Source organism: Myodes glareolus, chromosome 14 (genome assembly GCF_982192425.1).
Source record: "Myodes glareolus chromosome 14, mMyoGla1.1, whole genome shotgun sequence".
Taxonomy (NCBI): domain Eukaryota; kingdom Metazoa; phylum Chordata; class Mammalia; order Rodentia; family Cricetidae; genus Myodes; species Myodes glareolus.
Genome location: NC_142039.1, coordinates 58,983,556 through 59,051,017, shown reverse-complemented (window position 1 = coordinate 59,051,017; position 67,462 = coordinate 58,983,556). Strand labels below are relative to the sequence as shown.

The 67,462-nt window shown below is 41.4% G+C and overlaps 1 long non-coding RNA gene across 1 annotated transcript; it reads right to left on the bottom strand.

Moving 5' to 3' along the window:
- Window positions 1-59,367: 59,367 nt before the first annotated feature.
- On the bottom strand, window positions 59,368-63,989 carry LOC125397927 (uncharacterized). The gene is made up of 3 exons (XR_007231229.2): window positions 63,794-63,989; window positions 60,274-60,404; window positions 59,368-59,505 (listed from the first exon to the last, which is right to left on the bottom strand). It is a non-coding gene; the product is annotated as an uncharacterized LOC125397927 (long non-coding RNA).
- Between the last annotated feature and the right edge of the window lie 3,473 nt (window positions 63,990-67,462).

Genomic DNA, 67,462 nt, shown 5'->3' with positions numbered 1-67,462 from the left:
GCCTCTGCACGCCTGCCTCAAGGTTCCTGTCCTGTTTGAGTCCCTGCCTTGACTTTCTCTGGTCCTGTTTGAGTTCCTGCCTTGACTTTCTCTGGTGATGAGCCTCACTGTGGAGGTGTAAGCCTAAGAAACCCTTCCTCCACACGCTGACTTTGGTCATGGGGTTTTGTCGCAGCAGTAGAAACCCCGACAACACTTGATGGGCCCCCAGGAGTTTCCAGCTCCACCTGGTGCCGGCCTGGTGCTTCTGCTCCACGGTGACAGCAGAGGACCCCATGGAGCTGGTTCACTCCCCTTCTCCCTTATGCTCTGCTCATCACCGTTCACTGACCCCCCACATTCATTGATTCCCCCATATTCACAGACCCCAGTGCCTTCAGTTTCCCCATTTCTTTTAAGCTCTTGGATGAGTCACCTTCCCCCATCCTTCTGTGGCTTCTGCCTCTTTGGGTTCATGGCGATCATCTAGCAGCTTCTGAGTCTTGGCTATTTGTCATACTAATCATCTGGAGATTTCTCATGGGAAGAAAAACCATCAAATCATAACGAAAGCATTGCTCACAAATATTACTCAGTAAGTCAGTATAGAAATTCCACCCAGAAGCTTGGCATCACCAGTGAAAAACTACCCCCAAAAAGAGTAAATCTGTGAATGAGTTGTGAGAAGGATTAGACCTCAATGCTGAGTGGTATAAAGACAGGGAGGCTAGTGAAGGAAACCAACAAGGGCCTTGAGTGGCACAAAGTTATTATTGTTAATGGCCTTTGGTAGTTGTGACAAACAGGCAAGCAGAACTTACCTCCATCACATGCCATATGCGAAAAGACCACCAAGATGCATTTCCTAGCAGTTCCTGGTTTCCAGTGAGAGAAAGCATGGGACCCCCTGCCATCCTGTGTCATTCAGTTCACGTTGTGTATGGACAGCAGGATTGAAGAGAGAAGGTGCATTGTTTACCAAGCAATCAGGGTGGGAAATTGTCCTTTGAAAGTAACAGTTGGGTTACTGCAGCGTTTTATTTTCCTCACACTTGTATTCTAGAGCTGTTGAGAGGATTCTCATCTTGGCTGGGCAGGGCAATCCTACTCCCCTCCTAAGGCCCATGGCAAACCAAAGTTCTCTTTCCCAAAGTTCCCACTGGGGAACTAGTGGGTTGATTAAGCTGACTTATGGAGCATGGGCGGCCCCAACATAGAGGCACAGGCAGGTCTGCATATGGATGATGGCTTCCCTGTGGCTCTGCAGATGGAGATATCGTCTGCAAGCTTCTATACTCCTGCCCTTTCCTGAGCTCATGAGCACTTAGGGCATAATTGTACACAACTGGCTGGGAGGAGAGACCCGAGACTCGGGTGAGGGTTCTATGATGCTCCCCTACCTGCTTTGCCTAGCAAAGAATGTCCACCATCAATAAGCCCGGCTGTGATGATGATCTATCGTCAGCAGCCTCAGCTGAGCAACTGAGGACTCGGCATGTTCTGCGTGGAGGAAAGAGCTGGGCAACAGCTGTGATATCAAAAGGCACGCAGAACAGAGGAAGCAGGTGCACTCGCTCATCCAGCGGGAAGCTGTCTGTCAGTGCCACTTGTCGCCTTGAAAGGGCGTAGGTGCTGTTCCCTTTGCAGCAGACCTGCCAAGTAGGCAAGCTTGACAGCAAGACCATGGGAAATGCAAAAGGAAACACAAAAGAGACATTAAGGAGCTGTGATAATTTGAACAACTCAGAAATGCTCAGTGTGGGCTGGAGAGGTGGCTCATTGTTTAAGAGTACTTGTTCTCCAATAAGACTAGACTTCACTTCCCAACACCTGTGTGGGGTAGCTTACCTATGACTCTAGGTCCAAGGGATCTGATACCTTCTTCTGGACCCTACTGGTACTTCCAACCCCCAAATACATACAAATAAAAAATAAATGTTTTGAAGTGAAATATGTATTTGTTGCTAGGGTTATAAAGGAATTCACTAGCAACCCGTTATCCTAAACACAAAATTTGTTTCTTAAATAGCCAGAGGAAAAAAAAAGCCAACCATCTTAGTAAGATTGGATGTGCTGAAGTTAGGTCCATCAGAACGTTTTCGAGAAGCAGGCAGTGAGTTTCCCAAAGCCTCTCTGTCATCTTTGTGTGTGATATTTCAGCAGATTGGTTCTGCAGCAGACATGGGTGATTTGTATGTCTAGACATGGGCTTTCCACTAGGAATCAAGTTTATACTACATATAAAATAATTGGCGCTTCCCCACACTTTATTACAGTTTCTTAATATAAGGTAATACTTTATATATGATATTTTGTAACAAACTGGAAACTTTATGGATACAGAAAAGTTTAAAACTTATAGCACACACTGACTATATACCCAGAGTCTATCGGGGACACTTTCCCACACTTACAGTTTCATGTATTTCCGGCGATCCCTCCTGTCTTAGCTAAAGCTCTATTGCTGTGAAGAGTCACAATGATCATAATGGCAATTTAACTGGGGTTGGCTTATAACTTCAGGGGTTTATTCCATTATTGTCATAGCGGGAAGTCTGGTGGCACATAGGCAGACATGTTGGAGAGGGAGCTAAGAGTTCTACATCTGGATCCACAGGCAGCAGGAAGAGATGGAGTCACTAGCTCTGGCTTGGGCTTTTGAAACCTCAAATCCCACCCTCAGTTACACACTTTCTCCACCAAGGCCACGCCCATGCCTACAAGACCACAGGACCTAATAGTGGCACTTCCTGTTGACCAAGCGTTCAAACCTATGAGCCTATGGGGGCCATTCTTATTCAAATAACCACACCTCCCATCATCTAGAATTTTGCTAACCCCAAAGAAAATACTCTCATTCCTTTCTTGGCTGATTTCTACTCTCAGATTTTCATTTAACTGAAATTTAGCACTTAAATTTAAATACCACTTGAATCTCCGAATGCTCACATCATTTTTAAGCAGTTGGAGATTTGAATAACCTTTTCAATTATAATTTTTTAATTGTTTTTCTTGATTTTTTTTCGAGACAGGATATTGTGTAGCCCAAACTGGCCTCTAACTTACTAGCTTACAGCTGAGGATACTCCTGAATTCCTGATTTCCCTGTTCCTGCTTTCAAAGTATTGGGATTATAGGCATGTGCTACCACCTATACTTTTAATTTTAATTCACCCTAACATTTTTAATTTTTAAAATAAGCTATCTAAGGCATAGCCTGCTTTCCAGATAAGTATACTAGAGTTTATATTCCATAAGCAATCACTAGTCTAGAGAGAGAGAGAGAGAGAGAGAGAGAGAGAGAGAGAGAGAGAGAGAGACTTGATGTGTAGAATTCAGGCCTTTATTTGTAAAAATGGATGAAGGCACTAAACTTTCAACAGAGATGGAGAGCATTCTTTTTATCTGTTGAGGCACGGAAATTGAATTATTAATGGCATGTGGTAGGCACAACCTGGAAGAGTGCATATCTTACCAACTAAATGTCTATGAACCTTATTTTCTGGTAAATTTGGTAATTTGGTAGAATTACATAATTGTATCAGTGTTTTCTAGTTCTACCCTCCTCATTAGAGACAGCTGAGCCCTTGCATTAGCAAAACATTACTTTTTCTGTTTTGTTCTTTAATGATAATGTTTTTTCAGTTCACTTTAATAATTCACTTTTTAATTTTATTGCTATTATAACTAAAAGAACCATGAAACTTTCCTCTACATCCTAGTTAGAGGTTATTTAAGCCTTTACCTTTAAAATAACAACTACAACACACACAGACACACACAATTATCAGCTGACATCTTTTTTATCCAAGGTAATTCCACCTGGACTAGACTAGGTTCAAATATGTGAAGCTTGGAGAGCTAATCTTGGTGTCTTGGTGAAACAGTCTGAAATGCACAAGGCCCTGAGTTTAATCTCAATGCTGAAAAAAAAAAAAAGAAGAATGTAGAAGTGAGCATGCTGAAGAGGCAACTCAAGGACCTCTAAGTCCCATGCTTATAATGATGAAAATTTAGATATTGATTATCTTTAGTTGAGGTTTACGGCAGGATGTCTTGGGATATATGCCCATGTAATAGTTACTATTATCAACCAACTTTACAAGACCTAGAATCGTCTAGGAGACAAACCTCTGGCAAACCCATGAGGGCACCTCTAGATTAGGCTAATTGACTTGGGAACACACTTTAACTGTGGGAGGGATCATTCCTTGAACTGGGGTCCTGGACTGAATACAAAGGAGACCCCCACACTGAGCATCAGCACCCCTCCATCCTTCCTGACTGTGGAAGTTGTGGCCTATGGTGAGGAGGGAAGGCTAGTTCTTTCTGGAGGCTCCTTCTAAGCCTCACAGTGCTCCCAGGTGAACTGTAAAAGGGTCTTTTGCAATGGACAGTCTGTGACTCTCAAAGTTCCTTGCACTTACACATGGGGGAGGAACGAGATGTTCTCTAAGTAGCAATATTGATGCTTCAATCCACCCAAGGATCCCCTGGATTCTCAATAATGGCATGTATTTACAAGACAAGACCCAAGACTATATTTCTCATAAACTCTCTGAGAGAACTAGTGCTCCCCTGCAGCCCACGTGGAGCAGTAAGTTCTGGGTCTGGAGAAGGGGCGGGAACACGGTGTTCCTAAGGTAGGCCCTACCCAGAAGGGAAGTGGAGCCGCAGCTGGGCAAATCCACCCACTTGAGTGGCCCCAGGTCAGCGTATAATCAACTCCTTTCTTCTCATTCAGCTCACCCTTCAACACATTTTTTTTTTCCTTTCAGGCAAAATGAGTCCATATCAAAAGCGCTGCTTTCTTCAATCTCAAGAGATTTTCAAGAGGCAGCTTTTAGGCAATCATCAACAAAGGAAAAAGGTAGTGAAAAAACCCAAACACCCACACGATGCTTAACATTCACCCACAACACCCCCACAACATCAAGAGTTGTCAGGGGACCTCTCCACGGGACAAACACAAATATATCTTTGCCATCATCATTCTCCAAATGAATATGCAAGTTTTAAAAAATTTATTTATCTTATTTAATTAACATTTTCACTCATGTTATATACCAACTACAATTTTCCCTTCCTTTTCTCCTCACATTCCCTCCCTGCTCCCACTTCCCAGCTACCCCCTTCCTTCTTCTCCATCCAGAAAAAAATATACAAGTTTTAACCAAACCAATATTATGGTTATGGATGATAATATATCAACACTGAAAACACTCAGAAATAAAATAAAGCTACCTACTATATAACATTCACAGAGATTGCTAATATCTTGGTAAAATGAAGTTCTTTTCTTTCTGTCTGACTCTAACTCCCTACACAATATACACCACTTATATAGTTCAGTGCATTTTGTATTATATCATTAATTGGGTATTTTGTAGAAACAAATGTCCCTGCTCATGCATCTTTAAAAATATATTTTTAATTTACTTTTTTAATTTAAAAGCAATATTTTCATTTTACGTACCAATCCCAGTTCCCCCTACCTCTCTTCCTCCTGCTTCCCCCACCTTCCCCCAACCCCCACTCCCATCCACTCCTCAAAGAGGATAAGGCCTCCTTGGGGAGTCAGCAAAGTCTGGCAGGTCAAAGTTGGGGGAGGACCAAGGCCCTCCCCCCTGTATCTAGGCTGAGCAAGGTATCCCTCCATAGGGAATGGGCTCCAAAAGGCCAGTTCATTCACTAAAAATAAATCCTGGTCCCATTGTCCATGGCCCCACAAACGACCCAAGCCTCACAACTGTCATTTCATTCAGAGGCCCTTGTTCAGTTCTATGCAGGTTCCCCAGCTGTCATTCCAGTTAGTAAGCTCCCACTAACTTGGGTCAACTGTCTCTGTGGGTTTCCCCATCATGATCTTGACCCCTTTGCTCATATTTTTGCTCCTCCCTCCTTTTGACTGGACTCTTGGAGTTAGGCCCAGTGCTTAGCTGTGGATCTCTGCATCTGCTTCCATCGGTCACGGGATGAAGGTTCTATGATGACAATTAGGATAGTCATCAATCTGATTACAGGGGAAGGCAATTGCGGTCAGGTACCTTCTCCACTACTGATTGGAGTCTTAGCTGGGGTCATCCTTGTGGATTCCTGGGGATTTCCATAGTACCGGCTTTCTCCCTAACCCAATTATGGAGCCCATTATTAAAGTATCTGTTTCCTTGCTCTCCCTCTCTGTGTCTCCCCATCTCAACCATCCCTTTCTCTCATGTTCTCCTCCCCTCCCCCTTCCCTTCCCTTCTTCTCCCCCCACTTCCCTGCTCTTCTCCTTCCTCCTCTCCCTCCCCTCCATGCTCCCAATCTACTCAGGAAATCTTATCTATTTTCCCTTCCCAAGTGGACCCATGTATGTCTCTCCTTGCTACCTAGATTTTTTCCCATTTTGTAGGCTGCCATTTTGTCTAGAATTATTTTTTAAAAATTGTCTGTAGATGTGCGTTTGCATGTGGGTATGTGCACATCAGTGCACATCGCTAAGGAGGTGTAGCATCCCCGGAGCTGGAGTTACAGGTGGGTATGAGCTGCCTGACATAGGTGCTCAGAATCAAAGTTGGGTCCTCTGGAAAAGCAAGGAGAACTCTTAATCACTGAGCCACCTCCCCAGCCCCTATTTGTTCATCTTAATTAGCAAAAGATATTTAAATAGCTGTTCATTCATAAGTCTCCAAAAGGACTGATTCCTTTGAAAAATTTGAAGCCATACCTTCACTGACTACTTCATGTACAGACATTAAAAAAACATAGAAAAGTGTAATGTATAAAACAAGACACCAGTTCTCAATTTGAACAGTCAGAAGCTCCCTGGGCCTATAAACCATCAGAAGACCAGCTAGTTAAAAGAAATCATTTCCATAAAAAAAATGAGATTAGGCCACACACAAAGTTTTTTCCATATAAGAGGGGTTTGATTAGATTCTTTAGCAAAATATGAGTTAACAGATGGAGAGAAATGGAGTCTCATCATAAAGTTGGTTCTGTATATGAACAAAATAGTACTTCTGGGACCTGCCATTTAAACTCCCTTTAGGAATATGAACACACCACTTTGATTTTCTGTGCCCTGTCATTGTGACCTGTAAGGTAAAGATGTCCTGAGGATTAGTAAGTGATGCCGATGCCGTAACACACGTAGAGCTCTGCCTGAAATGTGATTCATAGATGTTGGAACTATCTTTAGTATTAGCTCAATTATATAGATTTGTTTTTTAAAGAAAACTGGTTATGAAGCATTGGAGGTGGGAGTAATGTTTTAGGATTAGGTCCATTTTTGAAAAGAACAAGAAGAAAGAAGAGGAAGAAGAAAAAACGATGTCACTTAGCTCTCTGATGTTAAAAGTTAGAGAAGCTCACTATATTTTTTTTCCCTGTCCCATCCCCTTCCTAAATGCATCATCTGTTTCATTACTTTAATTTAGTTAAAGCAATGACAGTGGCACCCTACTTTATACCCATCATCCCTTGTCTGTTCACAGGGTACCCATTGCCCCTCGTCTGGCCACAGGGTACCCATCATCCCTTGTCTGGCCATAAGGTACCCATTGCCCCTTGTCTGTTCACAGGGTACCCATCACCCCTTGTCTGTTCACAGGGCACCCATCACCCCTTGTCGTACCAGGCTTTATCTTTTGAGTCATCAATCAGCTCCCAAATTATGACACAGAGATTTGTTGTTAATTTTGACTGCTCGGCCTTAGGTTAGCTCTTATTTTAATCTTTTTCTCTTTATCCACATTTTGCCTCAGTGCTTTTTGCCTTTCTTTCTGTATATCTTACTTTTCTTCTGTCTCCATGTCTGTTCAGTCACCTGAGATCATGCCAGTGTCTGGGAGCCATGCTGCCATCAAGGTCATACTGATCTGGGTAGCCTATGCTATTGCTAGGCTATGCTGATGTCTGGGCCCAAGTTGCTGCCAAAGGCCCTGTCTGGATCCATTGTCCTGCTGCAGCTAGGGCCTGTGATGATGCCCGTGACCTGTGTTAGCACAAGGCCTCATTGGATCCATGCTGTGCTGAGCTGGCCCAAACCTTCACTGACTCTGGGATATCTGGTCCTCCCCCTTGCTTGTTACTGCAACAGAAGAGCTGGTCCTGCCCCTTACAACAGAAGCGCACCTCACCTGGGCAGCACACTAAAGCTGTCTCTGCTTTGGAGGTGCAGGTAAGTCATCCCTGAAGGCATAAAAGCAGGAGAACTGACCCTGGTCCCTGGTCTGCTATACAGTGGTTTTGGTGAGGGAAAGATTCCTTCCTTGCTCTGCCCTTTGATACCTGTGTCAGTTAAGAAGATTGTCTCTGGGGTCACAATAGTGAGAGAGAATTAGCCCTGCCCCCTCTCCAGCTGCAGCATACCGGATAACAGGACCTGCACCCTGCCTGGGTAGCACACTGGAGTTGACCTTGTTGTGGAGGGGTGTGCAGGTGAATGGACCCTGAGGGTGCAAAAGTAGGAGAGATGAACCTACCACCCCTCATAACCCCTAGAGCAACCAGTAGTGAGGGCACTGTACCCTGCCTGGGCAAAACAGTAGAGCTGACCCTAGTGATGTCAGTGTGGGTGACCTGGATCTGAGGGCCTGAGAGCAGGAGAAATGGCCCGGCTCCTTGCTGCAGGCTGCACTGGGTGACATAGCCAAGGTGGTGCTGGAGAGCTCACTCAGGTAGTGATGAGGAGGGAAAGCTGGGGAACTGACAAACCCAGCTACTACCCAGGTTCAGAACTAAGGCCTATGAGTCGGCCTAACCCAATGTCCACTAAATCTATGAACTGTTGCGATTTCTGAATGGGACGAACCTAAACAGCAGGATCTCCATGATGCATGACAAAGACAGGGTATCCAAGAAGAGTCACAGTGGGAGCCTATCATCAGCAGTGTAGCCAAAACCAGAGGCCTAGAGTCAGACCAATGGCTCATGGCAATGAACACTCGCAAGAAAAGATGAATGAACTATAGCGTATACTGCGTGACTCACAGGCCACACTACAGCTTCCCCAGCAAGACTTTTCTTCTTTTTGCTTTATTTCGTTTGGTTGGGGTTTTTTTGTTTTGTTTTGTTTTGTTTCTGTGCTTTGTGGGGAGGTAGCAAGGGCAGAAGGCAGATTCAAGGAGACGGGGACAGACAGATAAGCGGGATCGGAATGCATGATGTGAAATCTGCACAAAGTCAATAAAGGTTTTGTTTTTTTTTTTAAAAAAAGAAACAGTACATTACTCATGCTTTCTCTAGGTGTAGCACATTCTCTCAATACACGTGCCTGACTTTATTTGGGGTTAGTCATTTCTTACCTTCGTAAGCAGGTTTTACCTATGTGTAAACTTAGTCTCTCTTACTGTCCTGGTTAGCTCACCTTGACACAAGCTGGAGTTATCTAGGAGGAGGAACCTCTGCTGGAAAACACGTCCATCAGATTGGTCTGTATGCAAATCTGTGAGGTATTTTCTTGACTTATGAGTGGGTAGGAGGACCCCGGGCAGGTGATCCTGGGAGGTATGAAGGAGGAGGCTGACTGTGAGCCTGAGGAACAAGTCAGTCAGTAATGTTCCTCCTTGGCTTCTGCTTCAGATTCTGCCCCGAGGTTCCTGTCTTGAACTCCTGTCTTGACAGACTGTAACCTTGAGGCAAAATAAGCTCTTTTTCCCCCAAGTTACAGTTGGTTACTGTCTTTATTATAGACAACAGAAAGCAAACTGGAACACTTGCCTTCTCTCTTTTCCCTCCTCTCTACCTGCCCTTAACTGAAACTTCAAACCTAGTCATAGGCTGCACAGAATGAAGGAGAGCCAGCTGGTCATTCTTAGGTTGAACTGGGCCTTCAACTTCCTTTAGCAACTTCCTCTGAAGAAGGAAGTGCATTAAGGTTCTAACAGTTCCAGGGAGCACAACACACAGGATTGACCACTAGGTATGAAAGCACGTGGGATAGATGCTAGGAACCTGATAGAAATATTCTCAAAGCCAAGACTTCGCTGTGGTTCCTGCTTCTCAGCTGTGTAGCAGAGATCCAGAATGCTTGCCTTTTGTTGATGTGAACCGCCATACTTCCTGAAACTCTTGCAGTTAGGTGGGGTTGTAATGGCAGGCTTGCCAGTGTGGAGATATCGAAGAAATTTATGCTAGTCTGACGTGGAAGCTTCAAGAGCCAATGCTTATAAGGCTAGAGACTTAGCTAAGTTAATAAAACATTTAGCACCCAAATGTGAGGATTTAAATTTGATCCTCAGCACCCCTGTAAAAATCTGATGTGCTGGAGGATAAATGAGAGAACAAGACAGTAGTCATACTGAAGAGAAAATGGCTTTTAACAGATGAAAACATCAAGCCATGTGTTCACAAGTCAGCAGTGGAGGCACACAACCATAATTCCAGCACCAGGGAGGTGGAGGAAAGGGAAATTCAAGAGCAGTTTCAGCTAACCTGGGCTACATGGAACCCTATCTCAAAACAAAGTAATAAAAGTGTATGTTTAAAAGTACTAAAACTCTAAACAAGTTAATCAGAAAAAGCAGTGTTTCTAGGCTTTCCACACAAAAACTATAGGGAACAGAAATGAATTCTAAAATCAGCAAGAAAGGTAAAAAGACAGGTCAACATTGAAATGTAAACTGTTTTTAACCAATTATATTTCCTGATTTTATTTTTTCTTAATTCTTTAAGGAATCGTAGGTGATATTGAATATATAATTTAAACACTTGACAATTACTTTCTGAACAGTGTCTTTTAACATTGACATACAAGATGGTTCTTTTTGATTGTTAAAGAGTCTTTCACCATGGAGATGTCAATAATTCATGAAGATATTCATCATTTGGTATGGATAAAGTAAGCATGACTAAAACCTCTACAGTAAAACCCCAAGCAGTCTTCAATATCAGTTTAGAATTCATTATGCATGGCATCTTGCTAAGTGTCTAACATACATTACTAGTTGATGCTTAATTTATAAATTATTCCTAATTTTTATTCATAATTATGGTATGATTATGCATATAAATGATCTAAAGGCACATGAAATAGTTCTGTGATGATTTATAAAAGTCTGTATATTTTGCACTATTTCTGGAAGTATTTAATGACATAAATTTCTAAAATAAATACTATTCATTTACATCTTGATTGGTAACCACCAAAATATTGCATATAAATTTGTACTCACACAAATTTATGTCTCAGTCAAGTGCTGTTCTCTGTCCAGAAAATTTAGCCTTGTGCATTTCTTGAGATTCTTCAATGGTTTTTGCTCTGGAAGTGACTGTGGTTATCACTTCAAACAGAGGAGGACCAGCTAAGTCATCAGTTCTGACGTAAAGATTCAGCCTCAGAGCCCTAGACTTTTCTTCTTCTGACGTATTGAATGCAGCACCTGGAGCTGCTGGGGCCATTTCTCTGTAACATAGCAATAAGCATGACCATAACATGCCGCAGTCTGGGGTAGCAGAGCAGGAAGGTTGTCAAACAGCCGACCCAGAGCTGGCGGCATCTGTTCTCACAGACATTGTTTTTAAAACAAACACTCCTTTCCAGTCCAGCTAACTATATTTCCTATTCATGCAAACAAAGCTATGTTCTACAACCTTGAATTAATCCCACTTAACCTACTTAATAACCTTTTATGAAAGCACTCATTCTCTCGCACTCTGGGTGACACTTTTAGTTTTTCCCCAATTCAGGACAAGTATTATATCCATGGCTTTTCTATTTTGCTGTTGATGATGCTGATCCACTTTCCACAGCCTTATGTAATTTTTGCTTGAATTCAATGGCTCATATCTGTTGTTCCCTTGCTATGGAGTGGTGTTCAGGGTCTAACAAGCACTTGAATTTTTGAGAGTTGGCTGTGTTTTCTCTCTTTCTCTCTTTGTGTTTCTAGCAGCACTAAACATATGGTCATTCAATTGTTTATTGGCACCTCTACCAGGCAGTAGGCTGAAGAGGAAGGAGAATATGAACTCATGTCTACTCAACTGTGGTCTTGAGGCACGATTCCTACCTCCCTCACATGTACTACTAGGGCAATTTTTAGTTCTTGCTGTAAGGTAGAACTGCTTCTCGCTGGAAATAGTTCTTATGCAATCCAAGTATAAAACTCACATAAAGGGAATAAAAACTGCAAGGAAAATAAACCATCCCTCTACAGAGTAAACAAAAAGTGTGTATGACTATGTTTATTCTAGCAACAGGCATGTTTGAAAACAATTCAAGATTTTTTTATTGTGGTGCTTTCTAGGATGCCTGAATGTTTTATACAAGACGTTTACAGTCACAAGCTAAAGAAATTTCTTGTATAATTATAATGCTGGTAGTCATATATATTTATAGATCTTACTTGTTGCTTTGTCAGTTAATGATGCTCGTGGTGTAGTATATATAAAAATTAGCTACAACAGAGGACGGAGAGATGGCTCAGTGGTTAGGAGTACATGTTGCTTTTGTAGAGGACCCAAGTTCATTTCTAGCCCCCACAGAGAGACTCACAACAACTGTAACTCGGGCTCCAGGGGATTGATAACCTCTTCTGACCTCAAAGGGTGCCACACATACCTGGTACACATACATAATACTCATGAAAGTAAGAAAATACTAAACTTTTTTATAAAGTTTTAATAAAAGCCTGACTTTTCACTTCATTGCATTTATCCTGTGCGGTGTTTAAATTCTACTACTCTTTCTAGGATTAAATAAGAACAAATCTTGTCCACTCAATTCACTTTTAATTGATCCCAAGAGTTTTTCATAATCATTTTCAGTATTCTCTCAACACTATCAACCTGTTATCAAAACTGGTTCTTTAATAAGATCTTCACTCATACTAGTTACTTTTCTATTGCTGTGGTAAGACACCACAACCAAGGCATTATGAAAGGAAGAGTTTATTTGGACTCACAGTTTGTCTAAGTCAATGTTCTATTGCTGTGAAGAGGCACCAAACCCATGACAACTCTTATAAAGGAAAGCATTTAGTTGGGGATTGCTTGCTGTTTCAAAGGGTTAGTCCCTTATCTTCATGGTGGGGACCATAGTGGCAGACATGGTGCTGCAGAAGGAGCTGAGAGTTCTACAACTGGGTCACCAGGCAGCAGGAATAGAGAAAGCAACCGGGCCAGGCTTGGGCTTTTGAAACCTCAAATTCAACCCTTAATGACGTACTCACTCCAAAAGGCCACATGTATTCCAACAAAGCCACACTGCTGAATCCTTCTGAGTAGCACCACTTTCTGGAGCTAAGCATTCAAATGCGGGAGCCTATGGGAGACTTGACAGCAAGCAGCAGGCATGGTGGCAGGAGTAAGAAACTGAGGTCTCACTTCTTGAACTGCAGGCACAAACCAGAAAGAGCAAATTAGAAATGGCTCAAGTCTTTAAACTCTCCAGCCCACTCCCAGTCACATGTTTTCTCCAACAACACACCTAACTAAACAGCATCACCAACTGGGGACCAAGTATTCAAATGCTCAAATCTATGGAGTACATCTCGTTCAAATCACTACAGTATCTCAGTATTTGTCTGTCTGTCTGTCTGTCTGTCTGTCTATCTATTTATCTATCTATCTCTCTATCTATCTATCTATCGATCATCTTTCATCCATCATCTATCTATCTATCTATCTATCTATCTATCTATCTATCTATCTATCTATCTATCATCTGTCTATCTATATATCTATCATCTGTCTATCTATATATCTATCATCTATCTATCTATCTATCTCTCTCTCTATCTATCTATCTATCGATCATCTATCATCCATCATCTATCTATCTATCTATCTATCTATCTATCTATCTATCTATCTATCTATCTATCATCTATCTATCTATATATCTATCATCTATCTATCTATCTATCTATCTATCTATCTATCATCTATCTATCTATCTATATATCTATCATCTATCTATCTATCTATCTATCTATCTATCTATCTACCATCTATTTTGTATCTAGCTCTATCTCCCTATTATCATTGGTCACTAATCTTAATTACTAGCAAGCCATTTATTTGAATAGATTTTTTTTCCTGTTAAACATGTAAAGATATGACTAGTTTGGGTTGTAGAAAAGTCTATATGCTGGATGGGAACAGATGCAGAGATCCATAGTCAGATACTATGTGGAGAGAGGGAGTCTAAATTGGAAGGAACCCATCAAATTCTCCCTTCCGAGCTTAGGGAATCTTAAGAAGAGGAGAGAGAATGACTGTAATAGTCAGATCGGATGGAGGATCCCAGGAGAACGTGGCCCTCTGAATTCACTAAGGAAGGCATATATGAACTCACAGAGAATGAAGCAGCAAGCACAGGGCTTCCACGGCTCTATGCCAGGTCCTCTATGTATGTACTATAGCTATTGGCGTAGTATTTTTATGGAACTACTGTCTACAAGTGGGTCTCTGACTCTTGCATGCTCCATGGGCTCTTTTCTTCCTGCTGTGTTGACATAGAAAACTTCAATACAGAAGCTTTTGCTTCATCTTGTTTTATTTCATCATGTTTGCTTGTTATTTGTTGGAAGCCTGTTTATTCCTAATGAGGAAAGGTGGGGGAGGAACTGGAAGGAGTAGAGAGAAGGGAAACTATATAGTCAGGATATATTATATGAGAAAAGAATCTAGTTTGAATAAAAGAAAAAATTCTATATGCTGGTATACACATGTATATATCCATCCACATCTGTGACAATATTATCCAAAATTACTCTGAATATAAAAAGTATTCTCTATATTCTGGTCATTAAAAATTCTTTTATACAATGTTATTTCCTAGCATTTTAAGTAGCAAAGATTGGAAGAAAGTGAATTTTTTTCCAGACAGTTTCAATTATAGTTATTCTCAACATGAGAATTGAAATAGTGTGCTGATTAGAATGTCTTATATCAGTGCATTAACCAACTGCCTTATTTAATAACTCAGAATCATTTTAATTGATACTTAACTATTCGACATTGGGAATTGCAGTGCTTTCAATCCTGGGATCCTGGTATGTCTTCCTAATATCGATGTCTTTCTTCTTCAGTGCTTGGGCTTCCATTTCCAGAATCTGATACACAATGATGCCATTATTGTACACTTTAAAAATGGTTTCTGATGACAATGTTAGAAATCATGCATTCTGTGATTCACTGTGAGTCTTTTATTTATAATTATTGGTAAATATATTCCTATCCCTTTTTAACTGATAGTTTTCATGAATTATTGGTTTTTTTGACATCAAATTGTTTCAGGAGAGGTTTTTCTTTAAATTTTTGCTGTAGGGGAGAGGTCTATAACTTAGTTAGTAGAGCACTTTGCATGTGTACATGAAGCTCTGAGCTCAAATGCCAAGGACCCCCAACACACGGATCACATAATAATAATCTTATGCTTTGAGCTTAACTACTTCATAAACTTAAATTGTTGATATTTGAGATTTAAAAATAAAGAACTTAATTTTATGCCTTAAAAATGCTGATTTATTGATACCCCTCAAAAACTGTTTTCAGGAAATTTCAAAACAATGTGTATGTGCTATGCCAGAGACATGTGAGGACATGGTAAAGTTTTTCTAATCTCTCAGAATTTACTGAATTACATTAAACTTATCAGATGTCTTAGTTTCACGAATTATAATTCTTCAGGCAGTTCTAATTTCCCTTGATAGCTAGCCACTGGTGAGCACAGGTTCTTCTTTGTTAATCTTTGCGGGTAATGGTAAAGACCGTGGAGGTCATAGGGGCAAGGCTCAGGACACCGGAACCACAAGAGCAGGTGCAGGACTAGGTCTGGATAGACAAACGGACAGTAATGCGAGTCAGCTGCATCAGGGGTGGGGATCTAGCTGAGCAGAAGCCCTGAGGACAGTTGTGTGTTCTCTTCTTGTCAGTGTCTTGAGGCACACACTGGCTGGTCACAAAATTAGTCAGTGGGAGCTGTGATAGTGTTGGATGTCTTCTTCTGTATGGGGTCCAGGTGAGGGTGCCTCTCATCTGCTCTCAGAACGGTAGTTCAGGAAAGTTCTCAGGCCCCTTTAATTTTCATGCAGTTTTAATATATCCACGTACCCATTTTTCCAAGTCTACTTTGAAAAGTTTGTAGGGGAAAGGGTAATTTATGAATCTGTGCCTTCGACGTGGTACAGAGCATGGAGCAGTGTTCACCTTCCTCTACATTTGCACTCACAATGGAGCTAAGGCTGCTTGGAAAAGGGAGTCACCAATGAAAGGAACAACCTGAAAGCCCCTGTTCTCCCCAGTGTGGCTCAGAGCAGGGCACGCCTGATCTCAGTTGTGTGTGTGATGAGCCATGTATGTGCTATAAATGGACTCATGAACATCTTTGCTGAATGTGAATTTATTGCCTAAATGATTTTTGGTTAAGATTGAGTCCATATCCATGTATGTGCACATGAGTACACATGTGTATAGAGCCAGAGAACAACACTGAATGTTGTTCCTCAGTTGTCAGCTCAATTTTGAGAGAAGGCCACTCATTGACAGCTGACCGAGTCGTGTGACTCCATCTCCCTGGCGCTGGGTTATATATGTGCCCCACTACCACATCCAACTTGCTCTGTGGATTTTGGAAGATAGAACTCAGGGCCTTAGGTGGTGCATCAGGTATTTACTGACTGAGCCACCATCACTCAGTCCCAGAAATTGGATCTGAGACTCTTAAAACAAGTATGACTTTATCTGAAGCCATCCTTTATGCTTGTGGATTCAGATCTGACAAACTGTACCATTCATGTGTTGGAAGAAGTCCGTGCTGATTTTGCTTGTACTTACATGTTGAAGATTGTTGGCGGACAACGGCCATATCTAAAATGATGGGTGGCTCATCTCTGTTCAGTGTGTCTTTTCCAGTGGTATGGCAGGGACCATGAGATATCAAAAAACACTTTGCAAGGTGTCGATTCAGAAGTACCTGATTGTTATTTCGACTCAGAAGTCAAAGCAAGGCACAGGGAATGGAAAAGAATTCCTGATTAATAGAATAGTAGGAACTTGAAAACCAATTGGCAAAATGGGTACAGATAAAAACAGGTACAGTTTTGGGTCCACAGTCTAGCCAATGTATTGTATTACTCAACAAACCTCATCTTACATATCCGTTAAGCCCTGCATTTTAGGAAATTCTTTCAATGGAATTCGATCAATTCTCATTCCAATCAGAAGCACTAACCATTCATTTTTAGAGTCACTGATGATTGCAACATGGCATAAAATTGTTATTGAATATTTGGAGTTGGATTAATAAAATAACTCTAGTGATATTTCACTTGTGTTTTAATAAATAAAGCTTGCCTGAAGATCAGAGAGTAAAACAGCCCCACTGGTCAGCCTTACAGCCCAGGCAGTAGTGACACACACCTTTAATCTCACTAGCCACACTAGTTTGCCATAGAAACCAGATGGTGCATGTCTTTAATCTCAGTGGTGCACACTTTTAATCCCAGCCCTAGAGAGAAATTTAAGATGGGAGGAGACAGTTCGCAGAAACAGTCTCATTCTGAGATTCTTGGAGGCAGGATGGTCATTTCATACTGAGGTAGAAGTAAATGCCAGTGGCTGGCTGTTTTGCTTTTCTGACCTTCAGGTTGAACCCCAATTTCAGTCTCTAGCTTTTCATTAATCGTGCTATATTTGGGTCTGTAAGGCTGACCAGTGGAGCTGTTTTACTCTCTGACCTTCAGGCAAGCTTTATTTATTAAAATATAAATAAAATATCAATACAAAATACCACTGAAAAGTACAAAATTGGAAATAAAACATGATATAAGTGGACCTTCCCAGTGCCAAGTTTATTTGCAATTGATACATTGGATGATAACTAATATGCAGCAAGCTACTAAGTAGTATTTACATGATACTGTGATTCTTATAATTTAATGCTCCTATTAACATTCTGATTTCCTATAAGAATGGCCTGATTTTTCAATAGCCTTGGGAGTGAGGGAAGTAGCTAATTCAGTTTGGAAAGCAAGAAAATGCACATCTTTCTTTTAAGACACTTTAATCTTTTGATTTGCATTATTCTGGAGGAGGCAGGATGGTGGGAGACAGAACTCGTGGAACTAGAAGATTTTTCTAATAGAGGTGCCAAAAGCAGTAAAATTTGATTCTTCTTTTCTTTGGATACCTAAATTTGTGATGGATGCTTCTTAGGGTTGCAGAATCATAGGACATTTTTGTTTTAGAAACTGGGAGAGTGGCTTTGTGATGCAAGTTTACAAAAACTCTGGAGTTCCTGCAAGCTTTTCAAAGAATCGTGACCTTATTGAGCTGGAATAGATTTTATAGCCCCTCACCAAAAGTTCAGTAGCTAGTAGGGAATCTTTCATGAAACACCATTGTTAGAAGATGATTGGTCCTGTCTGGAACTTCTCCAGCGATGTGGAGCTGGTATCTATAAGATGACAGGCTGTTCCATAAACACAGTGATGGGTACAGATTACAGCAATCTGCTCTCTCCTCCACCAGTATCCCCTGCTCCATCCTAGTACTGCACGTCCCGTAATGAGCAACGAATATGCTCACTCTTCCCACAGAGCAAACAGTCATATTTCTGTGGCTCATTTAATTCTAGCTTTAATTTCGTATGCTCATTATGAAAAGTTCGTTCTTTCAATCCCCATGATCTTGGGTTTCTCTATCTATCTGACGACAACACTCAATATTCATTCCTCTTAGTCAGTATTATTCTCTATAGACAACTGTAACATGAAGGGCCGGCTTGTTGGGGTATCTGTCCCGCCCGGTACCCCACAGCCGGCAACTCCCAAGGAAAATCAACCACACAGAGATCTCTATAAGATTATAAAGCTGATTGGCCTATTAGGTCAGGCTTCTTATTAGCTCTTATAACTTATGTTACCCCATTATCCTTATCTGTGTTAGCACATGGCTCAGTACCTTTTCCAGCAGGGCAGCTTACACCTTTCCTCTCCGGTGGTCTGCGCAGGAGTGGCAGAGGAACCTTCCTCCTCTGTAGCCTTATTCTAGTCTCATTGCCCCGCCTCTACTTCCTGTCTGGTTGACCCGCCTCTACTTCCTGTCTGGTTGACCCACCTAATACTTCCTGCCTGGCCAATCAGCATTTTATTAAAACACATGATTGACAGAATACAGATAATTCTCCCGCACCAGACAACTATAGATATAAACACCATGGTCCATTGAAAACCTAAATAGCATGAAATATGCAAAACTGGTGCCTTTTCAGTGACCTTATAGCGGAGATGGGAGTAACCACAGAGTAACCAGTGAGGTCAGTTTTTAGAAGAAGTAATTGAGATCAAGAGGAATTATGTGACTCACCAAGGAGCTATCACATAACGGAGTGGCAAAGTCAACATGAAAGTAAGATTACTAAAAACGTAAACTTCAAGTTTAAAATCACAATAATGAACACTCTTAAACTATCCCTTTTTGACTACTGGAGCAGAGCCTAGAGGGACAAATGCCAACTGCATTTAACTTCTGTCTTCCTGTTTGTCAGGTGATTCCTGAAGAAGGTCACATGATCATCAAACCGGGTTATTAGAACATCCCTCAAGAGCAAGTACTAGTATACCTATTTTATACATGAAGAAGCTGATAAAGACGTTAGCATTCTCATATTTCTTGCTCGTTAGGGCGACAGCTGATATTCTAGAGAATTGTTTCCATCTTGAGAATCCGCAGGCCGTAGGTGGTTTTAGTTTGCAACATTACATCTGGATGCAGAGGCAGAAATTTTCCAGTTGATGACTTCTGACATAAGGGTGGACATATAGGTCAAAGGAAGCAAATAAAAAGTCAGGACTTAGAAGACTTTTACATTTAAAGTTGGTTGACTTTCCGAAAATATTTCCAGGTGAAACACTGAAAACTGAATTAGCCTTTTCAGTGAATGATGTCAGAACAATTAGGTACACTATAAAAAGTCTACAAATTACCTGACAACACATAAAAAATTAACTAGGAAGAGAACATTCATATATGCATGAAAGCGGAAGGTTTGGGAGCTTCAAAAGCAAGTCTAAGAGCATTTTCTCTCGTGGGAGGAAAATAGTTCCTCAATATGACGCACAAACTATAAATCTTAAAGGAAAACTAACGGTAGATGACATTCCACTCAAGTGACAGTGTGTTTTTCAAGACACGCTGAAGCAAATGAACAGTCAAGTAGCAAGCTGGGGAAAATACTCACAATACATATGTCTGACAAAAGACTCTTCCGTAGCACTTTAGCTAACTCTTAGGAAGTCAATAATAAGTTTGTGAACACCCCAGACAAAATGAGAAAATAGTTTAAACAGATTTTACAGAAAGGGAGACACAGATGGTCCAAAGAACATGCAATGATTCTCCAGTTCATGTTGGTGGAATACAAGAAAGTGATCTCATTCCTTGCCAGTAAGAGGGGGCTAAATCAAAGAGCCTGACAATACCGAATGTTGGCAAGAAAGGAGAACTGAAGTTGTTATTTATTGTTTCTGGGAGTAGTGTAACACCATCAGAAAAATGTTTATTATTTCTGATGTTATTCTCTATTCACATAGGAAGCCACTCAGACATTTCAACTTGGAAACGTTCACTCAAGAATAACTACAACATAGACTCACTGAAAAGTTTTTGTGTAAAAGTAACCAGAATCTATTTTATTTTATAGTATTCAAAAGATTAGAAAAAAACTAAAATTTCCGTCATCAGCTTATAAAATTAGTTTGTCTTCAAGGTAGTATTTCTCAACAATAAAAGAAACAAACTATTGATACATTCATCACCGGATTTCAACCTCAGAAAATTATGCCAAACAAAAGAAAACAAGATCAGATGACTTGATTCAATCTTCATGAAAGTTTAGAAAATTCTGGAATAATCTACAGTGGCAAGATGATGAGAAATGGTTGCTAGGGGCGAAGGAAAATGCTGACTATAAACACTATCACAGTATTTTTTCAAATCCATATTTTGAAAATTATTAATGTAACTCAATTTGCTTTTATAGCAGAAACATAGCATATGTTTACTACTGTGTGAGATTCACAGAAAATAGGTGGGGGATGAATGAAGCGCTACCAAAGGCCACTTGTTCAGACCATAAGCCTGGTTCATTACTATTTTAACAACAAATCTCTACACAAAAGGGATTTTCCTCAATGTTTGAAATTTCTACATAAAATGTGGTGAATTTTGTTTATCAGCTGATGAGAGGATTCAGCAAGACCCCAGAGCGAGGGCTTCTTTTCTCTTTCCAAGTTCCAATAATTTTCCTGTCTTTTTCCTATTAGTTTTTTAGAATTCTGAACAATGAATTTTGAATACTGTAGCACAAATAATAAAAATCCACAGACAGATATTGGGGTTTGACCTGAAGGTCAGAAAAGCAAAGCAGCCAACCACTAGAGAAAACCTTTACCGCTACCAGTCCTCAAACCGTGATCCTGTCTCCACGAATCCTCAGACTCTACACCTGCTGCAGAATACATCCTTCCTCAACTCTTCCCAGAGAGAACCACTCCTCCTGATCCCCCAAACTTTGTGCCCCCCTTTTTAATTCATCAAGATCAATTTGGGTTCACCAAGTCTTCTTAGATGTGTGGCTTCCATTGGAGTGTGGTTAAGTCACTGGGAGCTGTACTCTCAGGGGAAACTGACACTCTCTCAAGGAATGGAATTTCAAAACCAACTCCCTCCTCCGTGGTAGAATTTGTTCTACCTAGGGCTTGTATAGGTCTTGCACAGGCTTGTGTATACTGTCAGAACCACTGTGAGTTCAGTGCCCTGCCATGTCCCAAAGACACTGCTTGATTTCAATCATCTACCACCCCTGGCTCTTGCACTTTTTCCATCTCCTTTTCCACAATGATCCCTGAGTGTTGGGAGGAGGGCATGTAGTATATATACCTATTTCATCTAAGTATTCTGATGTCTCTGATTATCTGCATCTTGGCAATGTATGAATCTCTGCATTAGCTACTGCAAAAAGATGTTTCTCAGTTAAGAGTTGAGAGATGCATTAGTCTATGGGTATAATGATAAGTCACCAGGAATCAGTTTAATATTTTGTACAATTAGCAAAATAATAATGGAAGGTTCTCCCTAATGGTCTATGATCTCTCTACCTGTAACTTCATACTGGTCGTGGTGCCAGGTGTGGTTTCATCTTGTGAAGTAGGACTTAAGTCTAACCAAAAAGTAGTTGGCTACCCCATGATGTTTGTGCCACTACTACACCAGTGGGCAAATCTTGACAACTCAGTAATTTTGTAGCTCACAGTGTTCACAGCACGGTAAAATGGGTGATGTTTTTTCTTCTCTGGTAGTTTTTATAGAACTTTCCAGCAAGCACTATGAAAAACAACAGTAGAAAGAAACTTTGGGGTCAGCACCATTTTGAATTCTCCATCTTCTATGACTGGAGTGTGTGATGTCTTAACTAATACAATCTCACTATCAAAATCTGGAAGGTGATCAATAGCATTGGCACTAGTCTGTGCTATTGGGGTCTATGGGAACTCATCAAATAAATCTGATAGAAAACAACCCAATTCTGGCACCGTGTTTTTTATTTGTTAGTTTCTGGTGGTGTCACACAACTATAGGACACTCCATTTTAACTTCTTTTATGCACACACACACACACACACACACACACACACACACACACACACACGTATACACACATAAGGAAGCATCTATATTACTCAGTTTCCATAAGACTTTTTGTAAAGCTCTTTGGTGTTACCTCCCAATATTCCCTCCTCTACCCTCCCCTGCCCACCTCAATTTAACCATTTCTGTTTTCTTTTAAACCTTTATACCAATGATTTATATCTCTCTTTCTTGAAAGCCCTCCCATGGTTCTTTAAAGATTTCCTAAATGCTATTGGTACTCCAAATGAAGCACACGTATTTGAAGATTCAAAGTTAACACCCACAAATGAGAGAAAACATGCAACCTTCGTTTTCCTGGTTCTGGCTGACCTGTCTTAGAGTGATGGTTTCTTATACTCAGTATGGGAGCAACCGTGTGTAGTTGAAGAAGACAAACATCAAAAGTATGACAGACAGCCTTTATTCTTCTTATTTATATATAATAAAATATACCTGTATCTCATTTATGTTGCATTGTTGGCTATTAACAGCGTGTAAATTTTTGCTTGGCTAAATAATGCCAGAATGGACTTTACATTTATATAGACCCTTAGATTGTACTTTGAATAATGTCCAGAAACATGACAAAGCAGGTAATATTGCTATCATGTTTTTTCTATACATTGTAAAAGTTGTTCCTACCACACTTGAGGCTTTACTTTGATCCTTACTGTATCTTTACGATCACTGTCAACATGAATTACTCTTTATAAATTCAAACAAGGGTCGTTTTAACTTTTATTTATTTTATAATGAATTAAATCCAATATTCTTTTAAACCATATCTATAACTGTGTCTCCATAAATTCCATTCCTGCCATTTGGACATTTTACTATTAGACTTTTTTAAAGAATTTACCTTAATTCTATTTTATCTAATTTTATGTATGTATTTATGTTTGCTTTTTAAAGACAGGATTTCTCCGTGTAGCCCTAGCTGTCCTGGAACTCACTCTGTAGTCCAGACAGTTCTTGAACTATGGGATCCACCTGTCTCTGTCTCCCAAGTGCTGGAATTAAAGGTGTGCACCACCACTCCTAGTACTGGAATCAAAGGTGTGAACCACCACTCCTAGTTTGACTTTTATTATTTTTAACGTAGGTGAAGTCTCTCTCTCTCTCTCTCTCTCTCTCTCTCTCTCTCTCTCTCTCTCTCTCTCTCTCTCTCCTCTATCTCTCTCTCTTAAGGAACTACCTTAATGGCTCAGATTTGTTATAAAAATTTGAAACTTTTTTCTTGATATTTTCTATGTGCCAACATTTTTGTTTGTGTTGTTATTTTTTTCTGTCTTTCAACTTGAATCTGCCTTTGAAAATGAAGGCAAAAAAAACTAAACATGAGTTAGAAATTTTCTTTTATTGGACACAATACAGTAAAATAGTAACAGGTAGTTCCATTTATGGACACATAAAAAGAAATATAACCTGGGCTCTAGCAAGAAAAACAGAGAAAACACCACTTGCTTGGGGTTTGAATTGTAGTTTAGTAACTTTGCAAACAAGAACACACGATACTTGATGAGAATGAAACATGGGGATAAACGAGCGCAAGCAGGGTTTTGATACAAGGCACCCTCCAGATATAAAGATCACAGGGAGCTGGTGTAAAGAAAACTTTGACTGGACGACTTGAGAGCAGAAGCACAGAGACTCACATGGATGGGATTTGGGTTCCTGTCATATAGACCTTGTCATAAGGATATCTGGGCGTCACTTCCATGCCTCTCCAAGACATTGACAAAGAATTACAATGAGCCTAAACCGTGATGACTATTAGATAAGCAGTTAATCCGAGCTAGAACAAGACGGACATGTCATATCCTCTCAGGACTTAGCTGCTTTAGACTTCTGTGACCATAGAGATCTCTGTCACCTGTATGTGAGCTCCGCCTGCTGGTCACAATAGAGCAAAGTGACCCCGGAGCAGCGTTTTAAAGAGAACCATCAATTCACAGACAGGATGGCATACCTTTTAGAATAACTGGATTTTGTGGAAGTCACATGATAGCAACGATACACTATGGAAAGAGGTCTCTTTTTTCGCTTTTCCATTTTCTGGTGATACATTTTAAGACTGGCTCTTCTGAATGGAGCAAGAATGAAGAAAAGCTATTATCATTTGTGTTCATTAAGTGAACAGCCCAATTTAATCCTAAAAAGTATACTTTGGAAATGTGTATTAAACACTAAGTTTGACATTTAAATATCAGTCCCAGTCATATGAAGGAGGTAATCACACACAAAAGATAGCAATGCGAGGCGTAAGAGAGCCTGAGAGTCATTGTACTCATGGGAAAAGAAAACAGTGGAAAACCATTTCTCTTCTACCATAAAGAAATTGTAGGTTAAAGTACAGCATAGGGACAGATTCTCTATGAATCCTGGGAAGGATACATATGTTTTATGCATTATTGTGAGAAAGTCTGTGGACTAATTTTCATTTTGTGACAAGTAAGAGAGAAACTATTTTATTTTTTTAGTTAAAAATTTTAGAATTTTACATACTAGTCCCAGTTCCCTCTCCATCCCCTTCTCTAACCTCCCACCTCCCCGATCCTACCCTTCATCCACTCCTCAGAGCAGGTAAGGCCTCCCTTGGGGAGTTAACAAGGTCTGGAATCCAAGTTGAGGCAGGACCAAGTCCCTCCTCTGTATCAAGGCTGAGCAAGGCATTTCACCACGGGACATGGGTTTCAAAAAGCCAGTTCATGCACCCAGGATAAGCCCTGGTCCCACTGCCAGCCCCCTCCCAACAAATCAAGCTATATAACTGTCACCTACATTCAGATGACTTAGTTTGGTCCCATGCAGGATCTCCAGCTGTTAGTCCAGAGTCTGTGAGTTCCCAGTAGCTCAGGTCAGCTGTCTCTGTGTTTTTTTTTCCAATCATGATCTAGACCCCTTTGCTCATATGACCTCTCCTCCCTCTCTTCAACTAAGCTCCAGGAGCTCAGCCCAGTGCTTGGCTGTGGATCACTATGTCTGCTTCCATCAGTTACTGAATGTAGGTTCTATGATGGCAGTTAGGGTAGTCACTAATCTGATTATAGGGGAAGGCCCGTTCAGGCATCCTCTCCATCACTGCTAGGAGTCTTTAGCTGGGGTCATCCTTGTGGATTTCTGGGAATTTCCCTAGCACCCGGTTTCTCCCTAACCCTATAAAGGTTCCCTCTATCAAGATATCTCTTTCATTGCTCTCTCTCTCCATCTCTCCCCCAACTTGTCCATGTTTCCCCATGCTCCCATGTTTCCATCTGCCATCCCCTCCCTTGTACTCCCCTTCTCAGTTTACCCGGGAGATCTTAACTATTTCCCTTTCCTATGGCCCTCCATATGTGTCCCTCTTAGGGTCCTACTTTTTAACCTAGCTTCTCTGGGGTTGTGGATTGTATCCTGTTTATCCTTTGCTTTACATCTAGTAGACAGAAACTATTTTAAACAAGGAAAAATTCATTGTGGTTGATAGTTTTAGGAGTTCCAGACAAGCTGGCTAGTCAGCTCCATTCTTTCTGGGCATGCAGTGGGGTCAAGCATGTGAGCATCATGACAAAAGTCATGAAGAGCAGAATTGCTTTCGATGGCCAGAAAGAAGGAGGAGAAGCAACAGAAAGGGCCAAGGGACAAGACTGACTCTGCCAAGGCACATGCTCAGGGAATCACTTCCTCCAAATAGGCTCAAAGTGCTTCAGTTCCACAAAGACCTACCGGTTAATGTCCCTACTCAACGATGGAGTCAAACATTGACAAATCAGAGCATGCCGTTCTCATTGTCTGAAATTCCCTCACAGACACACTTGCTAATCTTCTGCATCTACTAAGACAATCCACTTGACAGTCATACTTCTCCATTCCAGAGGGTACCCATGAGAAACTGGTGGGTTAGGCCATCGTTCAGTGTAGAATGTCTGTCCTGAAGAAGTGTCTTATAATGTCCTTCAATCTTTGTCTCTGGCCCAAGGCCCTTTAGTAGATCCCCATTGCTGATTACATCTGGTCTAGACTCCTTTCTCAGCCTGATTGCCTCCCTGCAGTCACCCTGCCTCTCTGAGTCCTCACTCTCCCCACTTCCTTCAGCCGGGTTTTGAGTCGGTGCTTGCTGCGTATCTGAGAACATGTTCCTCCTGCTGCTTTTCAAAACTAATTATCCACAGCCCACACCTGTCTTCATGCTTGTGGGGAATTGAGTTGGCATTGTTAGCGCACGCTCTGTCTTCTGTTGAAGTCTTACTGCGGCTATATCATCACAGCGGTAAAGCAGGTGTTGACCTAAGTCACTTTAAGGCTGTACAGTCTTTGCTGAGAGAAGAAGGGACCTGCTTTGTATTTCAGAAACATTCTCTGTATGATAAACATGCATACTGCAGGTTGAATTTGAACAAAGGAAAGCCTTTGTAGGTATGATTTTGAGTTCTTGCCTTTACATGAGGTCCTAGGTTCAGACACTTTGCATTTCAAAACAAGCAAAACCAACTGGGTAAGCAGAGACTCTGCTGAGGTATGAAGTCAGCCAGCAAATGTCTGTAGAGCATCATAGTCACACATCAAATTCACATGGTTGAATTTCTGTTCTTGAGTCTGTTTAGGCCCTGGACTACATAGAAGGTTAGGTAAGAAATGCCTGTTGCAGGAGCCAAAGAGTAAAGGGATGAATGTGTGCATACCGCAAATGGGCAACTGGATGATGAATGTACTGCTTTTAGGTTCAGTTGATGATTGTGCCCTTCGTATTATCAATGTGTAATTTCATTGTATTATCAATTATAAATATGTGTAAGTATAAAGTATTCAAGTTTAAATAATTTCCCATTTTCCTAAATGAAGAATTTTTTTAAAAAAAGTGTCAGATCATTTTGAATGTTCAATTTCTTAGGAATAAGTAGAATACCCAAATAGCCACTCTCAGCATGCAGCTGTTTTCATTATGCATGTTAAAATCACATAAAGTCCTACAAATAAGTGTCATATGTTGTGGGTTGTAAAATTATATACTTTATTTTTAATTCTAGATTCACTACTTCCCAGCATGCATGCCAACTTGAGCAAGATGACTTTCAGCCTCTTTGTCTCCAAATTAAGCATATGACAGTACCTTCTTTGTAAAGTAGCTTTAGAGTTAACAAGGAATTCAAATAAATTGCAGAACCATACCCTAATTAGTCAGCTACTCCGTTTCTGTGCTTGTGCACATTCACATTTATGTTTCCTCTAGGAACATATGGATTCCTACATATTTATCCTAAAATGACAATACTTGTCCTATAGAATCGGGCTTAAGGATAATTTTAAGGTTGTCTTTGTACCATATGTGTGCTCAGTGTGCACATGTAAATATATATTTCAAACTTTGAATATGTATCTCTCACACACATGGTAAAGCAAAGCAATGCCCTTTTCCACAGAAATGTTAGGGTATTAGCAACATTCCTTTTGAATTAAAAATGCGAAACTTAAATTTTTATAATGTATTTATATCCTCTTTGCTTTGGTCAGGTGGCTGACCAAAATAGTTGCTGAAAAGCGCAAAGAGCGAATCTGAAATATTCAAGCCAAGATCTGATTTTTCTACCATGAAATATCTATAAATGTGAGAAAAGATCAAATTATCCAAAAATGCATTTCTCATAATCCTTATGATACACATAAGAGTAGGTTGTACATCAAAAATGTGCATGTAATTAAAACAATGAGCAGGGAATCTGATGGAACCCTCGAGAATGTTGCTCTTTTGTCATGTGTCGTCATGGAATAGAGAACCGAAACGAGAGGGGTGGCTGTTGTGATGAAGCTACTCTATTGCAATTCCCAAAGTAATGTTTTTGCATCTCTAGGCTTCTATTTCGAGATATTCATTAAGCAAATCTAACTTTGCCTCACATTGTAAAGTGGCCTCGGATGACTTTTCTTATAGGATTCCCCTTTCTAAAGTATTTCTGTTGTTACACCCAAAATAGTCCCACTCATTACGCCACCTTATGAGTAAGGACCACGGGTAGGCATCTTTGATTATTAAAGACCATGGTGGAATGTGGACCTCTGGTCATGTGCAAAATATCATTTGTTTCAGACCAAGACAATTATTTTAATTACCCACATCAGAGGGCAGGACAATGGTATTATGAATGTCAAATTTATTTATTTGACTCCATCTCAAATAAGACACGTGAAACCTACAAATTTGCAAAAGATTCCTGAGACTTTCTTTACCACCTGGAAAATTTGCAAAGATGTGCTGGTGTCCTTGACTGGTGAGAGGAAGAGAAGTGTCCTATATGATTCAACCTATATAGAGATTTCCCAAGGGGATGAGGGAGGGAGCACCTGCCAGAATGTGTCTAGCATCCCAAAGCTCAGGGAGCAAGGACTGGAGACCAGCCATCACTGTCTACTGGGCAGGATAGGACTTCACCAGTTGAACTCCTTTATGGCTGTGAAATGGATACCAGATTGCTTGCCAGTTAATTTATACTGGCTGATTGGCTATATTGAGAAAAATTAGATTTTATAATTTTATATCATAACCCTGTGGTTATACATACAGTATCCCCCAATAGAAAGTTGACTTTTAGGTAGATAATGAATATTCCCCTAGTGTATGTTTTTCATAAATATTATATTGGGCATATAAATATTTTTAAATGGCTGTTTTCAAGTTTAACCCGACATTGTGGATTCTCATTTGTCAGCCATATGAATTATTAATGAGCACACTGCCTGACGACTCACTGAAGAGAGAAATGGCAATGAAGCCATCCCACATAGACAGAGCTCCTCACCCTTCCATATCCACAACACAATGCAGAATCCCACAGACATAAGTTACATAGGAACTACATTTAGGTCTCATTCCTTTCTCACAGCCAGGAGTCAGTGTTGACTAAACAATATTGCATAGATATTATTAAGAATTATTAACCAGACACAAATCTCAAGAGCTGTAAGCCAACCTGGGAAGCCATAATAGGCTTCTGAAAATGAGTAGGTTACAAGTCTTTAGAAAGGTAAGGATGCTCCTAAGCTAAGTTATATGAAATTTGCATGTTTGTGAGTAAACAGTGGCATCTTTAGTGCTTCAGCGTGGTATACAAAACTCAAAAGGATGCAAGCAACCGCTCCCCTCAAAATAACTTTCCCTCAAGAAACACTGGGAAAGCTTCTCATGGCTCTCTCTGTATTCTCACCATGCCTTGGAATTTGCATGCGTGACCCAAAATAACCAGTTATGAAGTTCTAAAATCAGAGTTACATATGTAGAGATTTAAAACACAAGGATTCTAAAGAAAAACCGTGGTGTATGGAACGAAGACACTGTAACCTGAAAAGACGAAACTTCTGAAGTAGCAGGAAGAAGTCTCCTGAAATCAAGGAGGAGAAAGATGAACACGTAAAAGGACATAAGTGAACACGAGCAAGTCACGTGGGCAGACCCATGAAGGACAACATGGATGGACATGATCAGGTCACATGGGCGGACACGAGCAGCTCATACTGACTCCTAACTGAGAACCAGGAGGAGGGAGTGTCATGTTTCCTGAATGTCAGATGCTAGATGAAAGGGGCTCTCCAGAGTGAGGCAGCAGGTGTTCTGCACCAGGGTCAGGGACAGGTGACTACATCTCCATCACTTGATCCATGTAGCTCAACAAGACCTCACAATTCAGATATGGTGAAAAATGACAGTATGTATGAGCAAGGAAATGAGTAGTCAGACACATATAGAATATGACAAGAATGTCAGAGAAGCCCATAATATTCACATGTGATAATTAATTAAGTGACAATTATATAATCGATCCATGTGTCCATCTTAAGGTCTTCTTTGTTACCTAGTGTCTCTGGAGATATGGATAGTAGTTTGGCTATTCTTTGCTTTATATCTAATATTCATTTATGAGTGAATACATACCGTGTTTGTCTTTCTGAGTCTGGGTTACCTCATGCAGGACATTTCTTTTTCTAGTTCTATGCATTTGCTTACAGATTTCATGATGTCATTCACAGCTAAGCAATACTCAACTGTGTACTACATATTTTAAATCCATTCTTCAACTGGGGGGGGGCATCTAGGTTGTTTCCAGGTTCTAGCTATTAAGAAAAATGCTGCTATGAATATTGTTGAGCAAGTGTCCTTGTGGTATGATTGAGTATCCTTTGATTATGTGCCCAGGAGGGACATCGCTGGGTCTTGAGGTCGATTGATTCCCAATTTTTTGAGAAACCACCATACTGATTTTCAAAGCGGCTGTACAAGTTTGTACTCCCACCAGCAGTGGAGGAGTGATCCCCTGATTCCACATCTTCTCCAACATAATCTGTCCTCAGTACTTTTGATCTTAGTCATTCTGACAGGTGTAAGAAAGTATCTCAGAGTCGTTTTGATTTGCATTTCCCCCATGATTAAGGATGCTGAGCAATTCCTTAAATGTCTTTGCCATTTGAGATTCTTCTGCTGAGAATTCTGTTTAGCTCTGTACCCCATTTTTTAAATTAGATTATTTTATATTTTGATGTCTAGTTTCTTGAGTCCTTTATATATTTTGGAACTCAGCCCTCTGTTAGATGTGGGGTTGATGAATATCTTTTCCTATTCTGTAGCCTGTTGTTTTGTCTTATTTATCATGTCCTTTGCCTTACAGAAGCTTTTCAGTTTCAGGAGGTCCCATTTATTAATTGTTGCTCTCAGTGTCTGTGCTGCTGGTGTTATATTTAGAAAGTAGCCTCATGTGCCAATGCATTCAAAGCTACTTTCTACTTTCTCTTCTATCAGGTTCTGGATCTTTGATCCATTTGGATTTGAATTGTGTGCATGGTGATAGATAAGGCTCTATTTGCAGTCTTCTATGTGCTGATATTCAGTTATGCCAGCAACACTTGTTAAAGATGCTTTCCTTTTCCATTGTACAAGTTTGGCTTCTTTGTCAAAAAATCAGGCATTCATAGGTGTGTGGATTAATGTTAGGGTCTTCAATTTTATTTCATTGGTCCATGTATCTGTTTTTATGCCAATACCAAGCTGTTTTTTATTACTATAGCTCTATGATGGAGTTTGAAGTTAGGGATCATGCTGCCACTGGAAGTTCCTTTATTGTATAGGATGGTTTTAACTATTATGGGCTCTGCTTTTTATATGAAGTTGTGTACTGTTCTTTCAAGGTCTGAGAAGAATTGTGTTAGGATTTTGATAAGGATTGTATTGCATCCTCATTTTTATCATATTGATTTTTTATCAATATAGACTGCCATTTTATTATATTGATTCTATCTATCCAAGAACATGGGAGATCTTTCCATTTTCTGATATCATCGTCAATTTCTTTCTTTAGAGACTTAAAGTTCTTGTCACATAGGTCTTTCACTTGTTTATTTAGAGTTACCCCCAAGATATTTTATATTTGTGACTATTGTAAAGGGCAATGTTTTTCTGATTTCTTTCTCAGCCCGTTTAACATTAGCATGTAGGAAGGCTACTGACTTTTTTTTTTATAATCTTGTATCTTGCCACATTACTGAAAGTATTTATCAGCTGTAGGAGTTCCCGGGTAGAATTTTGGGGTCACTTATGTGTACTATCTTATCATTCTTGAATAGCAATAGTTTGACTTCTTCCTTTCCAATCTGTATCCCCTTGATCTCCCTTTGTTGTCTTATTACTCTAGCTAAAATTTTGAGTACTATATTGAATAGATATAAAGATAGTGAATGGTTTTGCTTTGCTCCTGATTTTACTGGAATCGCTATGAGTTTCTCTCTGTTTAGTTGGATGTTGGCTGTCAGCTTGCTGTAAATTGCTTTTATCATGTTTAGGTATGTTCCTTTTGTCCCTGATCTCTCCAAGACCTTATTGTGAAGGGGTGTTTGATTCTACCAATGCTTTTTCAACATCTAATGAGATGACTATGTGAATTTTTCCTTCAGTTTGTTTATATGGTGGATTACATCGACAGATTTCCATATGTTGAACCAACCCTGCATCTCTGGGATGAAGCCTACTTGGCCATGGAGGATGATTTTGTTGTTGTGTTCTTGAACTCGGCAGATCTCCTGAGTATACTGGGGTGAGGGGAGAGTTAAAGGGGGAGGAGAAGGAAATGAGAACATGAGGGAACATGATAGTTGATGGGGGAGAGGGACGGAGTGAAATGAAAGAGAGAGCCACTATGGGGTTAGGTAGAAACCTGTTACTAGGGAAATTCCCAAGAATCCACAGATGACCCCAGCAAAAACTCCTAGCAGTAGTGGTGAGGAACACCAAATTGGCCTTTACCTGTAATCAGGTTGGTGAATACCCCAACTATCATAGAGCTGTCTGTCATCCAGCAATTGATGGAACCAGATGCAGAGATCTACAACCAGGCACCAGGCTGAGGTCCAGGAATCCAATTGAAGAAAGGGAGGAGGGAATATATGAGCAAGGGAGGTCAAGATCATGATGGAGAAATCCACAGAGACAACTGAACCAAGCTCGTGGAAACTCATGAACTCTAAACTGACAGCTGTGTAGCCTCCATGAGACCAAACTAAGCCCTCTATATGTGGGAGAAAGTGGTGAAGCCTGGACTATCTATGAGGCACCTGGCAATAGGACCAGGATCTATCCCTGGTGCATGAGTCAGCTTATTGAAACCCACTCCCTATGGTGGCATACCATGCTAAGCCTTAATGCAGCGGGGGGAGGGCCTTGGTCCTGCTCCAATTTAATGTACAAGACTTTGTTGACTTCTCATGGGAGCCCTTACCTGCTGGGCTCCACTGGGCTCCCCTGGGAGCAGTGGATGGGAGGATGGGCTGGGAGGGAGGGAGAGGGTCAGGAGGAGGGGGAAGAACTATGGATAAAATGTAAATTGAAATTTTAAAAAATTATATAACTGAGTTCCCAAATTCCTGGTCATATCAAGCAGAGGAAAGAATTGAAGAGACAGAAAAGAAATTTTCTTTCCAATTTTCAAATCTTCATTGGGAAGAATATAAAAATAAGTTTAAATAAAAAGAAAAATATGATCAGTAATAACACAGAGACTATATTTCAAGAGAGGAGAGGTGAATAAAGGGGGGATGAAAGGAGGAGAGCGAGAGATTAGCCATTTGTAAATGGCAGAAAGAAACAGCAAGGACAATAATGTGTTAGAAAAATAAATGGATTTAGTTTAGTGTTACCTCCCAACTAGTAGAAAAGTTAACCCAGAACTCAGTTGTGTATAGTTTTATTCATAGACAGTAAGGAAAGAAATTAAGCTAAGCTGAAAAAAAGGGAATGGTGTTCAAGTAAAAATAGTCAAAATGAATAAGATACACATTTGGTTTCTCATTTCAGAAAATATACTTGGTAGATATTAATAATCACACCTGAAGGCAGATAGTAATGGGAGTTCCTTCTCAAGTCTTGCAGTTTGCTGACTGACATTTTAATTCATATTCCTAAAGGGATATATTTTACTCTTGCCATTCAAAATGGTTGATTATTTTTATTTTAGAAAACTACTCAATAAATTAAAATATTGAGCATAAGTCATGTAGAAATTGTCACATCTGTGCCAATGTTCTCCTATCCTTAATAGACAAATAGCATTTTCAAATTGATCAGAGAATGATGAACGCCTTCTGAAAAATCTAGGCCAAGGGTAGGCGCATGCTCAGTGAGTCTTCTCTTCCTCTCCTTCCCTCTCCCTATCTCCTTTCCTCTTCTCCATCCCCTCCCCCATCTTTCTCACAAAGGCCTTGAAAGGAAAGCTCAAACATTCACAGGAAGTTTCTAGACCATCTTCTTTGCACCTGTATTCTCTGAAGCAAGCATGCAGTGTTTGTACAATTGCCAAATAATGTGAGACAACTTCCTAAGAGAAACCAATAAGCAACCTGCTATAATGTTGAAAGAAAATTTATGGAATTAAAATAAACTTGTGCAAATCTCAAGGAGCCAGGGACTGAACTGGTGTCTTATCCCCAGAGTGCTTGCCTGCCTGTCCCGTCTCAGGTTTCTAAATGGCAGCTGGGAGGAAGCCAGGCTCTGGCCACCAGGCCTGTGATCCATGGTGGAACGGGTTCTGCAGCTCAGGTGTACCTGACTCTTCACCTCCAGCAGAGCGTATTAAACCTCACAATCTAGAAGACTCTCCACAAACCAGAATTTTACTTTCTGGTTGCTGAAATGCCCATTTCCAGGAAAGGGTGCATTCTGAGAGTGTTGGGGTGGTCAAGTATTCTATTTTCTCCAACATGATAACTCTTGAACCACAGGGCTGACTCAAGCTTCTCTACTGCCCATAATCCAAAGGGAAGAAATAGCAATACAGTGGGGTGGAGGATTATTCTTATCCATGTCAAAGAAAAAAACTTAAACACACACACACACCACCACCACCACCACCACCACCACCACCACCACCATCACCACCACCATCACCACCACCACTACCACCACCACCACCAACAACAACAACAAAACACTGAAGTTATTAGGAGGAAAAGACTCAATGGTGCTATTGAGGTGTGTGTGTGTGTGTGTGTGTGTGTGTGTGTGTGCAATCTGCCTTCAGAGTGAGGTGTGGCATTTGTATACCCACATCCTCTAAGCGCGAATGAAGGTTTTTCTGTCTTTATGAAGAACCAGTTGAAAGCCTCAGAGCGCGAGCTGTGTGTCTGTCTCCTTTCAAAAGGTTCACCAGAACAGATGGCAAGCCAGCCAAAGATAGAGATAAGACTGGTGCAAAGAAAGGGGACGTGATTACCGGAGCTACTGGCAGCTCACACACAAGCCAGCATTTCCTGTGCTAACCCTGCCTTCCTCCAGAGTCTTTGCAGCTCCTCTGGGTGGAGGAGGGATGTGAGCAAGGACCATGCACAGAATCTGGATGCGAACGTGTTTTTCTGACTTGTGTACACTCTTAGTGTGAAGTACTGAACGCTATTTATGGCCAGTTTGAACGCTCTTCCCCTAGAAATTTGCAAGTTGAGCTTAGAAGTTCATAGAATGTATCCATGTGAAGCAGAGCAAGCAGCAGTCAGTGGACAGGGTGGGGCTCAGCGGCTGGCATGGGCTGCTAGGATTCTTCAGACATGTGATGAGGCCCAGAGCCAGCAAGAGCTGCCTTTACAGAGCATTTGACGGGTGGTAGGCTGTTTGTGGCTGTCTTCTTGTGGCTTCAGCAATGTTTGGTGCTGGATCCTATTCTCAATTCAGGGAACTGAGGGTTAGCAACTTACTCAAGGCTGCTTAATAAATAGCTGAACCTGTTTCCTTTTACTATGTGAAAATGATCACCCTTTTCTAGCAACATTAATAGAAGCCCAGAGACAGAAATTGGGGTTCAACCTGAAGGTCAGAAAAGCAAAACAGCCAACCACTGGCTTTTTACCTCTTCCTCAGTCCAAAATGGCAATCCTGCCTCCAGGAATCTCAGAATGAGACTGTGTGTGAGAGCTGTCTCCTCCTATTTGATATTCCTCTCTAGGGCTGGGATTAAAGGCAAGCACCACTACTGCTCAGTTTCTATGGCAGACTGGTGTGGCTACTGGGATTAAAGATGTGTGTCACAAAAGCCTAGTCTATAAGGCCATTTTACTCTCTGAACTTCAGGCAAGCTTTATTTATTAAAATACAAATGAAATATCACTACACCCTTTAGAAAATTTGTGGGATCTTAGCAGCTGGTTGGTATGGGCTCTACCTGAAAGAACTTGATCCACTTAAAGTCCTTGGTGTTTATTGTTCTACAGGTGCCTGATGTACGGCAGTAGGACGCGGGCAGATTTGACTCGCATAGCATGATATGAGTTAGATCTTTGTATTTGGGGGTTTATTTGTCTCATCTATTTTACAGCCCTAATTTAAAAGGTAGGCAGCCTTGGAATTCACAATATTTAAACTTGTGTAGCATTTAACTTTGCATTTAAGGTGACCACATTAACCTTGTAATTTTGCAAAAAGGGAGCAGTGTTTCCCCAAGATTAAAGATGCCCGTCTAGGAGCACAGCAGCCATTGGTTTTCGGTAAAGACAATCATTCCTGCAAATGATTACACGGACACAGGAAGGTTGTGGCGAGTTGTATCCAGCAGCTCCTCTTTCTGGGCAAGTTTGGCTGGGTTAAGTGAGATTGGTGATGAAGACAGTTTGCTCTGGGGAATGTGGAGAAGTGGGAGCTGGCAGGGGTGACAAAGTGTAACCTCGCAGATTGGGTCACCAGGGCCATGAAAACAAATGTTGCCTTGAACAGTTTTATCTCTAGTCCACCTTGAGTTTGTGTCTTTGGTAAGCATGACTCAAGAGAAAACCACTGAAGAACACTGATTAAAATGAAACATAACTGTTGATAAAGACAAGCGAAAAGATGATCACACAGTCTCAAATAATACACAGTCCTCATTTAGCATCTGCACAGATGCTGTGGGGTGCTATCTGCAGGAGCAGGTGCCAGAGGCAGAGCCCAGATGCATTCCGTCATCTTCCTCGAAATACTCCCTTGGCTGAGGCTGTGCATTGGCAATATTTGAAACAGTCATGACAGCATAAACAAATAAAGTCAGACAATTTACAGTCCTACCACAGAGGAGCCACTTAAAGCTTAGAATTTCTTAGGAAAAATATCATAGTGCAGTTAATATACACTAATAATCAAAACTACAGCACATACCGTAATGTGTGTATAAACCATTTGGTGAGAGACCACGTTGTCACTGACCCATCTTAGAGCGCTATGCTTGTGTACTGATACCAGGTGCTTTTTCTTACATAAAAGGTCATTCACCAGTACAATGTCATAGTCACTCAGAGAACTGCAAAGTACTTTAATATATTTAGGGTCTGGACTTCATTAGTTGTGATAATGTTATAATAACAAAATGATAATTTTCTACTTGTTGGCTTATTGAGATTGATAGAATAATCGACAAAATGTATGTATTGGTGATATACATTATTTTTTTTAAAAAAGTATTCCTTTCACTTTTTGAAATTATAATAGAATAGCATTACTCCCTCCTCCCCTTTCCTGCTTCCAAACCTTCCCACACCTCCCTCTCTGTTCTTTTTTAAATCTATGGCCTCATTTTTTACACATAAATACCCCCTGCTCAGTCTGTACGATGTTACTTGTGTGTGAATGTTTTCAGGGCTGACCATTGGTATTGGATAACCAACCAGTGTGCTCTCCCTTCGGAAGACTCCTTCTCCTACTTCCAGCAATCTGTGGTTGCCTGCAGATCTTCGTGTAGGGCTGAGGCCTCCTGGACTTTCCCCATCTAGGATACTGTGTCTCTTGTCCTCGAGCGGCTCATGTTTAGGCAGTTATGCTGATAAAACTTTATCAGTGTGGCTTCTGACATTCCTAGGAGACACAGTCTCATAGCCCATTCTCTGTTATTCCCACTCCTAAAATCTCCCTGCCCCTTCTTCCGCAGAGGTCCCCAAGCCTTAGGTGCTGTAGATACACACGTTGGGACTGGGTTCCATAACTCAGCGTTTTGATTAGTTGTTGTTTTCTCTAATGGTTTCCGTCTGCCCCAAGAAAGTTTCCTTGATAAGAAGTATCTTGTGGGTATAAGGACAAATGCGTAGGATGTAGTTAGGGATCATGCTTTGATACACATTTTTGACAGTGTTGCCTAGTCAAGCTAATCACACCCATCATCATGTCTTTATTGTTTTGCATATTCTACTTTAGAGCTGCTCTCTTAGGACTCGCCAGCTATTATTATGAACTACAGTCACCTTGCGTGCCTGAATTCTGGAGGACACTCACAAGTTAGAACTGGAAGTGTATGCCATCTGCCCCCCTCCATCACCCCTCAATTCCAGCAATGACTCTGCTTTTCCCATGTTTGCCATTTTAAGATTCCAGAGAGTGAGATCATAATGCATTCGTCTGACTTATTGCACTTAGCGTAACGGTCGCCCGGAGGACTCAGGTTGCTACAAGTGACACATGCCCCATTTTTAAAGATCAAATGTATCCCATTGTGCTACATATCACATGATCTTTATCCATTCATCCATCCATGGGCATTATGGTTGATTCAATATCCCAATGCATGTAGATGTTCAGATATCTATTTGAGATGGGTAGTGCTAGTTTGGGGAGGGGGGTCCATGCTCAGAAGTGGGGTTGTTGGATCATGTAGGAGTTCTATTTTAATTTTTGAAGAAACTACATATTGTTTTTATAATGCAGGTACTAATGTACATCACCACCAAAATGTGTGTTTGCTTCCTCTACACGCTTGCTTCAATTGTTATCGCTCGACTCTGATGACAGCTCACCTAAGAAATGCATTGCCCTTCATTATGGTTCTGATGTGCATTTCTCTAATGGCTAAGTGTGCAGAGTGTCTTTTCCTATACCTGCTGTAGCTGCTGCACCTATTGTGCCTTCCATGTCTGCTGCACCTACTGCATCCATTGTGTTTACTGCTTCTGCTGCAGCTGCTGCAGCTGCTGCACCTGTTACCCTACTGTGCCTGCTGTGCCACCGCCTTCGGTCTCTCATTGTCCTGAAGCTCACCAGTCAGGTGAGATTAGGTGACCAGTGAACCCCAGGGATTCGTTAGTCTCTGCCGCTCCAGTGTTGAGATTAAAAGTGCTTGCCACCATATCTGGCATCCTGTGCAGGTTCCAGGGATCAAAGACGGTCTTTGTGCATGCAAAGCAAGAACTTTAACTGAGCCACTCTTGCAGGCCCTTTTGTTTGCCTTTTATGACAGGGTGCCACGTAGCTCAGGCTGACCTTGATGTAGCCTCCTAGTTGAAGGACGACCTTGAACTCTTGTTCCTCCTGCTTCTACCTCCCAAGCGCTAGAAGATTCCAGGCATGGTTCACCATGCCTGCCTTTATTTTCTTTCCTGAGGACAATGTTCACTCAGGCTCTTTGCTCACTTACAAACTGAGTTACGTACCTGGGTTTTACTTTCACTATTGAGTTTTATGAGATCCTTATATATTCTGGATATCAATCCCTTATTAGATAAAGGATTTGCAAACAATGCCCCAATTTTGTGGATTGACTTTTTTCATGTTGTTTGTTGTTCTTTTGCCTAGCTAATATTATAGTTTGGTATAGTTCTACCTATTCATCTTGACTTCTGTTTTTAGCGCTTTTGACATCATATCCAAAAGTCCACTGCTTCTCCCAATATCAGGATTGCTTGACAGTGTTCTTTTCTAGTTATTCTATGTTTATCTCTTAAGCTTACATGTTAATCCATCTCAGTTGCTGTCTGTGGAAAGAGCAAGACATAGAGCCTTTGTTTTCACATGTGTTTATTCTTTTTTGCCAGCACCATTCACTGACAAAGCCAATCTTTGTTCCTTTGGGCAGTCTTGGCCCTCCTTGGGAGGCTTAGTTAGCTGACTGAATATGTGTGGGATGCCTTCCTTCCCATTGCTATATGTGTCTGCGCTGTACCATTTTGATTACAATGACTTTGTGATGCAATTTGAAATGACAGTGTTGTATTCCCTACTCCCTGTTGTTCAGGATTACTTCATCTATTTGGGTTATCTTGTGGTTCCATGTAAAACTGAAAATGATTTCTCCAGCTCTATGGGAAAAAATGCTATTGATAGGGAGTGTGGATATTTTGGAACATTTCTTTTGATTTAAAGAGTAGGTATTTTCATTTACTCGTTGCTTCCACAATTTTCCAATGAGTGGTTACAGTTGGCAGCAATGCGACACTGAGTGATTACACATGGCCTTTTAAACCAGCACACAAAGCCATGGGATTCATTGTACCATTCCCGTCTATCTTCCGCTCTTGTTAACATTCCTCCCCAACATCCTTCCCCCATCCCCTTGTCTCCCTTCCATGGATTTCTTTTACCCATAATCCTCTTCTGCTTTCATATCATGGATATTGCATTATTCTCTCTGCTCCTCCCCCACTCTCTTGAGATTTCTTTGTCTGCTTTCTTGTTTCATGTCCTAATATCCCAGTATACATAAATTTAAGAACTCAAGTCTAGGGTCTGCATCTGAGAAAAAACATATGATGCTTGTCCTTCTGAGTCTGGATTATTTAATTTACTATAATAATTGCTACTTTTAGTTATTTTCCTGCAAGTCTCATGTTTCCATTTTTACAGCTAAAAGACATTCCATTGCGTATATGTGCATTTTCTCCTTTCGTCTCTTGGTGGACATCTAGGCTGTTTCCAGGTTTTGGATACTGTGAATTATACAGCTATTAACATGGTCCATATGACTATTTCCTAGTCGGCATTTTAATGTTTTGTGTTTGCTTGTGCATTTGCGTGTGTGTGCCGGGGTACCAGTAGACTATGAATAGCATGGGTGTGGAGGGCAGAGGACAACTTCTGGGAGCTGAGTCCATCCTTGCACAGTATGAGTCCCAGGTAGAATCCAGCTCCTCAGGTTTGGCAACAAGTGCCTTTACCCCCTGAGCTAATTCGTCAGTCCTACAACTAGAATTGTTATTTATTTGTTTATTTTATTATTTTGTGTGTGTGTGTGTGTGTGTGCGTGTGTGTGTGTGTATGTTGCCTGCATGTATGTATGTGCTTCATGTGTGTGCCCAGCGCCTGCAGAAGTCAGGAAGAGGCTGTAGATACCCTGGGAATGGAGGTACGGATGATTGCAAGCCGCCGTGTGGGGGCTGTGAATAGACCCTGTGCTCTCTGTGCTGTGCTCCTCACCTCTAAGCCCCCTCTCCTGTCCCTAAAATTAGATCTTTAAAGTACTAAAGTATGATTCTTTGAGAAATGACTTTACTGTCTTTTCCCTGCCAAATAGTGCGGAAAAGCAGAAATTATGTCGCAGTGACTGTAACATTGCGGGGAAACAGTGCTTTTTAACAACCATTGCTTTGGCTCTGCAGAAATCAGCCCTCCCCTGCAACTCACCCAGGTTAGGGAATCCCTAGCAAGCCAGTGGTGGCGCCTGCCTATCTACCTCAGAAAACATTTTCACACAAATGTGGTACCTAAAGAGCAGGGCAGGATGCTGCCCTTGCTGGACCCCAGGTAACATCCTCCCATTCTTCCTGCCGTCATAAAAGCTCTTTTAGGTAATACACAGATATCAATGATGTTTCCCCTGAAGCTACAATTTCCCAAGGGCTCCGATGCTAGCTCAGAGGCCACTGGAGGCCACAAACCAGACTTTGCCACCTCCTATTCCCTTGTTGTTCCTGGTTGCGACAGTGCTGATAATGTCCCCGGGGGTTTCTGAGGAACTTTGGCATCAGCTGCTCTGGGACTGTCACTGTTCTCTACAGCGTAGTCCCCATGAACGAACAGGGCAGAGTTGGAGTCTGGAGGTTCTCAAGGGCACTCAGTGTTAGCTCTCTGCTTACCCATGAGACAGCATGACCAAAAGGTTTGGAGGTTCTGCTGCCTCTTCTGCAAGATTCCAAACCCAAGCTCTTGCTAAAGAGAAGAGGAGGAGCCAGCAAAGTGCCAAGGCAGATAAAAGCACGGCTGTGCAAGCCTGCCTACCTGAGTTCAGTCTCTGAAACCCATAGTGAACGGAGTCAACCAACTCCCAAGAGTTCTTCTCTGACTATGGCATACGTGTGCCCTGGAGGTGCCAGCACCCCCTCCCTGATAATAATGTATATAAATAAAATCAGCTTAGGCTAACAAAAAGAAGGAAAACTAATATGTCTAGGAGAAGACACTGGTGCTATACCAAGGGTAAGTGTCTTGCAGGTCCCCATTCCCTTACTGTACGCATGTGCAGACAGTGCTGATAGGAACTAAGTAGCACTGCCTATAGCGGCTACAGTGACAGAGATGATTGACATGTCTCTTGCGCCACACAGGGCACTGTTGTTTGCTTTCCTCACTCACTCATTTCGTTCTTGTGCAGTCTGGTGAGATGAACACTACGTTCACCTTCATTCTGCAGATAGTAAAACTGAGGCATCCAGGGGTCCAATAACTTATTCCAGGTCCCAGACCAGGGCAGTGGCTGCTGGCGAGGGAAGGGGTGGGAACTGGCAGAGGAAGTAGGTTACCAAGAACCCAGCCTCAAATGTTGCAGTGACAGCTTTTCAAGCTGATTTTTCATTACTTAGTGGCAAAGAAACGGGCACAGCAACCCAGGCTTGGAACTGTGAGGACAGTGATGGACCAGCCAATGGGAAGGGAGCTTTTAGTTGGCCCGAAGCTGAACTGCAGACTTGTGGTAGAAAATGAAATTTGCTTCACCCTTTCTCAAACACATATCCTGAAGTCTGAATCACTCCGAGCAATTTTTGAGCAAAGGTTAAGGCCAATGATGATAGAATGTGAAATGGGGAGTCCTGGTGTTCACACTCAGGAGCTCAGGTCACCCTGACTCCATCTCGAATTGCAGTAAAAGACACAGGTCAGAAAGACTGACCTTGAATCTTTGCTATTTTCCCAGTCTGGCCACCTTGCCCTTATAAAGTGCACTTTTATTTAAGTCATTTCTGGACTCTATTTTCCTTCCTCCCTCCCTACCTCCCTCTCTCCTTTTTCTCTCTCCCTCCCTCTTCCTTTCTTTCAGTCTGGGAAGGTGTCTGAACCTTAAGGCACCCCAAGAACCAAGGTGATTTTCCAACTTCCCAGGATTAAATGGAGTCAGGTTGCTGGTTTTCATCGAGGACAACCATTGTTTGGCTGAAACTTTAACCTCTTTAGGGAGAAGCTGCGTTGCTTACTTATTTTTTTATATTCCAGTAACTGAAACGTCCTCACATGGAGATCAGCTCATAAAGAATTGCAATTCAAACTCTGGCCGCTCACATGTGTGCAGATGTATGCGAATATTTTCTATATGTGTTGTAGTTGTTAATTTGTATGTCAACATATAAATGTATATGCAAATACTATAAATATGACTATGTACGTATACATATATTGTTGTTTTCTTTTTTCGAGACAAGGTTTCTCAGTAGCTTTGGCGCCTGTCCTGGAACTAGCTCCAGGTTGACCTTGAACTCACAGAGATCCACCTGCCTCTGCCTCCTGAGTGCTGGGATTAAAGGCATGCACCATCACCGCCTGGCATATTGTTGTTTTCATACCCTTCTATCAAATCTATTTACAAATGCCTGGTTATGCTCCACATGAAGGCCACCCTGGCAATTACTGAAGAAGACTTTGTATGTGCAGTGTACCTATGATAATTATCCTATTAACGTGTCAACAACAGGGAAGCAAAATTTCCAAAATCAACTCAGAAATCATCTATCAAGGAGGCCTCGGCTCTAATGTGCTGTTCTTAGGCAATGTTCCTTCTTGAGCAAGGGGGCCACTGACAATGCCCAAACCTGTGAGTGCCTATGAGGATATACACCCTGTTAGGTCTCAAACTCAGGGCAAGTGGCTACCCGAGGAGTCTATTTTATACATCAGAGTGGACTCTAGCTGCCAGGCTTTCTCAGCATCACCACTACCTGAGGAGTCCTGGCTCCCCAGCACTTCCCACCCTGTCCCCTACAGTGAACCTCTCCAGGCCCTGAGCTTCACTTTCCTTCCCCAAGTTTCTCTGGTTCCATTTTGGTTACATGGCCTCATAGCCTCTTGGTTCCCGGGATCTCTCTTTGCCTCCTCTCTCTTCTCTTCCACTCTCGTACCCCCATCGTCACCCCCTTCTTCTTTCATGGCCACGTTCATTCTGGACCCTTCCAGATGTCTCTGGATGAGCTCTTCCCTATATTTATAGTAAAGCTTCTCCTCCACCATATCTAGGAGCACCCTGCACTCATTTTTCTTTCCATTCCTACCCAAGTTCTGTGGACTATAGTAGGTGCCATCCATATGCAGGAAGCAAACTCACCTTCAAGTTATTTCTTGGATCATTTTTTTTTTCTGGTAGTTAAGTTCAAACATCCTAAGGCCTCAGCTGGAGAGCCTCTTTTCCTTTGATTCCCTCAGGTGTGAAATAGTTTACCATTACTCCCTGTCTGTTTGCCTCTCTGCTGGGGTTCTGAGTTCACCGAGACCGTATTTGCAAAGCACTTTGCTCTCAGAAGAGAGGTCACACTTAAAAGAGTTAATATTACCCACTTGAGTGCACCAGGGGCTAAAGCTATTACTAGCCCATCTCTCTCCTGTCTTCAGATGTCACACACCAAAAACATAGGCAATAAAGAGAAACTCACTTCCTCAGCTCAGGTCCAAAAGAATAAAGCAGCCACTGTACTGAGGGAGTCTTGGCAGCCAGGTGAAACAAAGCAGGAAGCAGCAGCTTTAGCCTTGATTCTTGTGAATCATCTGAAAAAAAAAAAGATCAGGCCCCAGTATTCCCTGTGGTACATAGGCTTGCATTGGCCTCACTCGGGTTTCAAGCTATTTCCCTCTCGTGAATATTCTCTCTTTCCTGATCTCGCTTGATAGGAGGGTAAGGGCTTCTGTAAGGTGATGGTTTCATAGCTCTTTGCAGGTCCATGGCACACAGACGGGAGCTAAAACCATCTCTAAATCATTAATTGCCTTTGAAAGTTCAACAGATTTTTATCCAATCTAATAGATTTTGAAGATTGCTGGAGCGGGTTCCTGAGATGGCAAGTCAGGCAGTTCATGACCTTCCTTATGTCTGTGACCTGAAACGTGAGACTGTGATGAACTAATGTCAATTACATATCCTGGTAGAAGCCTGGAGAGTTTGTCATGCGCAGCACCCCGGTGTTCCCTGTGGGGCTTTGGTTTTGTTTATCATTCCGCCTCCAGCATCCATCCTGACTCCTGACATCAAGTCAGATGGTCCTTTCTGTTTGTGGGCCTAGGGGGCATGCTATATTTGCAGCAAACTGGCTCCTGAATTATTTCTTAGCTGGGATGACAGTGTGAATCTTATAAACAAATAACTAGAAAGAAAAACGCATTAACTTTCTTTTAATCGGGAGCTCCACTGTTAACCCTGCCTTGGTCTTGGTTTACATGTGTCTGTCATTTTGTCTTAATAACTAATGATGAAATCTAAATTCTCTTCAAAGGAAGCACCAGCACAGCTACAGTTTAAATACCTTTAGAAAGTTACAAACAACATGCCATAAAGTTCACCAACTTATAGTGTCCAATTCTATGGCTTTTCGTATCTCTGCGGTATGAGGAACCATCACAGATTTTAATTTTGTTTTTAAAATTACTATTAGAAAATATTCAAAATTTTTATATGGTGCATTTTAATCATGTTCATCTCCAATTCCTCCTCCCTTAACTCTGCTAGATTCACTCTCTTCCCTCTTCCCCTTTTGTGTACTTCTTTCTAAAATTATTAATAACCCATGGATTGTAATTAGTAAAGTCCTGGGTATGGGGTCATCCTCTGGGGTATGGTTGACCTACCAGGAACCACACCCTTAAATAAATGTCCTCACCTGTCCATAGCTCCTCAGTTAGGAGTAAGCTCATGAAGCCCTCCCCACTGCATCTGAGAATGCTCACTGACTTGATCTTGTGTTGGTCCTGAACAGGCAACTATTGAGGCAACTGTTGAGAGTCCACGAGTGCGTCGGTCCTGTCGTGTCTAGACGACAGTGTTTTGTTCTTGTCCTTCCTGGCCTCTGGATCTTAGAATCTCTCTGCCTTTATACTGTGATGGTCCTTTAGCCTTGGGGTGGCTCTGCTATAGATGACCCACTTGGGTTGAGCAATCACTCCGTAGTCTTTCTGTGCTGTACTCCGAGCAGTTGTAAGTTTCGTAATTAGCCACCATCCGCTGAGCAAAGTACTCATCTATGGGCATAGAGATACACATTCAGAGGGCAGTTTGAGGCTACGTTCATTTAGCAGAGTAATAGTAGAAGGTTTATCCCTGAGGCTTGCGGGTTCTCTAACCTTGGGTCCTAGGCCAAATTTATAGTACCAGGAATGTATTTCCTCATGTGAAGTAGACTTGAAATTCAAATCAGAAAGTAGACATTGCACTCATGGGTGTATCTTGCTACCCTGATACTACTATTACTACTACTACTAATAATAATAATAAAGTGTCATTATTTTATTTTGAAGTTCCCTCCTGGGTAAGGCTATTGATAAGCCCTCCCCTCCCCACCAGAAGCCTGCATAGCACCTTCTGGTACTACAGAGCGATCCAGTAGGGCAGCAAGGAGGACATGTCTTTGACGAGACTGGCTTGACTCATTCAAGTCCTATGAGCGACGTACATGGTATTTTCAGCAACAATATCTTACCGCCAGACTCTGGTGTGAAAACATGAGTGATAGTGACAGCATATATTGATTTTGGGGTCTCTGAGACACCCCTGACTAATGATTCCAGGGGAGGTATCCCACCCTGGTACTGGGTTTCTGTAATTGGCAGCCTGTGGTTCCTGAGATGAGCATAATCCCCTGTGTAGGGTGATTCCTAATTAAACTCTGTATATAAATATAAACATGTGTGTGTGTCTGTCTCTCTCTGTGTGAATATGTATATAGATATATTTAAAATAGTAGGTTTCCATGTGACTTTTTCAAATATCCTTAGAGTTATGTGTCCCTCCTGAACTTTAATCTGTTCTGTCCTCTCCCTCTTCCCACTTGGACCTCCCACCCCAAGACCCCTCTTTCCCCCTTAATATCACTTTCTCTCTATTATACCTCCTTCTTTATCTTTTATCAGTGGAGCAGGCTCCTAAAATGATGAGTCAGACAGCCAATAACCTTATTTCTGTCTGGGGCATAGAATACATTGAGGAAATACGAATCTACTGTCAGCTGAAGAACGGTATCATTGGGACCCAAATAAACCTGACTCCTCTCAGCCGTTACCATCTCAGCCCTCTCCACATTTCCCCCATCCCTTTGCAGTCACGATCTACTGTCTGTTGTTTAGATTTGCCTAGCCTGGATCCTTCTTTAAAATAAAACTGGGCAGTATATTGACCTTTGCTTTTGACTTTCTTCACTTCTCTGATTTCTCTAGGTTCATCACTCTGTATGATAATATACTCTTTTTAAACTGCAGGATAATATTCCATAAAATGAATATAGTACATGTTATTTAACCATCCATCAACCGATGGACGTTTAAGTTGTTCTCATTTGTGGGCTATTAAGAAAACTACAAGTGGGTGGTATGGCACACGCCTTTAATTCCAGCACTTGGGAGGTAGACACAGGTAGATCACTGTGGGTTCAAGGCCAGCCTAGTCTACAGAGCAAGTTCCGGGATAGGCTCCAAAACTACAGAGAAACCCTGTCTCAAACAAAACTGGGATTAGAAGTCCATACTTTTAAACGAAAACGAAACACTCAGTGCACACCTATTTCTTTAGCAGAAGAAGTGGTGGGAGAGTGGTAAGAAGTAGGAATCTGTGAGGGAACGAGGGCTGCTCTCAACCCTGTCGCTAACCAGCCCCATGACCTTGACCAAGGATGTCACTTGGTTCTATTTTGCATTATCAGACAGAACCTCATTTCAAGGTCAGCGTCCTTTCAAACTTCTTGTCAGGCTGATGCCATGCTGGTGCTGTTACTTTTAGTTAAAATTTAAGCCCCTTTCAGTTCAAGACTGCCAAAAAACGCTAATAAAATGTAAAGATCAAAAAACAAGTAAAAACACATTTTTAGTTTCCTATAAGAATAATTTTAAATTACACCAGAAAGACGAGGCAAAAATTACGTTCTTCCCATTCTCATAAAGCATCTATTCATGAGAAGAAGATACAGACTGATGAGGAGCCTTTTGCACGAAAATATGTAGATAAAAATTTGTGTTGCAAATCTGTCTTATAATTTTAGTTTAAGGGAAGCATTTTAATTACCAAGATGAAAAGCATTTCATGAATAGCACTGAAGATGTAGTAACCATCTTCAACATATATAGTAACTGATTCTATTTTTTTAAAGGCCTTTTGCCTTCATGAGGAAATGTCAGAAAATTAAAAATATCCACATGCAATATCTCCTTTGCATTTGTGAGCACCTACACACCCACACACCTACTCACAAGTAAAGATTTTAAAGAAAGCCTGTTGCACCTACAAAAGAAAAGTAGGAATAGCAGTGAATATGTGACAGTTATTTTTTACATGTTACAAAATAAAGCACATCAGTAAGGCACATCAGTAAGGCGCATCAGTAAGGCTGCTGTAAAAGGAGCTGTAAAATAGAGACCGACATAAAAAGGCCTTCATAAAAAGTCTGATTCCAATGGACACAGCCAACATTAAGGATTTCCCTTAGTGACCAAAACCTAGTCCATTTAGATTTGTTTGAGAAATATGAAGTTTCTATTAACGTTTCTCAGGGGGAATAAAATCTTCTCTTGAAACTGGGACGATTTAATTTTCAAAAAGAATTTCTTTAGTTGTTGCCCCAAGGAGAGTTGCATATTTTATCATTGTATTCTTAATATATGGGCAGAAGGGATGCTGATGCCTTCTCACGTTTTTCTGCTTAATTAATATTTATTTATATTGAAATATTACTAAAATAGTACCAAAAATTGTCTTCTTCCGCATCCTCTCCTGAAAGCCAATCATTGTCTCCTTTGTATAGCTGTCTCCTGTATCTCTCTTCATATTCCTAATTCCTTTTTATTACTCTTTTCAGTTCATCTCGGGACGATAGTTTCTCCCATCCAAGCGGTAACCCATCCCGTCACTGCTCAGCTTCTGAGATGGGATGGGATCGGGTGTGTTAAGGGTGGTACAGCTGTAACTGCTAGACTTTTTCTATTAATTATTTACATAATAGGCGACATGTTTTGTTTCTCTTCTGTTTCTTGTTTTCTCTACTCACCAGAAACCCACCGCATCTTAGGTTCTAGCTCTAAAACTGAGTTTAATCTGTGAAAGCTGAAACGTGAGCTCTGTTACTCCGACTGTTTCACAGCCTCTGAGACGGTCCCCACAATACCCACCTCCTGGCCCTCACGGCTGGAGTGGATGGCGTTTGTGTGATGAAGACACCCAAAATTTTAACTTCTGCCAGCTAACAGGTTCTGCTCTCTTGCCTTTGATGAAGCAAAGATTCAGGTGGTCAAGAGCCTCTGCCCAATTAATAGTGTGGTGCAGCAGGCTTCCTTTGCTGGTCCACCAACCAGCTCCCAAATCATGACACGAAGACTTCTTATTAGTTATGAATGCTCAGCCTAGCTTAGGCTCATTTCTGGCTAGCTCTTTTAACTTAAATTAACCGATTTCTCTTAAACTACCTTTCGCCTTGGGGATTTTTATCTTTTCTTTCTTGTAAGTCCTACTCTGTGTTTGCTGGCTGGTGACTGCCTGCCTGGCTTTGGGCATCTTTCTTCATTCTCTCTCTTCTTCTCTCTTCTCAATCCTAGATTTCTTCTCCTATTTTTTTCTCTCTCTGTTCAGCAGCCCCACCTATGCCCCCCCCCCGCCTAGCTGTTGGCCATCCAGCTTTTTATTAGACTTGTCAGGTGCCTTAGGGAGGCAGGTGAAACAGCAACACATCTTTTCATAATTAAACAAATGCCACATAAGCAAGTGTAACACATCCTTAAATTGTTAATCAAATGCGGGAAAAACAAATGTAACACGTCTATGCCTAGTTAAAGTAATATTCACAACAGTGCAGAACCAGCCTCCAGGATAAGGAGCTGTGTGACCCAACAGCTGCCCCGTAGATGTGGAACCCACATCTGTAGTAGGAGCCTACTTGTTTGTTCCCGGCTGCTCAGCCCCGAAATAACCACACAGAAGCTGTATTAATTAAATCACTGCTTGGCCTATTAGCTTTAGATTCTTTTGGCTAGCTCTTACATCTTAATTTAACCCATTTCTTTTAATCTGTGTATCACCATGTGACTGTGGCTTACCAGCAAGGTTCTAGCTAGTCTATTCCCCGTGGCTACATGGTCTCTCTCTGACCCTGCATTCTTTCTCTCAGCATTTAGTTTAGTTTTCCCCACCTAACTCTGTTCTGCCCTGCTATAGGCCCAGGCATATTCTTAATTCATTAACCAATAAAAACAACATATAGATAGAAGGACTTCCCACACTTACCCCTTGATAAAAGGCTGTGTGACTCAGGGCTTCAAACAGCTGCCCAGTAGATGTAGCAGCAGATACTTCCTCAGGCAAGCTTCCAGAAAAGAGCTCGGAGTCTGGTTGTTTTGTGGATGCTGTCCTGTATCTGATCTGGTGTGGATATTAAACGCCTTTCTGCAGAGACAGGCCTACTTATTGAGGAGCTTCAGCTAACTGTTTAACGTATGGAAAAACTCCCAGTTGCTCACCATCACCCCACCTTGCAGTTGAGAATGGCTTTATGGCACTGGGTTTCACGCAACAGAAAGCAGAAATGATTTTTTGATACCCTCAGGTCTAGCCTATGGAAATATCTTCATGCATTCCTGTGTGACTCAAATGAAGATGAGTCTCAGAAAATGACCTTAGGAGTCAGGCCATCAGGAAGATGGTAGAGACTTCATCTAGCCCAGAGGCTGTAAGAATGTAATGCAAACATGTTTGTACCATTAGTGACCTCCCCTCTCCTCTCCATCTCTCCCCATCTCTCTTCTCTCTTTGTCTTCTTCCTCCTCCCTGTCTCCTCCTCCTCCTCCTTTTCCTCTCCTTTACTCCCGTATGTATTTTAGCAGTTAGCCTTCTATGGACATGCTAAAGAATTCTCACATGTCAGTATCTATGATCATTTATTTCTGGCTTGATTCACTCTGTCCAGACAATGGATTCTCCAGTCCCTGCTCCAATATCATGTATAGACCTGATATTGCTATCTTGTCATTTGAGAATTAGTAAATATTGGTGCGTAGTGTGTAGACTTTTATCCTGCTTCTGACTATTTTGTTTCATCTTCCTCTGTGTTTCCTGTTTCCAAATATGCAAACTTCTTGGTTCTCATTTACTAAAGAAATTTCCTCTTCTAACCGATAATGGAGGCAGAAGGAAATGGCCTGGTTTTCATCTTGCCATAGCAAAACTCTGTGTGTTTGCTCTGGCTTGTGCCTTCCTGACTACCCAGTGTCACTCAATCCTGGACTCTCTGGCTCTGCCATGAAACTGGAGAGCAATTGGCTTGGTTTCTCTTGGTGTTGCCTTCTGCAAAATGCAGATCCAGCTAAGTTGTTCCCTTTCAGCAACTGTATCTCTCCTCCCATCTTGTGGTGGGATATTGCAAATACAATTTTGTTTTGTTTTTTAAGATTTATTTATTATTTATTATATATACATATACATTATATATATGTGTGCCATATATACATATGCCATATATGTATACATATATATATATATATATATACACATGCCAGAAGAGGGCACCAGATCTCATTATAGATGGTTGTGAGCCACCATGTGGGTGCTGGGAATTGAACTTAGAACCCCTTGAAGTGCAGTGAATACTCTGAGCCATCTCTCCAGCCCACAAATGTAATTTATGATGGCTTTGTCTGTCGAGTTCTTGTTGGCAGAGTGAGTTTTCCAGAACAAAGAGCAGAGAGTGAAAGGAATGTCTCTTGCTTGATTATCCAGAGGGCAGAGATCTCCTAATGTCAATGAAACTGGCAAAATGACATAAATAGCCTAGAGGAAAAATTAGATCTAGGATGGAAGACTGTTATTTTCAAACCAGTTTGCACAATCTAACGTCTTAACTGCAAAGTCAAATAAGTAAGATGTCTTGAAGAAGGCACAGAGCCTGTGCATCCCATCATGAATCTTTGACAGTCACAGAGCCTTGGCGCTTGCTGTCTCTCTGCTCTGTGGTCTCAATATGCCAACACTCTATTGTCTTGAATTTGCACAGTCTTTCATCTCATAGTTTCAAAGGCTTAGTGAATCATGGAGTGTGGATGTTTCTAGCTCCTTTTCCTGTAACTCTGTTACATGTGGTCTTGCAGATTTGAAAATGCTAAGAACTTGCAGTTAGGGTTTAGATTTCCTTCTGAAATCTCTTATGCACTTAAAACATCCCAAATTAGACGATGTTCCTCTTAGTGGGACTCATGTGACATTATTAGTATTTGACCACTTATCTCTTTTGATTAGAGATCTTTGCTTTGCCCCCTTGTTTTTTCATGATATACTCTATGTCTTTGTCTCCAGAGATGAATGTAATATTCCTAGTTATCTGTCATGTTTCCACCTTGGTGGCAAATAGAACGCAACCCACTTTCTGGCGTATTCCTGCTGGTGATAATATCCAATGCCCAGGAAAGAAACCACCAAACTTAATTCAAGTGCTCCAAGAGCACAGCTGAATTTGAGTGCCAATATTCTCTTTTAGAACGGTAGCTCTTTTATGATATAAAAAAAAGTACTTTAGCAATAACAAGTTTCAACAGAAGCAGTGGGTGTGTGGGAGGAAATTGAAAACAGGGACAGGCATAACATTTTATTGTAGGTGGTTCCCCCTCTTCCCCCCCACATGATGTCAGCTCTGTGCGAACTTAATCACAGCACATCACCTTCTCTTGGGGAGTTTTGTGTCTTTTAAAACCCACCTGGTTGTTAATGTCAGTTCCCTTAAAAAAAAAAAAAGAAAGAAAAAAAGAACAGTTGTTAAGAGTCTGTCATGCTTATTTGAAAATGTTCAAAGCTATTGAGTTCAGATGAGGCCCCACTGGAAGTCTGCCCTTGACTTTGGCCAGTAAGATTAGCACAGGGGAATGTGCTTCACTGTGTACCATAGCTTTCCCAGAACTGCAGAACCGTTAACCTATTCCAGAGAGTCTGGGAATAACAACAGATAACAGAAACGGAGAGTCTTGAACAATGGATCTTTTCTTTCTTTTTAAATTAAAAGATTGATTTTATTTGTGGGATGTGCGTGTGTGCGTGTGTATGTACGTGTGTGGTGTGTGCTTGTTCTAGTACAAGCCACAGCATACCAAGCAACAGCTTGAGGGAGTCAGTTCTCCCCTCCCACCATAGAGTCACAAGGAGTCAAACCCAGGCGGGCATGCTTTATGGAAACCTCCGTGACCTGCTGAGCCATCTCCTGCCCACCATCTTTTCTTGCCTATTCACATTGCAAGGAAAATAACTGATTTTTATCAAGCATACAGGGGTTTGCTAACACACTGTGAGAGAGATGAAACCCTTATAAATAACACTCCTCATTGCCTATGTGTGGATATGGGCGCGGGCTTTCTTATGGAGCCTTTGAATGCAATCTTGAGATAAAGCCCAGACCATCAACAGAGGATGAGAAGGGAGGTTGGAAAGGTACTGACTCATCAGCCATCTTTTATTTCTTCTCCTTTTGACATTTATTAGATGCACAGATTTATCCAGAAGATAGCTTTTACATATTGAGAGGACTGAGGAGCGGACCACTGACTCTGGAATAGACTCAACATCAGTGTACCAATCATCCACACCCTTTCTTAGACTACACTTAACTTATGTCAAACACTCATAACAGTATTGAACAGTATACCTTCCTGTTAATGCTCATAGCTTGACTATGTACTGATGTGGGATTTTCCTCCGGATGCTGTAAATACTATTTGTTAATATAAAAGCTGCTTTTGGCCAATGGCTTGACGGAATATAGCCAGGATGGAAGAGATATATAGAGAGAAAGTAGGTGGAGTCAAAGAAAGCCATGTAGCCGCCGCTGAAGACAGATGCCGGAGAGGCTGGATGGAACCGTACCGGTAGTCCACAACCAAATGGTGATACACAGATTAATAAAAATGGGGTAATTTAAGAACTAACTAAAACTATGCTAGAGTCATTGGCTCAGCAGTGTTGCAATTAATATAGTTTTAGTGTGATTATTTGGGGTCTGGGTGACCAAAAACGAACAAGCAGCCTCAGCTGACAATGTAGCAGCACTCGTGAGTTAGTAACTTTAAAAACTGAAACATTACTAATGCATGATGAAATACACAGATGTCAAGTGTTCATTCTCATAAACTTTCTTGTCAGTTTTCAATGTTTTATTGTGAAAATTTTCAATCAAAGAGAAAAACCAATACTTTGTGAGACCTTAAGCGTGAGCACTCATACGCTCAGTCTTAGAATTGCCTGCGACTGTTAAATCTACACCAAATATGAAGGTTTTTCAGCTCTTATTCCCTGAGAATACTTTTGTGCGGGTATTATTTTCTCTTCATGTGTGCTGTCCCGGCCCTTTGGATGCCTCCTCAGTGATCCCTGGGGCTCTGCTCACCATTTGTCGTCCACCCTTTATCTTCTCCAGTTTAGAAAATTGCTACTTTCTCTGCCTTGAAAGTCACCCGTTCCCTAGTCTCTAATGTTCCACATATTGTTACATCCATTTTAAATTCCAGGTATATATTTCTTCAATTATAAAATTTTTATTTAGTTCCTTCCTCTCCCCCAGATTTTATGTGTCCACTGTATTTCTTTCTCTTTTAGATCATGGTTACTTTGCTTTACAGTCTACAGCATGGTTGTTATTAACAGCCTCATTAAAGTTCCTTGCTTACTAATTCCAGTGTCTAGATCATCCATCATAGGGTCAATGTCTATCAGGTGCCTGATCTGGCAGTCTGGGGGCTTTTTTCTTACTGAATAATTTTTGGTGATGGTTTGAGCAAATGGTGCCAAATGCTGTATTCTGTAATAATGTTGTTTAAAATGTTAATTTTGCCACATTACTGGGTGCATGACTTGGTTGGACCTGAACTGCATGTACCATGTCTGGCCTGCAGTTGGAGGCAGCTGGAACACAAATCAATTCTTTCAGTCTTAGCTGAACTGACAGAGCTCATCCTGGGGAGTATACATGGTGTAAGAGATAACAGACAGAAGATGTGGGCTGGTATTCAATTCATGATTGCCTAGGCTGACTCCTTTCTGACATCCAAGTTGCTGTGTGTTCAGCAAAGAACCCAACACATTTGACTTCAGAGTCTTACTGCTCTGCAGGGCCCATTCTGTGTTCACCTTCAGACTGGGAGCCACACCATTCTAAAATCCACTTAATTCTGTTTCCTTTATTCAGTGACTGCCACCTGCCAGTACCTGGCTGATTTTGTAGTCTTGGGGGTTGGCTTATGTCTAGCCTACAGTTCAAAGTGAGGTCTAGTAGAAAAGTTGGGGATAATTGTCATCTGGGTGTTCTCCACTCAGAGACCGACTCTGGAGTGTTTCTAACACCACAGAAACACGGCTCTGCTTCATCCCAGCCAAGTTCTCATGATGACGTCAGTAACCATAGGTTACTTTTGTCTAAGTCTGGACTCATCTAAATGGAGCCCTGCCGTGTGCAGTATTTTGTATTTATCTTATTCATCCACCAATGGCTTGTGCATATTCTTAGCTAGCTCTTACATCTTAAATTAACCCATTTCTATTAATCTGTCTATAACCACGAGGTTGTGGCCTACTGGTAAGGTTTTGGGGCATCTTTCTCCTTCAGCAACTGTATGACATCTCCCTGACCCTGCCTTCTTTCTCTCTCTCTCTCTCTCTCTCTCTCTCTCTCTCTCTCTCTCTCTGTATCTCTTCCAGCCTGGCTATACTCTGTTCTGCCATAGGCCAAAGCATCTTTATTCATTAACCGATAAGAGCAATACATATACAGAAGGACATCCCACATCAACAACAACATCTGTGAATGCAATGCTCAAAAAGCACCTTTTTCATTTAGTGTTCCATGACTGCAAGACAAAAGGAATTCCTGGAGATCAGATCTCCAAAGTGGCTTACTGTATTCCACTATGATCAGCAGTGCCTAGAAGTACAATACACAACTTTTCTACAATTTTGGAGCTTTGGACAAGGAAGCTGAAAAATTAAATCTCATTTATACTGTGACATCCATGGAAGATGCTTAAAAGATTGAAAAAGTCAATCAATTTGCGTACACAGCAGCAAACATTGTCTAGTGAATTTAACATTTTGGTGTAATAGCTGTGAGTCTACATGGTGATGTACTTGGATGAGGTTCTGGAGCACAGCTCGAACTGCTGCTGAGGGGAAGATGGGCTCAGCCTTGGCAGATGCCAAAACATATGGAGAGGAACCTCACTTCAGCTCTGCGTTCAAATATAACACTCGAGGATCAATAGCAAAGGAGAAAATTAGCACAGATCCCTTTCTTATATGTTCCCGATGATTATTTATCGGTGCCGCCATCTCTCCTTCCAAGGGCCAAATTTAGATAAAATAATAAATAATACTCCAAATATGCCTCTTTAGCTTGTGCCAAATAGGTGACAAAGGCTGGATTTTCCAAGACTGCATCACGGAACACAAGACTGATTTTAAGCAGGTTTTGTAGAATTATGCTTCCCCCCAGTACTGTTTTTAAAGAGTCTATTGTGAGAGTGTGTTGGGGGAATGTGTCTTAGGTGAGACAGACTGGGACAGGATGTCTACTTTGGATGTCTCATGCCTTCACAATCCCCAACATGTGGTGCCTCTGGCCATGGTACCTGCTGGATCTCAGGGGAAGGCTTTGCTACCAGGATTTTTAGTGTATTCCAACTCTCAGGTTTTGTCCACTTGTATCCTCACTAGGATCTTACCCTGTTTCTGTCCTCTGGAGTCCAGCTCCAAAATATTCTCAGTCATGGTTAAATGTGTATTCTGGGTGCTTTTTGTACCTTATCTCTAATTTCTAACATGGGACAGCCAGACATTTATTTTTAAATCCCTTTTATGATCAAGAAGTTCAAATTCATCAGGAAAAGTCATGAATCACAAGCAATGTAGCTAGTAAAGTGGCCTCTGGGGATTCACACTTCTTAGGACTGTCTGTCAGCAGAGCCTCTGTCTTTCTCCATGGGTTAAAGGGCACTATACAATGTATCACAGAAGAAGGAAATTCCAGAGTGTAAGCTATTGTCAAGGTAAGTAAGTCCCAATGCCGTGTTTTCCATAAGCAGCGTGATAAGCCTCATGGCTATTTCCTGTTGTTCATCTGTGGTTGGGCTTTGAGTCACAGCTTCTAATCCATCATTCTGGTTCAGTCCTATTTTCTCAGTACTTGGTTTAGATCAGTCTTTATGTCTTATTTGGGTAAAACAAGACACAAGGTAACTTCTAGTTCAGTTTATACAATAAGATTGGAAAGTTGAACAAAAAGCCCAGTTTGCTTTTCTGTATTTGAGCTATCATTGGTTAAGCAGGTAAGGGAAGGTTGAGAAAGCCAGACAGACCTGTTAGGAAACAGGAAAACCACCTGGTTTAGTTCATTTTCCTAATTTGCTTTTCATGGCTGACAATTCTGAGATGAACAAGTTTCATGATCAAAACTGAGAAATATGCATCTGTGCTATTCTGAGTCTGTTTTGTTTACAACTTCAGACTGCCAGAGGTATGAAGAGAAATCTTGTGTGGTTTAAAATAACACACAATACCGGCATTCTTTTCAAGGTTTTACAAAGTTACCATTTCTGTGAATTTTCTGTGTGGCTATCAGAAGATGTGACGGTGGCTTGTCTTCTTCTCCCGTTCCATCCTCACAGATAGTGCACAGAAGCACAATGCCCACATTCAACTCTCCTCACACCCCGCTGTAGCCCTTAGCTCACATTCTTGGAATGTGTGCTTCTTCCAGGCTCAAGGATTTGACTTTTCATCTTTTCTTACAGAATGGGTTATTCTTCACGTCCTACCAAGAAGAGCACTTCAAGAGTGTCACTGTAGTACCTGAACAGTGTGTCTGGTTATATTGATGAAAACAAGAGAGGAAAAAAGCCTTTGGTTATCCTGACTAAAGGGTTTACAAATGTTTGAAGCCCGCTTCATGTAATCTAGTGTCAGCAACGGCTTTAAAACCTAGAAGAAACAGACACTTTATTACCATAATGTTTGTTACAGGTTTTAGAAATTGTCAGCTCTGTTTCTTCGCAGGAAATTTTTATTTTGAGGTGCTTCTTCACAGCAAACACTTTCATTGCCTTTATAGTAAATTACAGATTTACATCCCAGGCCTCGGCATCTCTCACATGTGTGTTAATATGTGCCTGTCTATCTATAGCCGAAGATAAACATACAGATGTAGGTATGTGGTCAGTCCTCAGTAGCCATTCATAAATGTGACCAACCAGAGCTAGAAAGAGGAAAGTATAAACACCATTACTATTAACCCCCCAACGATACACAGATCAACTATATATAATGTTTACATTGTGTTGTGCATTGTAAGTTAACAATGGTTTCCAACATGCAGGAGCAGCTGTGCATCATCTATAAAAAAATACCATGTTATTAAATATGGAACTTTAACATCAGTGGTGCTTTTCTTTTGGGGACCTGGAAACAATCCCAGGGATACTAAGGACTGCCTTCCCAACCACACGTGCAAGAATTTATACTAGGATTTATCATCCGTGCATTTTTTTTTGTCAACTCTGATCTATAGTTTTATTCACCAAGGATGAACTAAGAATGCCATAAGACACTTAAGCACAAAGTAAGATCACCAAGATCAGAGTAGGTACACAATCCACTCATCCTCTGTGTAGCCAAGCAGCACAGCCTCAGTTGGAGGCTTCACTGAGAAAGGAGGCTGTTTAAAGGGAAGTGCTCAGAATTGCAAATGGGAAGGTGCACGTCTTGTTTGTTCTGATCATGGGTCCAACGTCTGAAGTCCATAGTTATGTACGGAAAAAGTGAGGAACACTTACAGGCCATCAGTAAGTCTAACAAGGACAGATGGATGTCAGAAGCAGAGCCTTCACCAAGATCACATGTGGTTCTGCTACCAGGAGAGCGAGTTTGTAGTAGATTTCTTGAAGAAATGAAAAGGGAGGGAAGAGGATAAATGTGTGTGTGACAGAGCTGGAGAGTCAGTGAGAGTAAGGATTATGATAAAATCAATAGAGGTACGTGGAGATGAGAAGGGAGACAGACTCTAGAGTGGAGAGAACATTGATACTGATCTTTCTTTCTTCCTTCTTTCTTCCTTCCTCCCTCCCTCCCTCCCTCCTTTCCTTCCTTCCTTCCTTTCTTCCTTCCTTTTTCCCTTCCCTTTCTTCATTTCTTCCTTCTTCTTTTCCTCATTTTTATTCCCTTAACTTGCTTTTGGTTGATTTGATGAAGTCATTCCTTCGAGCTTTGCAGTTGAGATCTAGGGAAGTAAACAAAAATAACTTTGCTTGTGGCTAGACAGTGACTGGTAGGGACTTCTTACGAAAAAATAGTACTCAAGTGTTCTGAGGAGGTCAAAGGAGAACTAAGTTCTCCAGGATGCTGGCTCAGTTAGTAAGAGCAACAGTGAGACCTGGTCCTGCTAACCCATCACCCAGCCATCCCAGACACACCTCTCCTCCTACCTCATTCACGATAATACAGCTCTCCCCTCCAAGCACCTGGCTTTCAGATTTGGATAACTCTGCCCACCTCAGTGCCTATCAATCAGACTTCAGACTTTACATAACAGCACTGTGTTCATTGCCCAAAATAGAAGCTAGTCTTCAGAACAGCTGTAAGTGGGACATGCTTGCTGCTGTCAGATCTAGAAGAACTAGACTTCCATAGGCCAACTGTAGCTGCATATAAATAGGAACATGGAATGGAGGAAGTCTAATTATGCAAAGAAAATTGGGAGGAATGTTGCCTGCAGGAAGCCCAGCTATCCCAAAGTGTCCCTGAAAACGGCAGGTCCAATTCCATGTAAACCCTTCTGAAATGTTTTCATATCTTCGGTGGGTGTTTGCGCTAAACTATTCAATCAGGCTAGAGCTAGGAGAATTCCCCTCATTAACGTACTAGCACTGAAACTGAGGTGCTAAGAGAGGCATGGGGTGGGTCAGTTGGATTTGAAAGCTTAGGTTTTAAAAGCTCAGTTCCCACGCATACTGTAAAGGAACACATTAGCAAGAGTTGGAGAACATACCATGGCATTAGTGGGCATTATTATCATGTCACCTGGAGTTCCAGTGTTTTGTATTCTGTGGTCTCTGGGTAGCTGAGCCCATTTCCTTCTTCCATTGCATTGATTGAGTAGATGACACTTTTCCCGGGACACTAGGTGGCAGCAAATTGCTGAGTTAAACAATTATCAAGGGACAAAGGGCCTTGAACCTGTTCACCAGTACTAAAAAGAAAGAAGAACTCAATGGCATGTGGATATCACCAAATGTATCAAAGAAGACATAAACACACGCCAAGTTTCCAAGGCATAATGACACCCCCGGTCTCCTCCTCAGAGTTTTGAAGCTGTTGGGGCTAAATCTACTATCAACCCTACAGAGCAGATTTACACATCGAATCTGCTTTAAGCATTTTCTGGTAAAGACTATGTCCAATTTAATTACTTTCCTAGAATAGAAAGATGAGCTTTAATATACTACAGCTTTGATTATTCATCTTGAAAGGTTACCTAATTTCTTTTTAGTTCAAGACATGTTTCTAGGGGCTGAAGAAATAGCTCAGTGGTTAGGAGTCCGGCTGCTCTTGCAGAGAGGCCAGATTCCACTCTCAGCACCCACACAGTATCTCACAACTGTCTGTAATTCTAGTTCCAGGGTGATCTGATGCCCTCTTCTGGCCTTTATAGGTACTGTAGGCATGTGGTACATATACTTATATGCAGGCAAAGTACTCTTACCCATAAAATAAAAACAAACACATCCTTTAAAAAAGAATATCTTTGTAGCTGTTTTACATAGAAATGTTTTAAGCAGATAACTTAGCCAATATAACCACTATAATCTAGAATTGGGATAAAATGGTGAGGCTCTGAATTTGATCCTCAACAGTGTAAGAACATAGCAATAAGAACAGCAACAACAAAATGTATTAGCTGTGCATAAGTCACTACTTGGTATTTCCTAAGATGGCTCCCTGTAAAAGGCTGTAATAGTATCACTACAGTTTTGAAAATGAAATACAAATTGGGGTGATTAAGCCTGACAGTGGGAAACCCAAGGATGCACACATCGTCAATTCAGGCAACAGCTTATCCCTTAACACTGCCTGAAAACAAGCAGGACAGAAATGGGAGGTGCCTTAGGCTGATGGCCAGCTAAGAAGTAAAATGAGCCCTCAACAGGATAAAGAAGCATAAGAAAAGAAAGAACAAAAGTGAACACACTGGACAGTAAGTTTTGAAAAGCAGACATTTGACAGGCTCATAACTGGATATTTCTGAGCTCCCAGGACATCCTTGGGCCACAATGGCATAATGGTTCTAACCATAAGTCTGAAAGAGGAAAGCAAAATTCCTAATGATGGGGGTGGAGGCTGGAATTCTTTCAGAAGACTTTGTGTTTGAGGTGAATCTCATTTCCATTTCTACCTGGTTACAAATTACAGAGTTGTGAGAAGAGGAAAATTTGAATTTCTGTGAATTAGCTTTTGAGGCTTTTAGACTGATTTAGGCTGTTTGAATTTTTAAATCACCACCAAATCTGAAGAGTTCTTTGTGGCCATTAGACTGTCAGGCTAATGTCACTAAAGATAGTTGTGAAGTCCAAACGAAAAGATAGGAGATAAATGTGCTTCCAGAAGAAGCTAAAAATATTCCCTGGCTCCATATAACTATCAAATAAAACTGAGCACACTTTGGGCCCCACGTGAGAGCACTAACATTCTCTATGCGGCTGTTTACTCCTTACACACCAACTGTGTGTGCATGAATAATGCACCACAAATAGGAGGACTGGCCAAGCATTCCTCTTCCTTGTAAAATTCTTTATATTAGAGTCATATGAAAGCATACAAATCATTTATACTTACACATTTAATATTGACTTTCATATAAGAAGTGTTTTTGTTTCATATTAGAGTTTTCAGGAAAAAATATATATTATATATAATACATAATTTATATTATATTATATATAAAATGTATTATATATAATATTATATATAAGAAAGACAACAAATAAAAAATGACTAAGTAATTTTTGAATTTTTGGTTCTCATGTTTTAATATTCACATTTCTTCTTCCTTGATTATTTGAAACAGGGTCTCACTACATAACTAAGACTGACCTGGAATTCTGAAGTATGTAGTATAGGCTACCTTCATACTGGTAGCAATCCTCCTGTCTCAGTCTCCAGAATCCTGAACTAACAGGTTTAAGTCTCTGTGCATGATGATTCTACCTGTCCCCTTTCCGTCTCTATTCATATAATCTCAAATATTATTTTATTATTTTCTGTGTATGAGTGTTTTGCCTGCACGTATGTCTTTGCAGCACACGTGTGCAATGTCTCCAGGAGAATGTCAGATTTCTTGGGACCAGCGTCCTCTGTAAGCCACCATGCAGGTATTGAGGATTCGAGCCAGATTCTCTGAAAGAGCAGCCAGTCACTCCAGAGCCATCTCTCCAGCCCCCTGGTGATTCTTCTCTACTTTATTGGCCAAACATCTTAAACCAGGTGAGCCTTCCTTTGTGTCTCTGTCAACATGCCAATTTTATTCTGATATACTTCAGGTTTCCAAAGTCTTCTTATAGCATTGAGAAAGTAAAGTCACCCACACTTCACGAAGGGTCAAATGATGTTGTTTCTCATAGGGTCAATGTCTACGTTAGTACGTTCTAAAACATACACAGTATTTTGTTTGTTCTGCTGCTGGCTTGTGCACTCGCAGGGAACACCAATTTCCCATCATTATTTATTCTCTTCTGCCCACCTGGTACAATCCCTGTCTCATGCGCTGTGTCTAGGAGGTTCTGGGAAAATTCTAATGAATGGATCCTGCAGCTTTGGAATCCTGGGTGGAAGAGTCAACTGGAAACAAGGGTGTGAAGCGTCCAGAGATTTCTAAAATAACTCTGATGTGATAAAATTTCAATTACTAAATCAGTCAGTTCAGCATAAGACTCATTTTCACTTAACCAGTCTCTGGATTTTGGGTTTCCAAGCGAAAGAGGGAAAGATAGTGCTAGAAGTGGCCTTTCACGGGGTGCACCATTTTTTCCTCCCCTATGAGAAAATGGGTACCACTAGAGGTCACTGCGATTACTAGGAAGGAGGTGGTGAAAGCCCTCTGCCTTTTAGCACATGATCTTGCAAACCCTAAGGATTTGTCAGCCACAGGAGCATTACCAAAGATGAGTTTAAACACTCCAATCTTCTGCATAACTGCACCGCCGACTCTGCCCTGCTTCCCTGTCATGACGTACTTTTTTTATGCCAGGTCTTTTGGGCCTTGCTGGAGACTGAGCAGCCAATTATAATTACAGCAACTGCGGGCTGCTGTGTATTGATGTGCCCAGCAATATTATAATATATTGTTCTGTGTTGCTTTCATCTTTGTCTCTCTGCTGTTCTGAGAGACCCAAACTGTCATCATCATTTTATAGATTGTGAAATGGAGGCTCCGAGGACTGACACAGCTAATGAGTGACAGAAGTGGGATCAAAACAAAAGTCCCCAATTTTAATACCAATCGGATACCTTACCAACACAGGAAGGCGCTTGCCTGTCAGATGGTGATGGTGATGGGCGTGGGGGAGAGTGCCACTGTGGAGGTCAGAGGATGGTTTTCCTTCCACCGTTATGGGGCTTCAGGTTGACAGGTTTGGTGGCAAGCTCTCTTACCCACTGAGCCATCTCTTCCCATTGCAGTAGGAGTTGGAAGTACTGTGTCTACAGAAAGCTCAGGAGTGCCTGTATGTGGCAGGAAGGATATGTTGCATCTGTTACATCACAGTGTATTAGCCAAGCAGATCACCAGTGTGCTGAGGGGCTGGGGTTTATCCAGGGAGGGAGGAAGGGTAGGGACGAATAGAGAAGAGTGAATCTGACAAGCTCACGGTAAGATCTGCTGTTTGAAATATCAGCAGACAAGCTGACCGTGAGTCCATCACAGCAGTGGCTCACAGAAAAGAAAATGAGAGCAGATTTCCCCAGCCCACACAGCCCCTGGACCAGCACAGCAGCAGTGTTAAGTATTCAAAGCCAAGCAAGAGCCTTTCCTAGATCTCAGCAGGTGGGCCGAGACCTAGGAGCTGCATTCACACCCTGCTCTGAGCAGTCGAACAGCTCTATTGGCTAATCAAAGCGCTATTTTTTTTCTCTTCAAGGAGTGATGGTATCTACGTATTTACATAATACTAGTGTCTGTGGCAGGCCTGGCTTAGCAGATGAAGAAATAGGAGCTGAGAGAATTGAAAGACGCTCGCCCTAGGTTACAGAGCAAGTCCACACAGAGTGTACAACCACAGTTCCCAATTTCCACCGGGTCCCCCGCCTCCCAGCACTCTGCTCGATCATCTTTTGCATTGACCTTGAAAGCCCCTCTTGGAGCCTTTCCTCCGAGACACACTCTCAGAGAGGTAGCAGAGGTGGAGGCACAGCCTAGCAAGGAAGGGCTTCTGTAGCTCACGGGGAACCCTCCTTCACTCTGACCCCGCCACAAGCCGGGTCATCGCTATCCCTCACGCAGTTGTCATACTTGGCACCTGGCTGGCGTGTGCCTCTGGAATGGAAAGTCAAGAGACTTTCAAAGTTTCATATACAATAACAGGAAAAAAAATTAAACAAAGGAACCTTTCTCGCAGCCGTCCCCACCTCTGAGCTGTTCCTTTGCAATGGTGGCCAAGGCTCTACATACCTAAAATCCCTGGAGAGCAAGGGAGACTATAAACCCACAGCCACTGTTTGCTCTGCCCCACAGTGGAGGAAATACTAATTGTTAAAAACTTTCGATTCTAGCATAGCTTGCTGGACTTCAGAATTTTCTAGAATGGCAAAAGGAGTTGAGAAGGGAAAAATAATGAAGCTACGGTATATTTATCTCGTGACTCCTGCTGTTGACCAAAGAGCAGACTTTGCCTGAAAAGTGTTAAAGTAGCATTTTCATTTTTGTAGTTTTGACCTACAAAGAACAACAAAGTTAGTACGTTATAGGTTCTTTGTAACTTGAGACTGGGAAATAGGACTTGAAAGGAAAAGAAAATTTGTCAGACAGGATGAGACATGTCTGTAATCCCAGACTGAAGCAGGAGGATCACCAAGAGTTCAAGGCCCATATGGGCCACAGAGTGAGATCCTATCTCAAAACAAACCCAAACAAAACAACAAGAGAATAAGGTAAGCTGGTGCATCGCGTGTAGTGGTCTGTCCTCCCTATTGTAGTGGTCTGTCCTCCCTATTGTAGTGGTCTGTCCTCCCTATTGTAGTGGTCTGTCCTCCCTATTGGAGAGGCTTGCTGGTTGTTACAACTTAGAATCTTCATACCAAAAAAAAAAAATAGTTTTACTGTAAAACACATCAGATAAACTCAGTTCAATTCTCCAGACAGTGAGAATGGCGGGAAATCCTCCTGATGGATGTCAGAAGCGTCAATCCATGGTGCACTCCAGTTTCCCAGGTCCTCCGTGTCTTTCCTTATACAATCTGAAAGACACTGCCCTCTGTCCTATTTCATTAATCTGTGTTGGCCTAGAACTCACACAGTAAGTAATGCTGGCTCAGACTTGTGGCAATCCTCCTGCCTGTACCTTCCAAGCATTGTGCTTGTAGGCAGGATATGCTATACACGGTTTAGTAACTTTTTTTTTTAAACACAATTCCCTACTATAGATATTTTGCAACTCTCAAAAGAGCATCTAAGGCGAATAGAGAAATTCAAGAACTTTTTATTACATTACTTTATTGTATTATTTTTCAGCTAACAGTTCTGTTACATAGTCCTGCTTTGTAACAGAAAGATACATGCAATTTTTGGGAGGACATATATGCTTGCAAACAATAGGTACTGCTAAATTATTTACTTTAAGTCTCCAGATTGAATTAGAGTTCTCATTGGAGGCTCGAGTGGCCTGTGTTTTCTTCTCGCCGGGACAAAAGCCCTGGCATTCTTGACTCCTTTTATTTTCTCATGTTCCAGCCCTCGCCAGATCCACTCCAGGAGGAGAACCTGGGGCTGTTATCTCGGAGATGGATCAAGAGCCTGCCCACCTCTCCCTGCCTCTGTTGGTGCCTGTCTGGCACTAAACAGTATACAGATGGCTGAGAAAATCTACCTGCTTCAACGTGAACAACTACCCACAGACATGTTCCCAGGGCAACAGACAAAAGGACAGGTTAGACCATGTCCCTTGTCTTCTCCCTGCCCTCCTGTGGTTCCTAGCTCACTAAGAGATGCAAATCCCTCCAGTGGGCAGAACGACCTCTGCCCAGGGCCACCCTGGGCCTCCTGTCATTCCATGGACATAATGTTGTCCTCTCACCTCCGATCTGTCACACTGGGCTCCCTGGGTCAGGGATCTGTTTCCTCTGGTTGGGCTCACGTTTTCTCGCAATGTCACCCACTCTCTTGTGTGTCCTAGAGGTCACTCCTCCAGTGACATCGTCCCCTGGCAGCACAGTGAAAACAGAAAGCTGCCCTCACCCTCAGACAGACACTTCTCTGTTAGTTGGTCTCTCAGCTACTCACCAACTTCCCACCATCTGATATATAATTCACTCATTCCTTTGTGTTTGTTTCTTGCTCTCCTCCGCCTTCGTTATCTATCAACCTTAAAATTTGGGATGTTTGTCTCTTCTGTTCTCTGCTCATGCCCAGGTCTCAGACTTGTGCTAGACAAACAGTTCTTGCTCACTGAATGATTAACTGAGTGAATGATACACTGAATGAATGATTCAATGAAGGAATGATATACTGAATGAATGATACAGTGCATATCTAGATATTTGCAGTGTGTAACTTCCCTGAGAGCTCGTTAAGCTGCCTGGTCAATTATGTTTATTCCAGGGACTATCAGCATAGGTATTTTATGTACCTTTCATAGTAGGACAGGAGGTATTGGGTGACTTTCTTCTTTGATGTCCAATAAGCACTAGAGACAAACTGTCAAAAGAACTGAGTAACTATATTTTTGGTTACTTTTTTCATATCCCCCCAAACCACTTCAGAAGGAAATGATAAATTTTTAAAACCGGATTAGTAATATTTTAGTATAGATTATGTTATTGTTTACCTGAGGCTTATAACTTCCATTCTACCTTATAAAATTATGTTTGTTATTTGTTTTTCAGACAAAATCTTACAATTTAGTCCAGGCTTGAAATTACAGGTATAAGTCACTATGTCAAATTCAAAATTATCATTTAAAAGTCATGTG